Raw genomic sequence first — 66,135 nt, forward strand, 5'->3', positions numbered from 1 at the left:
TCATTTACAAGGATATAGTTGAGAGAGATAGCAAGGTGTGAATACTACCAATATTGCAGTCCCAAATCCGTCACAAGATATTTAAAAAACTTATGTAACTTGCAGACCTTACCTATGTTAGTCCTACAGCAGAAGAAGTTTTTATTTTGATAACCTTTTATCACCTGTCTTCATCAGTAGTCAAGAAGATGCACTGGAAAGCAGGTGCAAATATGAAATTTTAATTTCTTTTCAGGTGGACATTCAGCTCAGCCAATGGGTGGAAACTCTGCCATTGGACTACGATGTGTTTTTCGAAGAAGTTGCTGATAGAGAAGCACTTGAACAAATTCACTTGTACAGAATTCTCTAATACAAATGTGTACTGATATCGAAATTGCATTGAATTGCAGTTCTACAGTTCTTTTTTTCAAGAATTCTTATTTTTATTCATAATGCAAACACATAAACAATGAGCAATAAGAATAACCCAAACAGAGAGGCATACAAAAGCTCAAATAAAGTTCTTATTTTGATATACTGTATCCATTTTTGTCAATTGAATGAGTCCTTCCATAAAGAGCCATGAGTTGTTGGTGGGGCTGGAGTTGAGTGCGAGGAGGGCACAAATGATATAAAGCTGGACATCCGGTCTACTGCCATTGCTGACCGGCGGGAGAATCTCGAACTCCGAGATTCTCTAGCGCTGTGAAGGAGGGGGGAGCCGCGGGAGCGCCGCGGACCCCCGAAAGAGCTCCAGATCGAGCGTTCTGGAGATGTGGGGACTCAGCAGCACCTTTTTCTGTCTCCTCCGCTCCCCGGTAATCCCTATTAAGGGAGCCGAGAGCAAGCGTGGATACATGGTGCCTTGAGTTAATCTGCTACCCTCGCAACGTGAAGCTCCAAGCCAGCAGCCTGTGGAGCGGTGGATTTTTCCAGATTCAAAGGATTTGAAAACATTGAACACCGTGAGTAAAGGAAAAGGCTTTAAAAAAATTTAATTGAAAAGATTTGGACACGGGAGGAGATTTAAAAAGGAAGTTGATTTTCCCCCATTGAGCGAATTGAGATGCAGTTAACTTGCCCGAAGCTGGGAAGCTGACAATAAGTTTTTAATTACCAAAAATCAGACTTAAAACTTTCCCCCTAAGGCAGGGTAAAGGGGAGAAAGGTTGAACTTCACAAAATCCCTGTAAAGGTTCTTTAATTTGGTCTGGGGAAAGTACCCCTGGAAGCTAGAGTCAGGTCCCTGGAGGGATAAGCGAGCCGCCATTATGACATCACAATAGGATGGAATTTGTTTATCTCTTTGAGGCTGAAAACTGTCAACAGAGCTTCCTGACAGTAAGAGCTGTTTGACAGTGGAATTTGCTGCCAAGGAGTGAGGTGGAGTCTCCTTCTTTGGAGGTATTTAAGCAGAGGCTTGACAGCCATCTGTCAGGAATGCTTTGATGGTGTTTCCTGCTTGGCAGGGGGTTGGACTGGATGGCCCTTGTGGTCTCTTCCAACTCTATGATTCTATGATTTGGTCAGTTTGGGAGTCAAAATGGTTTTAGGACTGTGCTGCTCTAGACATGTGGTTTATATTTTTATGTACGTGTTTGCTTGGTACATTTATGAACATTTATTATTATTATTATTATTATTATTATTATTATTATTATATATTAGACCTAATTTTTTTATTTACACTAGCTTCTCATCTTTAAAACCAGAACTGAAGACAGTTGTTTTAATCGAAAGGTTGGAAGCCTTATACCACAAACAGATCATTCAGATGATGATCTCACTTTTCTGTGCCCATGTTTCATGCATACATGCCTGCTTTTTCAGTCAGTTTATTCTGCTGATTGCCATCCGCACCAGTGGGCAGATCAAATGTTAGCAGCCTTGAGTCACAATTGGCAAAATTTAGGCTTTGGGGGGAGGATGCAATATCAATTTACGTTTAGTTTTATAAATAAAATACTTCCTATTTTTACTTCCTAAAATTTATATACTGCTTGATTGTAAAAAAAAAAAAACACAACTGAAAGCAAGTGGGGAGAAGAATCCCCCTCAAATACAAAGGTCTTGAGCAAGTGCAATAATTACCTAACTAGAACTTGCATAAAAACGATAGAGACCTTCTCTGTGTTCTCCCACATGTACTGTGTGATGTTGACAAAACAGCTCCCTTAGCTAAATTGTTAAAATTCGATTGTGCCATCCACATGTAGAAACTGATGGCTCCCTTGTGTTTTTTGGACTGCCAAAAATAAAACTTCCATACCACAGATGTATAACAGGTTATTTTTAGTCATTACACAGTAAAAGGAAATTGGATAAAAATGTTTTTTAAAAAACATGGCTTTGGATTTTGATATCTACAGTGTTGTGAGCACACTGCAAAAACTTGTGTGTGTGAACAGCTCTAATTCCAAAATAAACTCCCATCTGGAAGCATCCTGATTTTTCCCTTTGAGTCTGATTTTCATGTGACAGTTGGGTGTAGGTTGATTATTGAACTACACTTAAAAGGTGTGGGGAATGTAGGAAGCATGCAAGAACAGGCAAGTGTACATAATCTACACGTGGAAAAAGTAATAAAACATTGGATATTGGCAGAGCTTTCTGAATAGATGGAGGAGACTTTCAGTTTATTCTTCCCATTTTTTATATTCTTAAATGGCTAAGTAAATGCTGTTTTTCTTTTGAATGAGAAGAAGCGACAAAATATATCTTGTAGCTCAGGTATAAGAAGGTGATTGAAACAGTGTTCACATGGATGAAAGATATCCGGACACTTCTTATTAAAGATGAGGCCAAAAGCACAGGCCCAAGTTTACATTATCACAGCCAAGGGCTCTCCCCTGTTGCCCGGGTATCTGTGTGAAGATCCTGCCACAATTTAAGGTGGAGTTCCCTGAAGCAGAGAACTTTCACAACATTGCTTGAGAAACTAGAAACATGAGCCACATCTGCCTTACTCCATAACTGCTTTTAACTAAAGAAGAAGACAGTAACAGATCAATCCCAGCACATATAGTTTAGCGCTTGTACATAACCCAAGCTGTGTTCTTGATTAATGGCTAATAATAATGATAATATTTTGTGCATTACTTGATATCTATTAATTTAATAACCAACAACAAAGACATTGCATTAATCTACTAAGAATCATACTGCAACTTGATTATTTTACTAATCCCTAAAACACAGACATATGTGATTAGGAATTTGTGGGGGCTAGCTCAACACGTATTTCTTGTATTTATTATAATCCTACCACTAGATGGGGACACGGGTGGCACTGTGGGTTAAACCACGGAGTCTAGGGCTTGCCGATCAGAAGGTCTGCGGTTTGAATCCCCTTGAAGGGGTGAGCTCCCGTTGCACAGTCCCTGCTCCTGCCAACCTAGCAATTTAAAAGCATGTCAAAGTGCAAGTAGATAAATAGGTGCCACTACGGCGGGAAGGTAAAGGGCGTTTCTGTGTGCTGCTCTGGTTCGCCAGAAGCGGCTTTGTCATGCTGGCCACATGACCCGGAAGCTGTACGCCAGCTCCCTCGGCCAATAAAGCGAGATGAGCGCTGCAACCCCAGAGTCATCTGCGACTGGACCTAATGGTCAGGTGTCCCTTTACCTTTACCACTAGATGGCATTCAAAACATTAAGGTCCACATTTTCGGAAGCAGCTGCTAGCCTTTGGCTTTAAATGTCATTTGTGGAAGTGGCCTCAAGCTTTCTTTGAGCCTCTAATAAGATGTGGTGCAGCCATCAAGAAATGAATATTGGACTTGACAAGTTTCTTTTTGTTGTGTATTAAAGTAATAGCTCAGCCAAGTATGTATTGTAACATAGAGTTTATTGTATTGTATTACAGAGTTTATTTGAATGTACAAGTTCCAGCGGGAACGTCTATCATTTGCTGGTTCAGGGTGCAGGATTTGGATCCTTTGCCGGATTGGTTTTCGCAGGAGGGAACCCGTGCCATTGGTTCCCGCCAAAATGTATCTTTTCCCTGCTAGTCCTCTGTTATTATATAAGCCCCAGTTTTCCCCATTCTTGTGTTCTGGCTCTTACCTGTTCTTTGAAGTAAAGAGATGCTGTGTGACCAGATCCTTGCCTCCCACTTCTTATCTGCACCGGGCTGAACTCACTGAATACTCACTACACAACACTTTTCTAGCCACTTATGGAGGAAAAGTGGCCTTCTCTACCCCACCTAGATTTTAAAAAAAATGCTTCAGCCCAATGCTTAAAAATATTTTTTTATATTATATGGAGGGTGTTGAGATAAGCGACTACCAAAAAAAAAAAGGAAAGGAAAGGAAAGGAAACAGCTAGGATATAAGGGAAGAACTACAGTGCTAAGAGACACTGCTCCACTGAAACTCATTTGTTGAAAATATGAAATTACATGAAGTGAATACAGTACAGATGAACCAGAGGCAACCTAAGAACATAGCGGTCAATCTAATTCTCGTTTCTTGTTCAGTGAGGGATGTCTTGATCCTTTTTATGTAGGGTGTGTGTGTGTGTTTGTGTGTGTAATGGCTTTTTGTGAGGTAAATACAACCTGGGAAGAAGGTATCTGTGTAGGACAACTTCTCCCATATGAAGCTGCCTAGCACTGCAGGAGAAGATCAGTCTACATCCCAATTCCAAAGAAGGGCAGTGCCAAAGAATGCTCCAACTACCGCACAATTGCGCTCATTTCACACGCTAGCAAGGTTATGCTTAAAATTCTACAAGGCAGGCTTAGGCAGTATGTGGACCGAGAACTCCCAGAAGTGCAAGCTGGATTTCGAAAGGGCAGAGGAACCAGAGACCAAATAGCAAACATGCGCTGGATTATGGAGAAAGCTAGAGAGTTCCAGAAAAACGTCTACTTCTGCTTCATTGACTATGCAAAAGCCTTTGACTGTGTCGACCACAGCAAACTATGGCAAGTTCTTAAAGAAATGGGAGTGCCTGATCACCTCATCTGTCTCCTGAGAAATCTCTATGTGGGACAAGAAGCTACAGTTAGAACTGGATATGGAACAACTGATTGGTTCAAAATTGGGAAAGGAGTACGACAAGGTTGTATATTGTCTCCCTGCTTATTTAACTTATATGCAGAATTCATCATGCGAAAGGCTGGACTAGATGAATCCCAAGCCGGAATTAAGATTGCCGGAAGAAATATCAACAACCTCAGATATGCAGATGACACAACCTTGATGGCAGAAAGCGAGGAGGAATTAAAGAACCTTTTAATGAGGGTGAAAGAGGAGAGCGCAAAATGTGGTCTGAAGCTCAACATCAAAAAAACCAAGATCATGGCCACTGGTCCCATCACCTCCTGGCAAATAGAAGGGGAAGAAATGGAGGCAGTGAGAGATTTTACTTTCTTGGGCTCCTTGATCACTGCAGATGGTGACAGCAGTCACGAAATTAAAAGACGCCTGCTTCTTGGGAGAAAAGCAATGACAAACCTAGACAGCATCTTAAAAAGCAGAGACATCACTTTGCCGACAAAGGTCCGTATAGTTAAAGCTATGGTTTTCCCAGTAGTGATGTATGGAAGTGAGAGCTGGACCATAAAGAAGGCTGATCGTCGAAGAATTGATGCTTTTGAATTATGGTGCTGGAGGAGACTCTTGAGAGTCCCATGGACTGCTAGAAGATCAAACCTATCCATTCTTAAGGAAATCAGCCCTGAGTGCTCCCTGGAAGGACAGATCGTGAAGCTGAGGCTCCAATACTTTGGCCACCTCATGAGAAGAGAAGAATCCTTGGAAAAGACCCTGATGTTGGGAAAGATTGAGGGCACTAGGAGAAGGGGACGACAGAGGACAAGATGGTTGGACAGTGTTCTCGAAGCTACGAACATGAGTTTGACCAAACTGCGGGAGGCAGTGCAAGACAGGAGTGCCTGGCGTGCTATGGTCCATGGGGTCACGAAGAGTCGGACATGACTAAACGACTAAACAACAACAAGCACTGCAGCCACCTTTTGAAATGAGGTGTAGTGACATGAAAGGGGCTTTTTAGTAGCAGCATCTCTTGAACTCGCTTTACCCATCTTTTTAATGGTTTTTAGTGGATTTGTTGACCCCTTTAAACTCCTGGGCCAGCTCTTTTAAGTACAGTGTAGTTTAAGCTTATTCTATTAGCAATATCTGCCCTGGCTATGGCGAAACCATTTTACTTCTCTAACAGGCTTTTTGTTCCCTTCCAAAACTGAGCATAGACAAGGGAGACTGACAATCTTCTTTGGCAATCACTCATAGCAGGGTAAGATTGTTTTCCATGAACACTATTTTAACAGTGTGTCCGTTACTGTGGAGGCCAATTCTGGATATATCTTTGAAAAATCCATATGCTACCACCACTGTTAGCCCTCAAGGAGGTTTAATAACACTATTTATTACAACAAGAATAGTGGCAAAAAGAGGAAAAGCAACATAAATCATTAAAACTATACAGAGCTAAAAGATTATAATGTAATCATGTAACAAATGTGCCAGAGGAACAGATTACCATAAATTAGGAGCAACCACAGGAAAGGGTTTCATCTTTAATCTCACCTCTAAAAGCAAAGGCATTTTAGCAAAAGAGCTTAACACAAGGACAGGTTCAAATTCAAACTGGTGTTGGAGACTATTGCTAACTGCTCTACTCATTCACACTTAAGAAGGTTTAACTATTGTTATGAGTTTGGTTGAACTGATTAGAATGAATAGGCTTATCTCTATGGTTTTGCCTGACATCCCTCATGGATTAGCAGAAACTTGACAAAAAGGTGAACTGTCCCCTGAGGCATTGAAACTTCTACCTTTTGGAAAGTGATATCCTCAAGGACAGCACAAAACTTTTTGCCCGAAGCAGAGCACCAGAAGGCACCACAAATCTGCACCCACACCCCTAGTCATGGTTAATGGTTCCCAAAGGCTGTTCAAGTTATTTTGGCACCTGAGGCAGAAAGTTCAAAAGTGCCTTTCACCCTCCCAGCAATAAGAATACAGTAATAAATGAGGTAACCAACAATTGACTGACTTTTAAATGACTCCCACAGCCAGCAACCTTAAATAGTCACTCTCTCTATCAGGGTAAGATCAACCCTGATTGTCCCCCGGTTTGTAAGAGAGACAGAAAAATATATTTTGCTGTTAGAATTTGAACACAGAGGCAGTCTGAAGCTGGAGTTGGGTAAAACTAGCATTCAACCCCCCCCCGGGGGGGGGGTCCACTTAGTTGCTGGGAATACTTCCCAGTTTCCTTTGGGTTTCTACTGTACCTTGCTATGAGTTTCTTAGCAGAAGCAGTTGACCACAGGAGCTCTAGCTTAGTCACCTGTGTACTGCTTTTGCCACTATGGTTGGAAGCTGTCAAAGTGAACGATACCTGCCAGAGATGTGGGCTAAGATTTTATTATGCCTTGTGTGATTTCTTAAATGCTGTGTACGCCTCCCATAGTTTTGTCTCTGTAGTAGATCTCAGATGTTTTGCAATTACAGTACAGCATTAGCTGAGGAACCTTTCTGAGCCTGAGGAGCCACACTCCCTTCAAGACAGCCTTCTGAGGGTCATCTGCTAGTGGTATGTTGGGTCAGAGGCAGAAGTTAGTGATGTAAATTTTAACTTTGGACAGCCAGCTAGTTTTTGCATACACTCACACACCCCACTTTACCCACCATTCAGAGAAGGGAGAGGCATTGCTGGACTTAAAGGAAGCAGTCTAGAAAGACAGAAATACTTGGGTTGCAAAGTAGGGCCTATGAAGAAAAAGCCCTGTAGAGACTTTTGTGAACCACACAGAGACCTCCAAGCCAAGGAGGTGGTAACTATACAACCTTTAGAAGACAGCTGAAGACAGCCCTGTATAGGGAATTTTTAAAACATTTACCCTGTAATGATGTTTTTATATATGTTGGAACCTGCCCAGAGTGGCTGGGGCAACCCAGTAAGATGTGTGGGGTATAAATAGTAAAATTATCCTTATGGAATGGGACGTCCTTATTTTCATCAGAGAAATGTTGGAGGGTATGCACATAGAGATGAAAGCTGCATTTTGGACCTGAGCCTGAAGCCCAACTCTCTACCATCCTAGCTTCCAGCAGACAGTCCACCCAGCATATCTACAAATTCACCTGATGGGCCTTTCGTCAGGTACTAGGCACGTAGAAGGTGGAAACCGGCTCTTCTATATCATTGCAGCTGACTGGAGTTTCGGGGGGGCTTCTTTATCATTCAGGAGATACTGCATGTGATGCTGGCATGTTATACATGTGTTGTATAATGGGGGGTTCAATGGCTGAGATGGTCTAAAGTAGTATACAGTACAGCATACACATCTCCTTTCCCCTTGCTAACAATCTTTAAGAGTGCCAGTGGGTGGATGGCAGTACAAGAGCCTTCATGTACTTTTACTGTTGGCCTTAATACAGAACCAGAAAGAGGAGTTGAAAAAGCAAAATAATATACTAGAGCAGGATAGCCAAAATGGTCTCGAGGTTAATGGACTACAATTCCCATCATCTCTAGCCATTGGCCACATTGGCTGGGGTTGAGTGATGGTGGAGGCCAATAGCATCTGCAAGTCAGCTGGTTGGCTATCCCTCACAAAAAGAAAAGTACAGGACTTGCTTGCCATTGTTTCCTGCCATGTCTAGATTTGTGTCCCTCTTCCCTAGTGTGCCCCCTACTCCCAGCAGCCATGAGCCACATGATCAGGATTATTATATGCATCAGTGACAGATTGCAATATCTCTTCAACTGAAGGATAGGTTATGGAGCTTTCTCAGGGGCAACTGCAACCTACCTATTTGCCTGGACGTATATTGCAACTCATCTTAAGCAAGCAGGCCAGTGACAATCACACTTCTGCTAATTAAAGGTAGGTAGCTGATGAAGTGTGCATGCACACGAAAGCTCCTACCAAAATAAAAACTTAGTTGGTCTTTAAGGTGCTACTGAAGGAATTTTTTTATTTTGCATATTTGAAGTTGACCTGTGTATATTTAGGAACCCAGCTGTGTTAGTGTGTTGCAGAAAACATAATAAAACTGTTCCGTATTTTAGCAAATTTATTGCTATGTAAGCCTTTATGGGCCAGAACTCACTTCATCAGCTACATGAAGTGGTCTCCATAGTGAAAAACCATAAGGCCTCTCAGCAGTAGGTAAAATGAATACAAGATCCAATCAACATGGGTGTGGCCCACTGTTAGATTGCATTAAGTGTTATAATTGTGCTCCTACCAAGAGCCCATTTACTTTGAATCCATTTTAATGGAACAGACAAAAGTTAAATACTTGGGTTTTAAACCGTTTAAATGTTAACACTGGAATTGGCTGCACTATTGTACCAAGTAAAAAAAAATATTTAATGGACCATCAGACTAGCCTTTAAGAAAAATTCCATTGAATAAGCCTGATAATTTGTTTAGTTGTTCCATTTATTTACCACCTTTTCTCCCAAGGAGCTCAGTGTGGTGTACATGGTTCCCCTCCTCCCCATTTCAGTACCTCTCTCACCAGTCTTAAAACATGGGTTGGTAGTTATTGGGAAGACACTCCTTTAGGTATTTGGGCTCAAGAGTCACACAAGGCTTTGTACATCTGTACACCATTAATTGGGCCTGGCAGCTAACAGGCCAGTGCTGAGTTTTAAGTATCATTGTAAGGTGGTCTCATCTTGTTGCTCCACACCAGCAGTTACAATTTGTTTTTAAATGGTTGCATTTACATGACAAATGGTTAAACAGCTTTAGGTACCTCAGTTGGTATGGATTACTTTTAATTGTTCAATTAGCTTTATGTATAAGAGGACATTCTTTTAAGATATGTGTGTTTTAAAACCAGAACTCTTATCTTATGAACAAGAACTTTGGAAATACAATGTGTATGTATTACTGCTTCCCTATTTTAACTCTTTTTCACATGTGAATAAGGGACTTGGGGTTGATCCTGCATGCAGTATAGTTCTCATCCAAGTACTGTCTTACATTATTTCTTCATTTAATTCAGTTGTAGTGTTTCTGTGGAAAATCCAGTAAGTCACACCCACCTACCCAAAATGGTAAAACTGGATTGAACAGGCAGGGGGGAGACACAGGGTGCTGTTTTGATAAGTACACTGTAAAAAAACTTTCATTCAGGAGCAGCATCAAGTTCACAATAAACTGTGTGCAAGCACTATAAGAAATATATGTGTTATGGGCTTGTTAAAGTAACCTTTGTGAACATGGCTTGGGATAGGAGAGCATTTACTGTGGATTTGAATATGAAACAATTGCCATGGACTAATCTGTGTATATGTAGCTAGTTGATGAATCCTCACAACACTGAAAAAAAAGTCCAACATCAGTGCTCAAAATAGGCTTGCCATATTTTACAAAGTGGAACACCCGGACACAAAAGTTGCTATGCTTTCTCTTTTTTTAGCAGTTAATGAACATTTTTTTGTGGGTGTGTCAAAGTTCTTGAACTTTTTGTTTGTTTTGCCCAGTTGTTTTTTTTTACAAGATCTACAAAAATGGGCTGTCATACGTCTGGATTTTCCTTGACATTTCTGCAGACGTTGTTTATGAGGGCTGAATACCGGGTATGTCCAGACGTATAGCATCCCTAAAAATAGTGACCTGTGACCCAGGTTAAGGACCTGACCTTGCTTGAGGTTGTTCCCTAAATTGTTAGAAATTTGTTTTAACCATGAACAGAAACAACTGTATGTACATTCTTTATCAGATACTGTACTTGATTTTCTTATTGGAATGCAATGATCACGTTTCATTTTAGCTTCCAAGTATCTTTTACTAGGAAACCAACAAACCTTATCCAACCTGCTCCCTGGGTACCAGGGTTAACGACGGGTCCTAATGACCAGGCTAGGCCTCTAAGAGCCTCGACACACGCCACTGAGCTTTGGGGCTGCTAATTCAAAAATGGAGGATGAGCGCCTCAACCATTAATTAATAATGTAGCTCTCTGTCTTCCTGCGTGTCACAAGCTGGAAAGGCGGTGATCGGCCAATAAAGATGTAGGGGAAAGAAGTCGAAAGCTCCTCCCAACAGCTCTTCCTCATTGAGAGCTGAAGTAGTAGATCAAAAACTTCCGAGGAGCGGGGTTGGTGGGGGGCAGAAATAAAAGAGGGGAGACTCATCAGATACCAGCCGGGTGGAAGGGGCAATCGAGTTACTAACCAGGTAGGAGGAGACGGTACAGCCTTTACCTCTGTCTCAGGAGGGTCAATTTGCCTTATAGACCTTTCCGGGAAGACAGGGGAGGGGGGGGGGAGGCACTCTCGTGTACATCCTGACAGCAGGAAGGGAAGGCTCATCTAACAGCCTCTCAGCTGGAGGGGATCCCTCATTAAACACTGTGTGAGAAAGAGAGAGGAGCGGGGAGGGGGGGGGCGGAGAGAGTCCCGACAGAAGCTGGCCGGAAAAGCAGATAAGCGATCAAAAAGACTTGCCCTCCTTCCCTTCTCTTCCCTGTTTGCTTAGCATTTTGGAGAGAGAGAGCGGAAGGAGGTGCGCGGAACAGCGCGCCGGGCCGGTTAGAGGGCGACCCCCGTGGGCGGAGCGGGGGGGGGAGGCGGTGAGTCCGAGGGAGGCCTTAGACACCGGGGGAGGGGAATCCCCGGGTCGGTCGAGCACGTTGTGTGGCGGAGGAAGGGGGGAGTTAGTAGTAGCAGGAGGAGGGAGTAGTCGTTGCCGCCGCCGCCGCCGCCTGCTGTTCGGCGTCATGGCCCCATTGTGAGGCGGCCTAGGGGAGGGGGGGGGAGAGAGAGAGAAGCGGGGGAGGAAAGGAAGGATCCGCTCTCGCTCTCTCCCTTGCGCACACAGAGCTCGTTCAGTCCCGGGCGAGGAAGCGGCGTGTCAGGCGCACGCACACAAAAGGAACCGTCTTCGGACTGCTGCTACTGCTGCCGCCGCTTCTCGTCGCCTCGATCTGACGCTCTCCTTTCTCCCCCCCCCCCCGCTACTCCTCATATACCCCACTTAGAAACGGGACCCGGGCGATGCCACTGTTACACCGAAAGCCCTTCGTGAGGGAGAAGCCCCCAGCTGACCTTCGGCCGGACGAGCACGTCTTCTACTGCAAGGTCACCAACGAGATTTTCAGGAACTACGAGTAAGTCTCTCTCCGCCCCCCCGCCCCCCCAATTTCCTCGTGGGCTCTGGCGGGCTGATTTGAACAGGAAAGCGCGGCGGAGGCGGCGGGAAATGGCTGACACCTGGCCTGGGGGGGAAAGAGGGTGGGGAGGGAATCCCCCTCCGAAAGGTCGGGGAAACCCCCTGACCGCCCCTCTTCCTCGGGCGAGGGGAGGAGGGGGCGTCGAGCCAAGTCCTGCCCGCTGTCCTTCAGCGCGCGCTCTTGTGTCTCCGCTCAGGACGGGGGGGGGGGGAAGAGAGGAGGAAACAAAGTTTGTGGCTAGCGGGGGGGGGCGGCGGGTCTGGTCCCCCCGCGCCGCTCCTGTCCCTCTGGTATCCCGAGACACACACACCCTCCCGCCGCATGTCAAAGCGGCTTCCACTAGGCCTTTCGCAAGGTGCTCGCATTTGCCTCCGGTTTGTGGAAGCGACTTGGCGCGTTTGACCAAATCCGAGCGCGGAAACCGCCACACAGAATCAACGGCCGGCCGGCCGCGTTGTATAGACGCCGCTTTGGGGTGGGCGCGAAGGGGAGCCCCGCGCGCGCACTATTGTTTTCCCAGCAGCTGGCAGGACGGGGAATAAACGCGCCGCCTACTGAGGCTGCCTCCTCCCGCTCCCAAATGCGCCTCGGTTGGGTTTGAGTTCAAAACATGGACAGCCCCTCCTGCCGTCTCCTTTCATAGTGCAACTGAGTCGGGTTTTTATCTGTTAAAGGCGCCCGACCCCCCTCAAACCTCTTTTGAAACCTCCCCCCTTCGCCCTCTTTTCGACACACTAGGCGTTTTAGTACCCTAAACTTCCACCCGTGCGAGTAGTTCTCGTCGGCACCTGTTTCTTAAGCTCCAATGGGGTGATAATTCTATTTCCGTGGTATCTGTCATGGTTCTTCTAACGCTGGCAAGTACAATAGTTGAGCGTATTCAAGGGAAAGTGATGACGCATTTGAATGTACTGGTTTAGCTAAAGCTGTGTATCAGTATTGTGCTTTATTGCCATGCATTAAGAGTTCCATTGATTTTGTGGCTTTGGCTTTTTCGGTTTTAAAAATGAAAGAGGAGGACAGTGGTCCACAAGGTATTCTCTCTAATGGCAGGCTATCAATTAATTAGCTAAAAGTACTAGTCTAGTTACTTAGTTAATGAAATAAAGCTCAGTTCAACAGCACTACTTTTGGGTGAGATTTTAATGAAATAGTTTCTTATTTCCCAGTTTAGAGGAGCCTTCAGTTTCTATAATAGGTTTTCACAGGACTGTTTTCCCACAAGACGATGTGAATAGTAATTGCATGTAGTATTCAATTAGCTTAAATTTAAAATATATTTATAAACTTCATCAGTTTATCCTTAAGTATTGGCATACGTATGAAGAGAATATGTGAACTTTACATATTAAATGTAATATTAGGGAGGAGAAAAAGTTCTTCAGGACAAAAGTGTTCATCCAGAACTCTGACAGCTAAGAAGTTGGAATATGTTTTTTCATCCTTCCCCTTTGTTCACAACACTAGCCAAGGTTGAGCACTTGGAAGTCCAAAAAGGTTTAGCTGGAGAGGTGAGCTATGCACAATTCTTCTACTGACATCAATAGGGTATAAAAGTTATCAGTGTTGTCCCAGGAACTGACAAGGGTATGTGCAGAGTACCTTTCACTCACCATTGAGAAACCATTGCTAGACCCCCATCTGCTGGAGATGTGAGAAGGGATTTGGGGGCAAGAAATTGCCTATCAAATTCTTCCATTTAGAAATATAGCAAGAGAAGAAATCTTACATTTTAAGAATTGGACTGATTTTAGGTATACTTAGATAAGGATATATAAGTTTGTAAAATACAGGATGTTCTTAATGTCTTCTTGTATTTAACAGTTTATCTCAGGCATCCCCAAACTTCGGCCCTCCAGATGTTTTGGACTACAATTCCCATCATCCCTGACCACTGGTCCTGTTAGCTAGGGATCATGGGAGTTGTAGGCCAAAACATCTGGAGGGCCACAGTTTGGGGATGCCTGGTTTATCTGGTAGTCAGAGGTAGCAAGTAATTCCATGTAGGCAAATGAGTGTTCTGACATGGGGGGGGGGAGGCAACTACTCATCTGTGTTAGCCACAGAGAATGGAAAGTCTCCTCCTCCATGAACAGTGTGGAACTGTTGTGGGCTGGCCGAGCAGTTTTTTTGTGCTTTTGTTTTTTACTAATAGGCTGCACTTAGAAAAGGGATCTTCCCTTTTCCACAGGCAATATATTGTTGTTGTCATTATTAATTGTACTTAATGCTTTTCTTAACAAAATGTATTCCAAAGCAATTTGCTAAATACGGTAGTATAAAGATTAAAACCAGTATAGAACCAAAAGAGAGTAAAAAACTAAAATTGCAGTTATGCATTTAAAAGACACATCCCCACACAATTGGGGATTGTGGTTTTGCTCCCATCAAACTACAACCTATCACCAAGGTTCATTCTTGGCTTATTGACTATGGTTTATTTGAGTAAAACATCCATAGGCCCTGGTTTGGATATACTACTTAACCCAGGGATCATGTTTTGTTATCTCTGGCTGCATGCTTGTGGAAAGAAGCAAAATCATCAGTTACCATTACATAAGAACTGGTCTTACGTTTCTCATTTATGAAATTTGTATGCATATATGTAGTGTTGCAATTATATGCTTGCAACAGCTCAATGAGGCGGAGATAAAGTGGCTACTCCAGATTAATCGGGGGTTTGGGCTAGGTATTTTGGGCTAAGTCCAACAGTGTCCATTACATGATGCTGGCTGTCAGGTTTGGAGAGACACCATGTTCTGTGGTACAAGGAAACCATGGGACATGCATGCTTGCCCAGGTTACTGTTTCTGTTACAGTGATTGTAAACCTGCATGAAACTCATTAGCTGGATGCTAGACTGATTCAATTTTTGCTTGTAGTGCTTTTTAAAGTTAAATATATGTATGTATATCTATCTATATATATATATCTATTATTGTAAGCTGTTTTGGACAGGTATATGCCTAAAAGCAGCCTAAAAAACTAGTTAATAGAAGTTGTAAGATTCAGTACTATTCACACAACAAATCCACAAATTCTGCTAAATTAAAGTTTCAGGAATTTTTATACTATAAAATACTTCTATAGCACCAGAATATTTGGCATTTTCTCCTCTCCTTATTCAGTTAAAAGAGAGTGGCAAAACTTTCATCTTAGAAGCATCAACTCTTTTTGCCACCTAAGAAGTTCATTGAACCCATAAAGTGCCATCTTTAGAAGTTGCCCAGCAGCAAATCATTAAAATCATAATCATATTATGACCAATTGAATCTTGGCTGCTTTGTTGACAGTCCCCTGGTTGAAAGTCTTGCAGCTGAATGCTAGTTCAGTTAATGGGAAGACAGCTGCCATCCAGAATTTAATCCTGGATGAGCATGCTGACCTGGCATATATTACAAAGACCTGGCTGTATGTAAATCTTTCCCAGCTTTTGTCTGCCAGTTTTTCCAAACAGTAGCAGGTGGCCTAGTGGGCTATAGTGATTCCATTCCCATACCCAGGTGCCTCATTCAACATTACAGTTTTCATTATTCATTTAATTACTGTATAGTTTTGAGCATGTGTTTTTATGGTGGGTGTTAAGGATAGGGATTCTGTTGGTGTATAGTCCTTACCATTGTTAAACAGTCTCCTTATTTAAGATAGCCAGGGAACTTAAGATTGCTGGGAACTTCAACATTCCCAGTTGCAAGTGGCTCATTATTTCATTGCTTCATGGCAATTGCGGGTCCATGCTAAGTGGGTTCTGATCATACTTACCTGTGTCTTTGATGGGGTTTACTCCCTTTGAAAAGAAAATGAAATGAGTGAAACTGATATAGAAGGAGACAAAATAAAATTGGTAACCTTAGGACGGTATCAATACAGTACAGTGGTACCTTGGTTTAAGTACACAGTTGGTCCCGGAAGTCTGTACTTAACCTGAAGCGTACTTAACCTGAAGCGAACTTTCCCATTGAACATAATGGAAAGTGGATTAATCTGTTCCAGACGATCTGCGGAGTACTTAAACTTTTCCAATTACATGTGATTTCACAGAATGTGTGATGACCTGGAATGCAACCCCTGTGCGAAGTGGGGGTTGCCTATACTTAAAAGTGTATTTGACATGTTCAGTTATTTTAACTTTCTTTGTTGCAGTGACTTTTTTGAACGAACCATTCTGTGTAATAGCCTTGTGTGGAGTTGTGCTGTTACCGGTAAACCTGGACTCACCTATCAAGAAGCACTAGAATCAGAAAAGAAAGCTCTACAAAATCTCCAGAACTTTCCAGAGCCACTTATTGTTCCAGTTCTATACTTAGTTACCCTCACTCAGCGCTCACGACTTCATGAAGTTTGTGATGACATCTTTGCTTATGTCAAGGACCGTTATTTTGTTGGTGAAATTGTTGCAGTACTTAGGAATAATGGTGAAAGGTAAGTACAGTATTTCTTATATTTGCCAGTTTTGAGATATATATTTATGACTCTTGTAAAAAGAAAACAAAATCTAGAGTTATCTTGTGAACAGCTTAATTTTAAGTAGCTTTGGCTGGTCACACAGCTAGAATCTGTGGTTAAATTTGTAGCTAGATCAGATTCTTCAACCCAGTTCCTCTTTTCCTTATTTGGAAGATTTTGACTGACAGATTAAGGGTTTCTGAGATACAAAGCATTATTTTGCATTGAACAATTTAATGGTTGTCTTCATTAGGTGACATGCTCACAAAAATGGAGGCTTACAATGTGTCAGGAAGCAAATGGGCCATTATTAAGACGAGATTAGACAACAATCATGTTATCCTTGTTTATTTGGGTCATCAACTGTAATAAAGGATAATCTTTTGCTAGTGTAGATACACAAACAACATAGAACCTTTTATTTTCCCACTTTCTTGTGTTTAATATCTAGTTTTCCAGTAAAATAACAGACATTCATTCTAAGATGTTTTCTTATCATTTGGATAAAACAAGAGGCTTTGTGATTAATGCTGAAAACCAAAACAGATAATTTAATATGACTGCTGTAATAGGACATTATCCATAGGGTAAATGTATTATTGTATACAACAGATGTACTCTCATACTCGCAATGTGCTGAAGACTCAAATGTGGAAATTCTCCCTACTCTTGCAGTGGGTTACATGTCGGAGTACTGTTCTTCATGCAGATAGTCTTGCCTTCATGCAAATAGTCTTTGCATAAGGAAAGTGAAAGCAAATTAAGACTTCCTTTTGCCTTTGTAGGGGTTTACAAAAGGCATGAGAAAATAAGACAACGTCTTATATTTATTTTTCCTATAAAGAAACACACACACTATGGCTTATTTTCAGGGGATGTCTTTTTTTCCCCCTCCTCTTGCCGCGGCCGGCATTGCTGCTGCGCCTATCACTATGTCTTATTTTTGGGGTATGGCTTATATTCCTTGAATGCTTAAAAATCCTGCTACGGCTTATTTTATGGCTACGTCTTACTTTCAGAGAAATGGTATATAGCACCACACAAACTTACACTAGCGCTTATGCAGTTGCAGAATAGCACTAGTGACTGCTTTTCTTCCCATGAAGACCTCTGGATGCATCCCATAATAAATTATGGAACTACAGTACATGGATATGTGATAAGAACATAGATAAAGTAAAGCTGATTTTAAGTTCATAGACTATCCAGGGGTTAGAAAGAATGAGCACATACTTTATATTTGACTGTGCTCTTGAAACATTATTCCCACTTTTTATCTGTTTGTTAGCATAAAATGATATTGGATTGCAAACTGCTTTTAGGTATATACTCCAGTAACTACATATTTTTGCACACAAAAAATTGTATGTTCTTATGTTTGCTTTGTTTCAGACTGCAGTGTAAGATTTTGGAAGTTAAAGCACCAGTGCATCAAAATGGAATGGCTAATGGCCACGTTAACAATTCAGACGGAGTCACTATCGTAATTAGTGATAGTGATGATTCAGACTTGGATACCAGTTCTGCACAAAATGGGTAAAAGATTAGTTTTATATTTGGAAAATATTGATAGTTTTAAAAGGTTACAAAAACTGGATTAGAATAGTTGCTTAATGTAAACCTCTATGCAGCCATTTTGGCTCTAGTGGAATGAAATTACAACATTCCAGAATCTGAGAGGTCACCTGAGTTATGTGCATTTGTTGGAGCAGCTCAGCATATAAGCCTGGAATACTGTGTCTCTGTGAAAATTAATATAATTAAATATTTTTCCTGTTGTTTAGGGCAACCATTTGGTGTGGTTTTTTTTAAAAAAACCAATTATTTTCAAACGCTTTATATGAAATTTATGTGAGATTATGCTTTGTACATTTTAATTACATTTGATTACATAATTAATTTCTTGTAGTTTGAAGGAGTTAATTCATTGAAATGGTGCACAGAAATGTTTCTGTTCAAAGGGAGGAAATTAATTGATATTTGTTTTTAGGAAGGAAAAAGCCATAACTGAACCCTCCATGTTCAAGTACAAAGTGAAGCCTATTAAGAAACAATTGTATGAATCTGTTACAGTGAAAGCATCTCAGATATGGTAAGCACTGATGGCTATGGTCCTACTGCCCTATATGCATATGAGGAGCAATGTTGAGTGGATAGCTCAAAAATTAATTGGTTGCCCCACAGATACTAAAATGTCTGACAGACAGAATGTGAATGGGTGAGTCTTTTCCCATAATAGTATTTCCATAGTGGAAAAGGCTTAACCCAGGCTTCCTCAACCTTGGCCCTCCAGATGTTTTGAGACTATAATTCCCATCATCCCTGACCACTGGTCCTGCTAGCTAGGGGTCATGGGAGTTGTAGGCCAAAAACATCTGGAGGGCCGAGGTTGAGAAAGCCTGGCTTTAACCTGTTCAGTGTCTTTCAACAACACAGCTGTTAAAGGCACAAAGACCCAAAGCCAACCCTAAACCAAAGCCTAGACTGCAATCCTTGAACTTACTCTCCCTGCACACGTACACGCTCACTGTACGCATACAGAGCACAGACACACATCTCTTCCTCTCCCTTTGCCCAAGTGCATCTCTCATAGGCCACACATATAAACACACACCTCTATCTTAAACACAGCACAGTATTTGATCCCCTGCTAAATTTGCCCCCTGACAAAGAAATGACCAGTCCATAATTTTAATGGTAGGTTTATTGTAGCTGTGAGAGACAGAATAACAACAAGAAAAATCCCAGAAACCCAGAAGACAAAAGTCAGAGATTGATCTGAATTATAATGAGTATTTGTGTGGGGTCAGCTGAGCAGCTTCAAGCGTCTGACTCACAAGGAGTTCCTCCCTAGAGCCTGAAGAGGACATCCCCTTTGAACTCCAGGGAAGGTTGCCTCACGAGCTGGAGGCATAGCAGGGTGCCCCCCATTTATACACATTTCACTTATGCTCGCAGGGGGCCAGAATGTAATGTCTGCCATTCAAAACAAAAACCTCCCTCCAAAACATTCCTATTCGACCCACCAAAAATAAAAAACACACACACAAGGACCACAAACCTGGTGTCTGCAGCTGCTGGGTTGGCAATCTCTGGCTTATAGTACTGTAAGAGCGCTTGGTTAATCTTGACTCTATTTCAGGAGTGACTTTGTATTTATATCACTTAATTAGAATTGTCAGGAACAGTAGTTCCTGAAAAAAAAATACTTGATAGAATAGTTTCCTCTTGAAAACTAAATTTAGGAACTATTTTAATGTGCTGGTTCAGTTGGGAATAATCTTTGATATTGATGTGTGTTCCTTTTTTTTGTCCTGTACCATAGCCGGAGGAAACATCTATTTTCTCGTGACAGACTAAAGCTCTTTTTGAAGCAGCACTGTGAATCGTATGATGGCATTGTTAAAATTAAGGTAATCAAACTAATTAAAGAAGCTGAAGCAAGACTGTACTTTGATCACATTATGGGCAGTGACATTAGTGTGCTACCCAGTTTAGTTCTTGTGTTATTGTGTGTGTGTGTGGTTTGATGCTACCATTAATTATTGCTTTGCTGTTCTTTAATATTGTGAACTACCTTGAAATTTTTCAAATCAAATAAGTATATAATTGCAGTTTGCACGAAATGGTAAAATATGGTTTGACTGTCGTCAGACCTACATATACTATACTGTCCTTTTCTGGCCCAGGTTTTAGATAAATGATAGCTTGCTGTCAGATAAGGCATGAGAGCACACTAGGAGTGCATGAGCCCAAGTATTGGATTCAGTCAGCTGTTTTTATATGAATCAGCCTCAAGGTGTTCAAGCACTACATTTCAGAGATGAGAAAAACTCATTTAGAAAAGTCTCTAGTGGTAGTAGCAAGTACTTATTTTATTTACTAGCCCAAACTTGTTTTCCAACTATTGTGCAATGCTACTACGGTTTTGCATAAAGTGGAAACTGATATGAGACAATGGTGGTGTATTTTTCATTGTAATATTGTGTTTGTGTTAAAAGGACACAGAAAAAGAAGATAATTCTCCACCCCAAATTCACTCATGATTAATTTATTTCAGTGATGTTTACTGAAGAGTGTTCTGTATACTACAGATACCTCATTCCTGTGGTGTGGATTAGGAAATAATGGCTAATGGTGTCTCTTTCTAAAACAGAAGCTTATTAGCCAGTGTGTACATGCAAGAACAGGCAGCCTTCTCAACAATCTTTCCCCATCTTTCTCTACAAGGCAATATCAGTTGCAAAATACAAGATAGCAGAACAGAATTTTTCCTACCTCTTTCCTGATGATCCACCCACTTTTGTCTTCAGTCCTTCAAACAGACGGCGAAGGAGACCTCCAAAGATGGCATCCGATGATCATGTAAGTAATGCAGTACTTGTTAATCTGCTTTTCAACAAGAAACAGCAGTGGATTGCATCCTACAGCAATTCAAAACTGCAAAGTACCTTGATATCTGTGTTTTTTCATATTTGCCATAGTTGTCTTAGTAAGTCAAAATTGTTCCACAGTTGGCCATATAATACTCTGAGAGATAATAATTTATATACCAAGGCCCTGAAAGCCCATGGGCACAGGTGGGACTTAAAACCTGCCCTCTCGTATGCAATGAAGCTGGATTAAACTGGTGTTTACATTTGGAATGATAGTAGTCAAAACTTGCTATTGCCACAAAATAAAATAAATACATTTTTTCATCATACACTTTTTAACTTGGCGATATGTTCCACCAAGCTGTTAAAAGATTTCAGTTTTTCAATTATTGCCCTTTCAAGAGTTTCTCCTTTTGTCTTCAGGAGGATTTCGTTGCAAAAGAGCAGCTTAGTCCTAGAAATGCAAACAGTGCAGCAAAAGAAAGGGTAAGACTCCAAAAAGAAAAAGACGAAATGAGGGCCATGGGTAAGTACAAGCTCATGAGATGAATAAGCTTTTTTCTAGATGAAAAACATGCATAATGGGCTGGCTTCTGTTGAATCTGTTCTGTAGTTTTTAGTGTATTATCCTTCAAAGAAAGAAGCTGTTGCAGTCCTGTCTCAAAAGAGGGCCTTCTCTGAGGCTGTGCCTCAGTTGTGGAACTCTTTTTGCCACAGGTTCATTTAGCCCAGGGGTCCCCAGACTTACCGGCGTTTGGGCCGGTTCCCACCGTGCCGATCGCGTGGTGGGCTGGAGGACGGGGGAGCGCGCGCCTGTGCGGTCCGGCGGGCGGGGGAGTGTGCACACGGGCGCTTACTGGCGCGGCGGCGCGCTTCCAGGGTGGAAAAAGCGCCCAAAATCCATTGTGCGCATGCGTATGGGCCTCCCCCGACCCGGAAGTGCACCATAAATGACCTCTTCCAGGTCGGGAGAGGCCCATACGCATGCGCACAAAGGATTTTCGGTGCTTTTTTCCCGACCCGGAAGAGCGCTGCCGCGCTGCGCGCCGTAAGAGCGGGCGGCGGGGGTCGTCGCGGGCCGGATTGGCAGGCCAATTGGGCCGCATCCGGTCCCCGGGCCGTAGTCTGTAGTCTGGGGACCCCTGATTTAGCCCCTTCACTCTTATGACCGCTTTGTTTAGCCAGGCTTTCTTTTTCTTTTTAGTCTATGTAATTTTATGCCATGATACATGTTTTAACTAGTTGCTGATTTTCCTCTTTACTGGTTTTTTTTTGCATTGTACCACTATTGTCTTTTATTTATGTGCAAGCTGAATTGAGCACTTCATTTTTACCTGAAAGATGGGATATAATCATAATAAATCATATTCGCTTGGAAATAAATCCCTCTGACATATGGTTACAGCCAGAGCTATAATTACTTCCCAGTAATTGGGATTAGGATCGTAGTCACAGCATGTCTGTTTGGGGTAGTTTCCTAGACCGAAACGGCATTACTCACAGGTGGCTAGATTTGATTAACTTGATCTTAAAGTGTGGTTTATATAAATAATTTCTTTAAAAAGAATAATACAACTCTAGTTCTCCTGTCCACTTTTTGAAAAAGAAAAATTGAAAAGAGAAAAGACAACTTCTATAGAATCCAAGAAGAAAGAAAGAGAAGATAAGGAAAAAAGGAGGGAAGAACTTAAGAAGATTGTGGAAGGAGAAAGGCTGAAGAAGAAAGAAGAGAGAGAGCGACTCAAAATAGAAAAAGAAAAGGTCAGGTACTCCCCACCTGGGTTCCTAATAGTTTGAAATGGCACTAATAGTTTGAAATATATAGCTACATTTAGAGGTCCCCAGTACAGTCGTACCTAGGTTTTCGAACAGCTTAGTTCTCGAATGTTTTGGCTCCCGGGTTTGCTGCATTCGCAACCCGAGGATTATGTATCTAGAGCGGTACATAACCCGAGGGTCCACTGTATAAACCTAACTTGTCTTACAAGATTTCTAATAAAAGTACAGTGGAACCTCGGTTTACGAACACCTCGGTTTACGAATTTTCGGTTTACAAACACAGCGGACTCATCTGGAAAGGATTAATTCACTTTCCATTACTTTCAATGGGAAAGTTCGCTTCAGTTTATGAACGCTTCAGTTTATGAACAGACTTTCGGAACCAATTGCACCCATGCTTCGGGTTAAGTACGCTTCAGGTTGAGTACTCCGCAGACCCGTCTGGAACGGATTAATCCACTTTCCATTACTTTCAATGGGAAAGTTCGCTTCAGTTTATGAACGCTTCAGTTTAAGTACTCCGTGGACCGTCTGGAACAGATTAATCCACTTTCCATTACTTTCAATGGGAAAGTTTGCTTCAGTTTATGAACGCTTCAGTTTATGAACAGACTTCCGGAACCAATTGTGTTCATAAACCGAGGTACCACTGTACATGGATTGACATTATCTTGAATTTTGTTACTCCAATGCATAATCTAAATACAGCTGTTTTTAACTACTTTGGTAATCATTTTCCGTGTAATTGCAGGAAAGAGAAAAGCTTCGCGAAGAGAAAAGGAAATACCTGGAACATCTAAAACAATGGAGTAAGCGTAGAGAAGACATGGAATGTGATGATCTTAAGGTAATGGAACTTCAGAGAGAGTGAGTCCACAATCCAGAAATATTTGTGTGTGTATTTATGCATTGTTTTTCAGACCTTTTCTGTGGCTAGAAAAGTTGCCTGACGGATCTGCCAAAATTGTAAATCCACCATATATCACATACATTCTCCCCTTGTGGGGAAAAAGGACTTAAAACATGGTTGTGCAGTTTCAGAACTTTTTATATTTAATAAATAATTAAGTCATACGTTTTGTAACTTGCAAAGCAATTCTCTACTTGAATGAAGTGTGGCATTGTTAGTGAATCCTGTAGTCATAGCCCTAGACATGCTACCAGACCATCCCTGGGAAATAGCAAGAACAGGAAGCCATTGCCTACTATGGGGCACAGAGGGACATATGAGCTTTAATCAGGGCAGCAGAACCCAGCCCACATCTGCCAGCCCTCATGTGGAGCACCAAAGCAGAGGCCACAGAGTGATGGAAGCACTTGGGACAGGCAATGTCTACCTGTTTTCTGTTTGTTAATTAACATTTACACATCACCATCGTTTAAAAAAACAACAACCCAGCAACCTCAAAGCAGTTTATGAAAAGATAAGAAAATCAAGAAAATTTACAATATTTTAAAACATACAGAAAGTGAAAATACTACGAGCTATTGCTTCAGATGTGGGGAGACCATCACAGCAGTTAATTTTGCAACATATGATCCCATCATTCCTTGCTTAATTGTGTGGGGTGTTTTCTGGCACCCACAGTTGCCTTTCCCACCCTGCTGTCTCCCTTCTGTAGGGTTTATATACTGGTGATGGTTCTGCTGTAGATGGTATTGAGTTACAACATATTCTGTGTTGAGGCTGACGTGGACCAAGTGGCAGCTATTATTTCTCCCTTCCATTGAAATTAATGGGAGGAGAATTATTTTTTCTCAGTTTGGCGAGACCAGCCAAGACATTGCACTACAGGTGGTCACCGCTCTTCTTCCACTGCCATCTTTATTTTTCTGCCTGTATGCTAACACCGACACTCATTCTGAGTAGTCATTGTAATCTTTTTGGCTATCAAAAATATATCTGTTCAACATAATAAACATGAGCCTAATCTGTTGTGATGTATGTTGTTGATTATTCACCTCATATGTATAACTGAAACATACAATAAATATTTACTTTGCATCACAGGAACTTCCAGTTCCAACTCCAGTGAAAACCAGACTACCTCCTGAAATCTTTGGTGATGCTGTCATGGTCTTGGAGTTTCTCCATGCCTTTGGTGAACTTTTTGATCTTCAAGATGAGTTTCCTGATGGAGTGACTTTAGGCAAGTGAATCTTTAGGCAAACTGAATCTACAGGAAACATGAGTAGCAGATTTTGCAAACATCCTGTCTGCAGATTTTGTTTTGTGGGGGAAGAAATAAACAGTTTCTCTTTCTTCCCAGAATGCATTAATGGTGCAATATTGGGAGTACAGCTGTGGATCTAGGTTGGCTTAGGTGCCTCCAGTTGACATTAGTTTTAATGTATTTTATTCACTCTGCTCTTTATTTCATATATGCTGCTTGTCAGCAATCATCCTGATCTGGGCAACTATGTACTCAGATGCATGCATGGATCTTTCATGTGGCCAAATACCCCCATTCATTTCAAGTGCACATGCTGCCCTGTGGGATTCTGCAAAATGAACGTTGCTCTTTCTTTGAAACAAATGGAGAGATGATCCACCTGCCTTTCTATTCACTTGAGCCTGGAATAAATTGCTGGATCACAGCAATTGTTTCTCTAGTTGACCTATTTGGCAAATATTCTATGTATTGACTTGATTAATATTTTGACAATCACAAAACATAGGAACAGTTTTCAGTTTTTTCACTGTGTATTCGTAGCAGTTTGAACAAGTCCACCTTCTCTTATTTACAGAGGTTTTAGAGGAAGCTCTTGTTGGAAATGACAGTGAAGGTCCTCTATGTGAATTGCTGTTTTTCTTCTTGACGGCCATTTTTCAAGCCATGGTTGAAGAAGAAGAAGAAGTGGCCAAAGACCAAATAGCTGATGCTGAGACCAAAGGTCAGATTTCAACTGTGCTTCTTAATGCAAAGCTTGCATACTAATAGGCACGTATACTAATTTGCATGCACGGGAATATTTCAGTTAACATTGCTCCACATCAGTGTGCATGATTGCTATAGAAAAACAAAAGTGTGTCAGGTGCTAGCTGCAGCGTTGATTCTGGTATGTACTGCAGGTGCTCTTTTAATTTTTTTTAAAAGGCAAGCTTTCCCATTATTATACATAGCAGGAATTTCACATTGGCAGGTTTTCAAGACGTCTCAAAACTTAACACATCCCTTTCATTAAAATAATTCTTCAGAATTCAGTAGCTTTGCTGAAGATTCAGAAGATACTTATTTCTCACCAGCAGTGTAAGCTACATAACTTTCAGAGGGGTAGCTATGTTGGTCTCTTGTGCAAAAACTAAAAAGTTTTTTTTAATTGTCCTAAGGCTTTAATGGATGAAAGTTTGCCATGATAAATTTGTTGCTTTTTTTCAAGTGCTTCTTGTTATATCAAGACTTCTTGTTATATCAGCTAAATAATAATTAGGCATCATAACAGTGCATAGCTTTACTATTCATTTCTTCGATGACAGTAGTATTGTCATTCCACACACTGGAACACGTGGTCCAGATTTGTAATAGCACACTTCTTAGCTAATGTAATTATTTTCCAAAGGGCATACTTTTAAATCTATTGCAGCATTTGCAGACTTTGAATAATCTTTCCAAGATGTGCTGTAGCTCAGGTGGTGGTTTATTTTTGTTTCATTTGTTGCATACTTGTATGAGAAGAGAAACCACATAACAAATAACCTGTTTGTTGATTTCTAGTGATATTTTTACCACACACAGCAGTCACATCTGAATAAAGTAATAAAAGAGCAAACAGAAAAGGGGCATAGCTCAGTTGCAGAAAATCCGCTTTGCTCATGGAAGGCTCCAGATTCAATCCCTGGCATCTTCAGGAAGGGCTGGGAAAAACTTCTGCCTGAAACTTGGAGAGTTTATGCAAGAGTGAGCTAGATAGGCTACTGGACTGACTCGGAAACATTTCCTCCAGCATTCATGTTTTGTTTTTAACCTCGAGGACAAGAATATTGATGGGACCTCCCACTGCTCTGCCAATTTTTATCAGAATTTGTCTGCCAAAGGCATTTTCTCTAGATTAAGTGTTTGCATTCCCTTAACACGGGTGTGGGGAGCCTTCTGCCCTCCAGATGTTGCTGAACTATATAATTCCTATCACCACTGGCCATTGGCTATACATGCTGGGGGTGATGGAAATTGTAGTTCAGCAACATCTGAAGGACCAAAATTTCCCCACACCTGCCCCAGGTTGAGTACTTTTACATCTCTTCTTTGGAACCAGTAAAATAACAGTTGTGGTATAGTGCACAAAAGAAATATATATAGTTGAGGTGTGCTTTTTAGAGTCAAGTGCATCAATTTGAAAATTCTGTTTGATCTCACACACCATTCAGAGAAATAGGGTTTATTGGGAGAAAGCAAAGCTGCATGTGATTCTTTCATTGTGCAAGGAAGATTGTCATTCTGTTGAGAGGAAATCCTTTCTAGGAAATCATTTGCAGGGGGAAATGTGCTTTTTCCACACTCAAACAGTAGTCATTGTTGAACATGAGATTCCTTGGACCCCACAAGTGAAACTTTTATTGCTGTTTGGAGTAATTTAGTTGTATGTAGCCTGTTCCTACCACCTATTGGTATTGCTAGTGTGTATCTGATTGCCTTTCTCTCATGCATATATTATGTTAAATTTTGACTCTCTTAAATTAAAAACTTCCCACTGCAAGATTCTAGATGGAAAGCTCCTTTGCTTAATTGTAAAGTCAAGTTTTTTGTTTTGAATCATTCATAGCTTTGACTGAGGCATTCTAAACAAACTCTCAGTTGTAGGGTAGGCATGCCCATAGTTCTGTGTTATGGCTCTCATATTTTGGTTGGGCAGCATTCACACTTATAACTTGGCAGAAGCTGTTAAAGAGAAAATATATTAACTTTGGAGGCTTATGTCCAGTATAGGATAGTGCAGTTCTGCTTTGTGGAGGTTGGTAGTTCTCTCTAGTGATCCTGAACTGGGATGTGAGAGGACCTCAGTCTTTAAAAAAAAGGGGGGGGATAACTTCAGGAATATAATACTTATTAGCCTATCTTCGGGGATACTAGAAACTTCTGTCTTGGATAATCTTGATACCGCTGTATATAAACTTCTGAACCAGGCTTATTGATGTGCTTTACTAATCAACTGTGTAGAATATGGAATCTCATGTGTAATGTGGTAAATCAGCACTGACTGGCTGCACAGACAGGCTGCTGGCATCCATAATTTGTTTCTGTAGGCATAATCATAATGAAGTAATTATAAGACTGTAGTAATAAGATGCTATTTAATTTCTTGCAGTAAACCTTTTTTACAAGAGCATTTCATGGGTTTATCTTTCTTTGCATGTGTGTGCTTGTGCTCTTGCAGTCAAGTTGTGTGCAATGCAAGAAGCTTTTAGTGAGTGCTGCATGCTTACTCTGCTTTTAGGTAGTATGCATATTTTTATTGCACGGCAACTTACAAAAATATCAAGTTTATATGCTATCTCCGCATTGCTTAAAAAAGACTTGCTTGCTTCGCCTCCGAAATGCAAGTGTTAATTTTCACTAGAATAAAGTCTTTATTTCCTTAAAGATTTAACAGAGGCTTTGGATGAAGATGCAGACCCCACAAAATCTGCACTATCTGCAGTTGCAACTTTGGCAGCTGCATGGCCCCAGTTACATCAGGGTATGTGTGGGTTTCACTTTTTTGTTATGTTTTGCACAATTTTTTTTTAAAAAAGTATAATTCACATTGTTTGCTAAAAACTCTTTGTAGCTAAATAGTCTAACACTAATTCCGTTGTTAACTGTAGGTTGCAATTTGAAAAACTTGGATCTTGATAGCTGCACTCTTTCTGAGATTCTCAGACTTCATATCCTAGCATCAGGTGCAGATGTAACATCAGCCAATGCTAAATATCGTTACCAGAAGCGAGGAGGATTTGATGCTACAGATGATGCTTGCATGGAGCTAAGATTGAATAATCCTGGGTTGTTGAAGAAACTCACCTGTACTTCTGTGTATGATCTATCATCGGGTAATAGAGCCAAATTAATATGTCAAGTTACATGACAGAGGTTTTCAAGAATGGTTTACTAGGACAATGTCAAGAAAAATCTTATTTTGTCTCTTAAAGCATAACCACTAATACCTTTTAGCCCTAGAAGTTATACAAATTTAATTAAATAATAATGATAATACAGGTCGGGACTAGGTAGGTAATTTAGGCTGCAATCCTATACAGGTTTACCTGAGAATAAGTTCCATTGAAGGCAGCGGACTTACTTTTGCAATGGATTGCACTACGTATCTTGTGGAAGTCTCTCTTTAATTTTCTGCATGAGCTTATGTCTGATTTTCTAAGAATCATTAGCCATTATCAATTGAGCTACTGATACCGTAGTATATGAATGTTTGGGTATTTTTACTTTCTCTTTTGTGTTTGAACAGCAGGTCCTCCATTATATATTACAAACCGCTTTGTTTAAAAACTGTTTTGCCGTATGGCACAAGCTGGGTGGGTTCATACTAAAAAAAACACAAGTCCAGAAGCTCCTTGGTGCATGGAACAGTTGTTTGGATCATGTTTATATTAGACTGGAAAATAGCTTGCAAGAAGTTCATATACACACAGTTAAATATGTTTGGTAAACTATGGTAAACTATGCCATTGGTAAACTATGCCATGAAACAAGGTGGCCAAACTCTGAAATGGCACAACCCTCCTTGTTCTTGGTTTACATCTTGTCAATCTCTATGGATTAATGAGCCCAAATGTCACTGACAGATTAAAAATAGGTACATTACTTTATTGATGAAGCTTGACTGATCAATTCTAAGGATTATTCTGTGACTTCTGTAATGAAGTATCAATCTATATTCATTTTATTAGGGGAGAAGATGAAGATTCTCCATGCCCTCTGTGGGAAGCTTTTGACTCTTGTTTCTACTCGAGACTTCATTGAGGACTCTGTTGATATATTACGACAGGCAAAACAAGAATTCAGAGAGTTAAAAGCAGAACAGCACCGGAAAGAAAGAGAAGCTGCAGCAGCAAGGTGACAAGAACATAGATGCCCAAATATCAGCATGATAAAGCTAAACAGGGGCTTTTCCAGAAGTTGAAAGAGCCTACTCGAAATATAGTAGTAAAACCTTTTTGTCTGTCATAATCCAGTTTAGAAAAGCAAACACATTTATGGTGTATTTGATTAACCTTATTTCAAACTTTTTTTTACATAGTTTCATAAAAAACAGTAGTTCTAGATAAGTTGCTCTTTGGAACAGAAAACTGCCTTTATACCAAGCCAGACCAGCTAGCTCAATACAGCCTCCACTGGGTGGAGAACCTATAGCCCTCCAGATGTTGCTGAAGTAAAACTCTCAGCACCCCTGACCATTAGTTGTGTTGGCCGAGGCTCAGGGGAGCTGGAATCAAACAATATCTGAAGGGCCACAGGTTGCTAGAGTGGATGAACCACCAGCCTGGGGGATAAAAAAGGCAACTTCAACCCTTAACTGGCCCGTTTTTGCAAACTCCTTAAGTGTTTTTGCCTGGCTGGAATGACTCCTTGAACTCTGATAATACATTTCGCTTTTCCAGAAGGAGGATAGAAAAGGGTGTTTGTAGAAACTAGATTACTTGAACAAAGATAACATTTACATTAATTGTTGTGCCCCCTTGTGCCTCTGGCCCTGTCAATCAGTGGCCATTGGGAATTTGTCCCCATGTCTGGAAAAAAAACTCCCCACCCCTGGTCTTAAATCATCATGACTTCCCAACTGTTTTGAGCCTATGAGCACATTTGGAATTGTATTAAGAGTATTGTGAAAAATGACCATTGCTGTAGGGAACATGAGCAGTTACAAAACACTGGGAGTATCTGTCTGCTCTTGTTTTATTTCCATGTGTGTGTGTGTACTGCACACTCTGATCTCTCTCTCTCTCTCTCACACACACACACACACACACACATGCAATGGAGTGGGAGAGAGAGAAACCCCCAAACAAAGAGGGGTGGGACGGGGTGGGGAGAAAAAAAACATACAAAGCAGGAAGGAAGAGAACCTACAGAGAAAGAGAGTGCATAAAATGGTGAAAGGTGGGGGAAGCTCAGCTATGGATGGAAGAGCAGGAAAAGGCAGTCTAAGTCTAGCATTGGTGTAGGATAAGCCCCCACTCGTCATAGCTTTGCTGGTAGCTGCAGTAATTACTTCCTGCTTCTCTGCTCAGCAAAAAAGTAGTGAAATAATTGTCCTGTGTGCTCTCTCCTCCTCTTGGGCTTCCTGATTTCCCCATGATCCTGATAGTGTGCTGGGAAAATATCAGAAGACAGCCTTGTGTAGACGCAGTGAAAGATATCTGGGCATGCCATGGCATCCACAGGTGTTTCTTTGGGGAAAGGTGCTTTGTACTGACCGGCAGCAACTCTTCAATGTTTCAGATGGAGTTCTTTCCTATCGCCAGGGAACGAACCTCAGACCTTTCAAGTGCAAAACATATGCTCATCTGTTGAACAATAATATTTTAGTACTATTTATTTTAGCGATATTTATTATGTACCATGGCCTTCATCCAGAGATTTCTGTGCATTGAGATGTACATAAGGATCTCCTGCACGTTAGGTCTCTGTTCTTTTCAGTAAAGGTAAAGGGACCCCTGATCATTAGGTCCAGTTGCGGACGACTCTGGGGTTGCAGCGCTCATCTCGCTTTACTGGCCGAGGGAGCCGGCATACAGCTTCCGGGTCATGTGGCCAGCATGACAAAGCCGCTTTTGGCGAACCAGAGCAGCGCACAGAAACGCTGTTTACCTTCCCGCCGGAGCGGTACCTATTTATCTACTTGTACTTCATGCTTTTGAACTGTTAGGTGGCACTAGCAGGTACCAAACAACGGGAGCTCACCCCGTCATGGGGATTCGAACTCCCGACCTGATCAGCAAGCCCTAGGCTGTGTGGTTTAACCCACAGCGACACCCGCACCCCTTTTCTGAAAAGCATTATTTTCAGCAGAGCAATGTAATTAGAAGAAATGGTTGAATACACTACATGCTCCAACTAACCATCTGTGTGTATTTTATAACATCAGAATCCGCAAGAAAAAAGAAGAAAGACTAAAAGGACAAGAACTAAAGATGAAAGAGAAGCAAGAGAAACTGAAAGAAGAGCAGAAAAATTCTGCAATTGACATAGCTATTGGGTATGATCAGTTGTTAATATTTACATATATAATTAGGATGGTGCTTAATTTCACATGCTCGGGTTAATGTACACAGTTTCAATTTAAGTGTTTCCATTAACAATAATAACTTCTTAGATTATCTTGCTTTCTGGTTATTATATTTACTTAATATGCTCACAGGAAGATATATATCAAATTTTATACTATAGGTGGGATAACATAGTAAAAGAGTTCAATACACATGCATGCACATTGATCTTTATTATAAAACACTTTGGAAAATCAAATGTGACCTATCAAAAGCCAGCCCAGCCAGATCTGTTTTCATCTCCAGTAAATGTGACTGTGTGGACATTGCAAGATTTGGAGTTCTCTGCTTGTGGGAGTAACTTTATTCTGTGTGTCTTTTTTTTTAAAATGTGGCACACAATGCAATTTTGCAGACTGTGCTCTATAGTGTTTTACAATATGCTATGCATGTGCAATTCCCTATAACTCTTTGAACCTGGAGGGCTTTATATTTTTTGGTATGTCTATTAGTGAGGAGGAGCGGGAAGAGCTTGATACAAGCACAGAGAGCAAAGAAACTGAATCAAAAGAGCAAGACTTAGATGCTATGACAGATGAGGAAGATGACATTGTGCCAAACAAAAAGAGAAGAGGAGGTAAATTCATTTCTATTGCATTTCTATTGCTATGTATTGATTTTCTATTGCTGTAAGTTCTTGCTTCTAGGGTTTTTAATGGAAGGCAAGAGTAGAGTTAACTTCACTACCTGCATCATCCCGTTAGAGCTTCATTATTTTTTTGATGGATTTATAATTCCATTGATCTAGTTTGATACTTAAGGCTGCCTCATTCATTACTCTTTTCCATCATGGGTTTCTAATGCTTGTATCTAAGGTTCAAAACCTTTCCCCTCATTTTATGAGCCAGCACAGGAGAGTAGTGGTTAGAGTGATGGACTAGAACTGAGGAGACCCACTTAACCATTATGTTCACTAGGTGCTCTTGGGATAACTTATCTCCCAGGGTTGTGAAAATAAAAGAGGAAGAAAGAAGAGCCATATACACTGCCTTGAGCTCCTTGAAGGAGAGCTGGCGTGCAAATGTAAGAAATCAGGTCAGAAACATGCAGAATACAGAATTTCCATATAAAAATTGTGAATGAAGCCACATTGGGCTTATAAAGACATTAGTTGATGGTACAAAAAGAGCAGAAGAGAAATTTAAAAGTTACGATATCTTGTTACCTGCTTGAAATTTTCTTGTATTATTTGTTTGGGTAAATGCCTGCTTGTGCTACTCTAAGCTACCTGTACTATGTATAGTTGTCACTTTGGTCAGTGAGTGGCCAGGTAATGTATTAAATAAATTAAACATTTTTGCTTGCTCTTTCAGGAAGAAGACAGAATGGCTTTAAAGATCTGGCAAGGCAAATAGAGACAACTGGTGAAAAATGTGAGCCACTCACTCCAGAGGAGGAAGAAGCTTTAAAACAGGAACAGCAAGCAAAAGAAAGGGAACTTACAGAAAAGATTCAGAAAGCCACAGCCTGTACAAATATATCTCCTTTGGGCCGGGACCGCCTATACCGACGCTACTGGGTTTTCCCATCTATTCCAGGATTATTTGTGGAAGAAGACTATTCTGGTCTTACAGAAGATATGTTGTTGCCTCGGCCGTCTTCATTTCAAAATAATGTACAGAGTCACATTGCAGATAAATCTCAGACTGCTATTAAAACTTCAGAGTCTTTGAAGACAGAATCTACCTCTAACAGTCACCAAGATTTCCATACTGGTGCTACTGTACAGGTGTCGTTGCCAATACATAAACCAAACCGGTGGTGCTTTTACAGTTCTCAGGAACAACTGAACCAACTTCTAGCTGCTCTCAATTCCAGAGGATACAGGGAAAGTGCCTTAAAGGAAATTCTTTTGCAGGAAAAAAACAGAATATCTAAACAACTGGACAGTTTTGCTGTAGAAAAATTCCACATTTCAGGTAAATATTCTGAATTTTATTGAGTATATCGTGGGTGGGGCTTGCCTGCGCCTTACCTTCTCCACTGCCTCCTTTCTTCCTGTGCCAGGTACCAGTTTCACCCCAGTGCCTAGCAGGGCCAATGCAGCTTTCTCCTCCCTCAATTTTCCCGATGTCGCAATGTGTCACTATCACAATGTTGGGCTGGTGATATCAATGTTGAAAAGCTGATATCACCCAGCCCTATTCAGTACAAAATGTGAACACAAAATATGTAATTAAAAACATGAACAAGAATGAAAACAAACCAATAACCCCTGTTCCCACGAACACATTTAAATGTTAAGACATAGAATGTTAAGCAGCCAGAACCAAAGACCTGATTAAAGAGAAACATTTTTGCCTGATGCCTAAAGATATGCAATGAAGGTGCCAGGCGAGCCTTTCTGGGGAGAACATTTCACAAACGGAGCCACCACAGAAAAAGCAGTGTGCACCTGCTCATTCACATTAAAACAAACTAGTGTAAACTATGGCTTAATGTAATGTTCAAAGCCATAGCCTAGCTTGCCATTTTCTGCTGGAAAACAAAGTGTTGTCTTACACAAAACAAACCAGAAAAAATATAGTTTATGGATGTTGTTTGATACAATAGCACAGGAGTGAGGAACCATGTCCCCAGATCCTTAGAAGAATTGGCCTTGCTGGCCAAATGAGACAGGTGGCTTCTCTCATCAACCTGTGGGTGCCTGTTTTCTGCTAGGAACGTGTGCCGTCAGTGCAAGATTGAATTCCACCCTCTCACCCTTTAACTGGCATCACAAGTGCAGTCAGTTGATTGACAGGTGTGGTTTGAGGGAAATGGCTTCATGGGACATATTGGACCACCCTGCAAGCCAGAGGTTCCCTACCCCTCTGCAATAGCAATTTACCACTGCATTCCAAATAACAACCTTCTTATCTGAAGCTGTCTTGGGTTTTACACTTTCCTTATTTGTGGTCATTTGAGCTGATGTGATTTTTCTGTTTTGGGAGAAAAAATGTAATTGGCTTTGGCGATAGTCACCTGTCTATACTGCTCTTAGTGTGTTTAGAAAGCCAGTGTGGTGTGAGAGCCAGTGTGGTATAGTGGTTAAGAGCGGTAGACTCGTAATCTGGGGAACCGGGTTCGCGTCTCTGCTCCTCCACATGCAGCTGCTGGGTGACCTTGGGCTAGTCACACTTCTCTGAAGTCTCTCAGCCCCACCCACCTCACAGAGGAGGGGAAAGGAGATTGTTAGCCGCTTTGAGACTCCTTCGGGTAGTGATAAAGCGGGATATCAAATCCAAACTCTTCTTTAGGTGGCATGCTTTTGGTCTTGGTTTGAAGTAGCTGTAACTTCTTGAGATTTTAATGTTCATTTGGAAACTGCTACTTAAGGTATTGGTTACTTTTACAGAGAAACCTCAAAATGAAAGCAAGTTGTATCCAGTACGTGGGAAAACACAGAATACATATGATGCAGCTCCAATGTCTGCAGAAAAGCAGCTTGAATTGAGACTCAGAGACTTTCTTTTGGATATTGAAGACAGAATCTATCAAGGAACTTTGGGCTCTATTAAGGTATTTTATTTTTTGTGTTTTTATGATGAATATGATGCTTTAAAACCTGCTTGACCTCTGTGGACATAATACCATTCCCTCACACCAGAAGATCTTAATAATTTTAAACCAATAGCAAATGTCCCCTTTTGGGGAAGGTTCTTGAGAGTGTGGTTGCCAACCGGGTCCAGGTATTGTTGGAGGAGGCAAATTTTCTAGATCCATATAAATCTGGGTTTCGGCCTGATTTTGGTATGGAAACTGTCTTCGTCACCCTGTACGATGGAGAGAGACAGGGAGTGCTGGTTATTTCTTGTTCTCCTGTGATGTTATACTTAAAAGTGGGGTTAGCTCTCCCAGTGCTTGAAGCCAGGAAGTCGCCTCACAAGAAACTTTTCCAGCTCCATTTCCTTGAAGCAACCCCCGTTACTTTCCTGCCTTTCACTTGAGGCAGTAGCATTTCTGCATTTTTAAATTTATTTTGCATTTCTGCTATATCAGTGTGATTCAGGCCTGTGTTCCTATGTCTGGAGTGCAGCCTGCTCTATATGGGGTCACACTCCCTCCGAAGGAAGTGAGTTCGTAGTTTGGTGATTCTCCTAGATCCATTGCTGTCACTTGAGGCACAGATGGCCCCTGTGGTGTGGAGTGATTTCCATCGGCTTAGACTGGTAGCTAAACTATATCTGGACAGGGTAACTTGGCTACAGTAATATATGCTCTTGTAATCTCAGGGTTGGACTAATGCAATGTGCTTTATGTGGGGCTGCCTTTGGAAACAATTCTGAAGCTTCAGTTAGTGCAGAGTGCAGCTGCCCAGCTGTTGATAGGTTCCAGGCAAACAGTTCATATTACACTAAATCTTTGTGTTAAGCCTTTCAATAAATGTATTATGCTTTATAGGTAACAGACAGGCAAACTTGGAGGACAGCCTTAGAAAGTGGGCAATATGAGTTACTAAATGATGAAAACAAAGAAAATGGTATAATGAAAACTGTGACTGATGATGTTGAAGAGATGGAAGTAGATAATCAAGCAAGAGGTATTGCAAGAGACAGGTAATACAAGCAACCTTTTACTTGTGCTATTTAAAATTAATATTGGGATGGGTAGTTTGCTTTTCATCCTTTTGCTCTACTTTATCCAGTGAAGAATGAAATTTTTGAGGGGGGTGGTTCTTAAATAAAAGCATTTCCCTGCATTGTGGTATTTTTAGCAAATACATTTATGTATAAACATATGGGCCGTGGGGCGGGGTGGGTACTCTCCCTCAAAAGCATGGCTTTGTTTTGAAAACACTTGAGGACAAAAATTTGGCACAGCCCTAGTAGTGATGCTGTAATCATGTTAAGTATATTTGATGTTTGGATTTCTCTGGAAATTGCTGAACGAATGACACCTTATTTATTATTACCAATTATGATGTCAAGAGACAGCAATCCTTTTTTCAGTTCCGTGAGGCAATAAAATAGTATAGGTGTTTCACTGTGAAATAATGGCTGCATTATTTCATTACTAAAATTGTGTGTTTGATCTACGCAACTCAAATATATCAATGTATTTGGATTATAAGATTTCTAAACTAATTTTATTTTCTATTGCTGAATTTTTCTTCTTGTTTTGGGGTTTAACAAATCGCAAAGCACCTATATTGTAGCCCTTATTTCTTTCCAATACAGTGGTACCTCGGTTTACGAACTTCATCCGTTCCAGAAGTCCGTTCTTAAACCAAGGCGCGCTTTCCCTAATGAGGCCTTCCACTGTTCAGCTTCTGTTCATAAACTGAGGTAAAGTTCGCAAACTGGGGCACTACTTCCGGTTTTGCGGAGTTCGTAAACCGAAACAGGACTGTTCGTAAACCGAGGTACCACTGTATTCTGTTTCTTGAGATGACACCTGTGAGATTTTCCATAAATGATTTAATTGACCTGAGAATTGTGCTCTTTCTGTGTTACAGTTTAAAGTTATGTTTAACACCATTGATGGCATATTAGACTTGTACTGCTGAGGACAGTTTCACATAAGATAAATTTTGTACACAGATACTCTGTGTCAGGTGAATCAATTGTGTAGGTCTTTTGCTTTCTGTACTTAAGGGCTGTGATTAGTGCTTATTTTTGTGGTTAATACTTGTGCGAAAATGAGTGTGCTAATCACACATTACTGGGTATATGCTGGCTATACACAATTGCTATACAGAAATGATTGTGTAAGAAATTGTGTGAACTGGCCCTGTTTGGGATTTTGTAACACACAAGAGTGTGTTTAAGGTGATATCAGGTAATGTTCTTTTGAGATCTAACTTGGAGCAGAAAGCATAGCACCTGGAAAACACTACCTCAAAAGTTTCATTTCTTTTGATGAGGCCTATATAGAAGTGGGATGACAGTGAGAAGGGGACGACAGAGGACAAGATGGTTGGACAGTGTTCTCAAAGCTACGAACATGAGTTTGACCAAACTACGGGAGGCAGTGCAAGACAGGAGTGCCTGGCGTGCTATGGTCCATGGGGTCACGAAGAGTCGGACGCGACTAAACGACTAAACAACAACAACAACATATAGAAGTTACTAGTTCAGTATCTACTAGCACAGAAGTTACTAGCACAGTATCCATGGAAATCGATATTAATTACTATATTAATATATTTATATATGTATTAATGCAAGTGCCAAGACAGACTTCATGGTTATTCTCCATATACATTACTTAAACTAAACTTGATTTGTGTACTTAGTTACTTGTGGAACAAATGCTTATTTATTTATTTTAATGAAGTCCATAGAATGCATGTTTGTACACTCTTGTTCTGCTCACACCACCAATATAAAAAGTATATGTAGTTTAAAACTGATTAATTTTAAACTTTAATTTAGATTGATTGTATTAAAACCTGAACCTCGAAGCACCGCTTCAACGAATACAAGCACTCCGCAGCCCGTGAATAATGTTGTCCATTACTTGGCATCAGCACTGCTTCAAATACAGCAAGGCATTGAACGGAAATTCCTCAAAGCTCCACTTGGTACGTACCAATTCTAGAGCCCTGTGCTGGTTATGAACAAAAGAATAGTCCATGTCCAAAGAATGTGTCGACAAACTGCCGGTTACTATGCTCAACAAGTTTTAACAAATGCAAAATTGCTTTAGACTGTGTTTAAATGTTGTGTTTTAAATTGCTGCAACCCACCCTGGGTCCTTGTGGTGAAAGTATAAGAATGGTGATGAAAATGCTCTAGAATTGCCAATCTGGAGTCAGGTGGCCTGGAACATTTTTGAAATCAATCTGCCACAAAAGTGGGATGAATGGATTGTGTGGGTGTTTGGCCACACCTGAACACAAGATTCACTTCCTTGATTCAGTGTGTTCATAAATGTTGGAGGAAATGTGATCCACTTGGCAAATGATGAATGATGGTAAGCAGAGTTGCCAGATTGCGAGGGCTAATGTCATGCGTGTGACTCCACATGTGACATTTACGTCCTGTGTACAATGTCCGGACGTCAGGAGGAACCGGAGGCAGAGCCCAAACATGGCACCTGCAGGGCTTCAGTGAAGGGGGCTCCTCCTTCACTTCTTCCTTCCCTCCTTCACCGATGGGAGGCTGCTTCGACCCTCCTTCCCCTTCGTGGTGGCAGGAGGAGGAGCAGGCCACTGGAGCTGTACTACGCGTGTCTCCGTGCTTTGCCTCTGCGCTTTTGGACATTGAGGGGGTGGGCCCTACCCCCCAAATACTCAGGGGGCCCAAAAGGGCTTGGCCCCCAGGAGCTGATACCCCTGATGGTAAGAAAGCATCTTGTGTATTGCGAGCATAGGCATATTACTTTTGGAATAGGAAGCACCTCTTCCTATCCCTTTGTACTGATCTGGGAATGTACTCATACATCATTTCAAGAGGCTTGGGATGTAACACAGCTCTGGATAGTGATGCAAATCCAAATATCAACATTAACTGCTTAGTTTTAGGAAAATAGGGTAAGCATGCTAGTGAAAGGTTCCTGTTTATTTCCAAACCAGGCTTGAAATAACTGTATGCATTTAACACTAGGTGATGCAGAAGAAAATAAGAGAGACCAAAAAGGGGATAAAAGGAGGAAAAGAGAAGATCAGTCTAGTCAGAAAGATGGTAAATGATTGACATTATTCTATATTTAATCATTTCATCTGCTGCAGGTGTCTTTAGTATATTAGTTCCATGATCACCTTTTGAGCATAGCAATGCAGCTTTGAAATCGTGGGCAGTATCCAACTAAACCTTTCCACGAGCATGAGCACTTTTGGCTGCACAACAGAACTTTCCCTACCTTGCCTCTTCCCACAAGCCCCACCAAAGCTGTTGTTTGCTTTCCTCCAAACATCCAGAGCAGATTTAGGGGGGGGGGGCGACAGGGAAAGGAGAGGGAGGGAAAGTTCCTTGCACAGCCAAATCTGCTTGTAATACAGTATTGGAAATGTTTGATTAAATACCACCACATAGAATCACAGTTGTGAAAGTCTTTTTAGAAAGGAATAGTGAAGAGCTTAAGGATAAACTTATTTCACTGAACATTTACCTTTATTTTGGTGTCTTGACCTGTAAAAGATCCCTAATCCTACAGCGATCTCTGTAGCCAAACTGAAACCCAACCATATATCTTGAACTGGTTCAGTGCCTTCTGAAATCAAAGTTTTCCTCTGTGAAGGCAGTGTATAACTAGAAAAAAGTCAGGACAGGGTTACACTGTCCCTTACTCAAAACCTGCTTCACTATTGATATTGAGCAAGTTCTCGAGTGCACCTAAAACATTAAGGGAGAGGAATCTACTTCTACTTAGGCAGCTGTATTTGCATGTTGCAATAAACTGTAGTCAATGGTTTACTGTGAAAGCAGACTGCTCCCATTTCACTTCTCCATTAGCACAAGTAGAGTGACAAACCATGTTGCCTGACATAGTGCTACATCTGAATTAAAGGATTGTGGTTGCTTCGCTTCAAATAGGCATTCAAGTGTTTGACAAACCAAAAGCTTGTTAGAACTTTAGCTTGACACAAATGTAACAGGTGATGGTGCCAGCTGGTATTCCAGAATCAGGACTTGGCCACAGAGAAGGCCTTGCTTGTATTCCAAATGAACGAAGCTTGCAGCAGGCCTTCTCCTCTTGATCTTGAGGGAATGGGCCAGTTGATACAGTTAGAGGCAGCCCTTCATATAATCTGGTATCAAGTCATTTAGAACTTGCCTTCAGTGTACCTAGGCTATCTCAGTGCTGCAGCCTGCCCAGTAGTAGGTCTGTGCAATGCATAAGCACATGTGGGAGCAGAAGCTGATTAGCGAGGGAGGCTGAAGCATTCAAAGTTGGAGGGGAAGCAAGAAAGAAATATGGAGTAATGAATAGAAAGTGTGGTTGGTGCCAGAGATGGAGGGGAAGGAAGGGGGGGGGGCAAAAGGGATGGTTGTACTGAAAGAAGGAGGACCTAGTGACTGCTGTACTTTCTGGCTTTTCCCTTCTTTCTTCCTGTCTTCCTCAACCCCCACCCCTAAGTCTTCCTACTTTGTGCCTGGTCTGCCACCAAGCCAGGAAGTCTGTCCTGACTGACTCCTAGGTGATAGCCATCTCTTCTACTCAGAGGAATGAGGCATTGAGCAGTCATGCAGGAACTGGAGAGCCATTGTGCCTGGGTGGGTGGAGAAGGGGGAACTGAGTAAAGGAGGCTGGGAGATGGAAAAGTTTCCGGGGGTGGGGTCCCCTCCCTGAGGGCAAAGAACTGGAGAGTTCACTGAAATAAATTAGAAAGACAAAATATTAATATTTTAAAATAAGAATAAACTGGGAATAGAGAGGAAGGGGATAAAAGAGGGAAGCTGTACTAGAGGAAGAAGTGGACATAAAAGGAACAGGAATTAAGGAAACTGACAGTTTGGGTTTGGGGGAAAAAGTGCAAGTTAACTGAAAGGAGAAGGAGAGAAGGTCCCCAAATTTGAGTAAGTTTGTTTTCTCCTGCTCTGGAGGCTAGTACCTGAACCAAAAGATTTAAATTACAGGAATGGAGATTCTGACTAAACATCAGGAAGAACTAAGAGATGTTCCACAGTGAAACAGATTCCTACGAGAGGTGGTGGACTGTTCTTCATTTGAGGTTGATAAGCAGAGGTTGGGTGGCCTTCTGTCATGGATGAGATTCCTGCATTGCAGGGGTTTGGACTAAATGACCCTCTGGGTCCAACTCTACAATTCTCTGACTCTATGATTCTATGCAAATTCTTGGAGCTTTTATTGCCTTATGAGCACCTAAATCCTTATTTGTTGAGGGTAATGAAGCTTCAAAAAGGATTATCACCCAAGTGCCTATACTTCATTTCCTTAATGGATGAATTGCTTATTGGGAAATGCTGTGTGTGTGTGTGTGTGTGTGTCTGTCTGTCTGTCTTTGAAAGAGTGAGGATATTCTCTTAATATTGGAAGGCATCAGGCAAATTGTAACTTTAATAATCAGTTTTCATATTTTTGGTACTTACAATGAACACCCAGTTGTCTGTAAGTGATATGCCCTATATATTTATAATTTGATTCCATTTTTATGATTGATTTATTTATTTAATCATGATGTCTTCTAATAGCAAACTCATGTGGTGAGTGCCAGGAGGATTATAATCAAAATGGGGTGATTTAGAACAAGAGAAATGTATCAGCATGTTTAGGGAACCCTGAAGTTTGCAAAAGTAAAAAATTAAAAATTAAAAATAAGCAGCAGAAAGAAAAATGGAAATGTGGACTTGGAACGGAATGCCCTGCTAGAGGAAGGCAAGGCTGACTGGATGAGTATCTGAACAGGAACCATTCCATTGGGTGACATACCATATTTTCTCAAAACTAATGTTCACCTTTTTGGTCAAATTACGTTGCAAAAATTAAGGTGCACATTAGATTCGATGGCACATTAGACTCGAGTAAATATAGTAATAAGATACCGCTCCCTATCAAGAGAGAATGAAGACAGGATAAAAAGGTTATCATAGCTGCCACAAACTGAGTTAACTTTTTAATCCATCATGGCCCCAAGATGGCTTTATTAGAAAGTCTACAACCAGTTCAGATCCCAAATCCATGTATATGTGAATTTAGGATTTTTGGGCCCAGTATGCCTCACTTTTTTCTTGCTGAATCTCATTTTCCATTTTGTTGCCCATGTTTGGAATGAGATCCCTTTGGAGTTGTTCCCTGTTCCCCAGGTGAGCTACAATTTGGTAGTGTTTGCAAATTTGTCTGCCTTTTAACTCACCCCCTAACTCCTTATCATTTATGAACAAGTTAAATAGCACCACCCAACTCATGTCATTGTAAGATCCTATTCCTTACTTCCCTCTATTGGGAGAATTGTCAAAGCTATTCTTACTTCATTAAAGAGGCAGCAGAAACCTGCTTTGCATCTCTCCCCCTGCCTACAGGTTATTTAGCCAGTTTCTGAACCCTAAGAGTACCTGGCCTCTAATCCTATGAATAAGTTGTTTTTGTATAATGAATGCAATTATTGGGAGGTTTGCAGCATAATTGTTCTTTATCACTCTTTGTTGTAAAGATGCCAGTGATGGTGGCCGTTCCCATAAAACAGTCTTGGACCGCTGGAGAGAATCACTTCTGTCTTCTGCTAGCCTCTCTCAAATCTTCCTCCACCTCTCAACACTAGAGCGAAGTGTAATCTGGTCCAAATCTATCTTAAATGCTCGTTGCAAAATGTGCAGAAAGAAAGGAGATGCTGAATGCATGGTGCTGTGTGATGGCTGTGATCGAGGCTATCATATTTACTGTATAAGGCCAAAGCTCAAGGTAATTCAACTTTTGTTTTGTTTTGTTTTTAAATTGTAACCATAAGTAGTAGTTGCATTTTACAAAGGCATGCTGCCTCTTTGTTAGGTTGTTCCCGATGGAGACTGGTTTTGCCCAGAATGTCGACCAAAGCAGCGTTCCAGACGCCTCTCATCCCGACAAAGACCTTCTGTGGAAAGTGATGAAGAGGCTGAAGAACTGATTGAAGAGGAGGAAGATGAAACCAGTTATGAAGATACTGGACATAGTGAGGAAGAAGGTTATGAAGATGAAGAGGATGAGGACAACTCTGATTATCAAGAAGAGGATGATGAAAGGTAAATCAGCCACCAAGTTGGCTCTATCCATGCAGAATTCTCACAGCCTTTAATATGATATGTTACATGATCAACTTACTTAAAAATGTAAATTTAAGTTACAAAATTTTAATTTGTTAAAAGTGATTTTAAAAATAGGATTAAAAATTTCCAAAAAGTGTATTGGTTATTTAATATTTCTAAGAGCTACCTGCAAAATTTCATCTTGGGATCTCAATGGGACCACATTTTTTTAAAAAAATATTTTGTACATATATTTTAAGTAAGTCCATCATGTGACATATATTAAAGCCCGTGAAGTTTTGAAGAGATTGGTGTTTTTAGCTTTGACATATCTCAACCCTGGGCTGAGCTTTAAAGGTTTTGATGATTCAAAAAGTGTATTAAGGAAATTTGATGACATGAGGTAAAAAAAGCTGGATCACTTGATATGGAATCACCCAAGAGTATAGTGTTTTGTTTAGGGTGTGTACTTGCAATTAATATAGGATAACCATTTGGTTGCAACCTTACCTTTATGGGTAGCTTCTTATTTTTAAATTTGCAAAGAAGAATTTGTCGTGCTATAATTGGCAACCTGACAGTTATTGAGACAGTGCAAATTTATCCATCTAAAACGGTTTATTGAGTGCTAAATTCACAACTCTGAAGAATAGATGGGAGCAAAGATACTAGTTGTATCACAGAAATTGATACTTGTAACTTCTTACAGCTTCTCCAAATCAAGAAAACCTCAAGTAAAACTAGCTTTAAGAACAAGAGCTGCAAAACTTGCAACCAGCATCTCAGGTCAATACAGCCAGCGTAAGAGTACTGGAAGATACAGTTCCCGGAGTCAGCAGAATACACCTAAGCAAACCGGATTTGCAAGTAAAGCTACTGGGAAGGGCATAAGAAAGACAAAGTCTGCTCCTCCATCAGTAGCAAAATCATCAAGACTTAGTAGCCGTACAACTCGTCAGAATCGAGATTTGCTACGAGCAGACACATTTATAGAGTTGACCAATCCCCAAAGGCGACGCCGAGGAAGGAAGACAGCAGACAATACTCCAGAGAGTAGTCCTTCCAGTTCTCTTGGCTTCAGAATTGTTGATGCTACAGATTCAAAGGAAAAGAAGAGTTCTCCCATTCCTATTGTAAAAAATTCTCCTCAAGATACAGAGCCCAAAAAGAGGGGTAGGAAACGACAATCTACAGGTATGTTCAATCAAAATACTATTGGCTGTAGAATGAATTCAGCTCGTTTGGGACTTCCATGTGGAACAGTTAGATGGCTGCTTTTGACACTGCCTTCAGATGTAAGGCAAAAAGAAGTTTCCATCATATTATATATCAGAGCTCTCCAAATTTTTCATGTTGTTGACATACTTTTCAGTGAGATTTTGCCATATTTCAAGAGGTAAAAATCTAGACACAAAAGGTTGTTGAGCTTTTTTAGGGAAATGGCCTGATAGCCCTTCGGCCGCCACCGAGCCTGAGCCACCCACACCCGCCACAGCCAGCGCATTAACCAGTGTCCCAAAATCCAGGGCATTTGGTTTAAAATGCAAAATTCCTCCTGGATGGACATGTAAGACCCCCAGAAGAAGAGATGTCCAGGAATTCCAGGATGAATGGCCACCCTGCTTTTTAGACATGCATCATTTCGCGACATAGTACAGTGGTACCTCTACTTACGAATTTAATGCGTTCCGAACGCACATTCGTAAGTAGAAAAAAATTGTAAGTCGAATCCCATAGGAATGCATTGGAAGAAAATATTCGTAAGTCGAAGCAACCCTATCTAAAAATTCGTAAGTAGAAAAAAATCCTATCTAAACCGCATCCAAGATGGCGGACGGAGCTCCGTTCGTAAATAGAAACATTCGTAAGTAGAGGTACCACTGTAATTCAGTTTTACTAGCAAACTGGAGGTTAAACTAACCCCTTTCCAGCCCCGGGAGGAGCACGGGGAGCATTCACGCGACACACACTGCAGCCGATACACTAACGTGTCGCAACGCACAGTTTGGAAATCTCTGGTATATGTAAAGTAATGTGAATTGACCTTAAAGCTGGTATCCTGTGGCTTTTCATACTTTTACTGCTGGAAATACATGGTATAGCACTGGATCAGAGTGTTGCATTTTTTCTTTGTCAAGAGAATCAATTATTTTCCATTTTCTCATTGGTTGCCTCCCTCACATCTCATTCTTAAGGCCTTTCTAGGTAGGGAGGTCACCTAGCTGGAGAATAGAGAAGATTCAGAACATGCATGGCAATATACCAGAAAGCTTTTCTAGTCTGGTCTAGTAAAGGTTATAGGGACTGGAGTAATTGTTACATCTTGGGACGGGCTTAGAGTTTGCAACTTGGGATAGGCCAGCAAGAGAGATTGGGGGTGCTCCTCTCTGACTGAGCTTGATGTCGTCTTTGCCCTGAGTTATATAAGGAACTAGCTGGCCCGGTCACATGTTGCTGTGGGTTTTTGTGTTAAATGGACCTTCAGCGTCTCCCTTTAGAGTCCCCTCACCTGCCCTGTCCCAACCCTGACTCCCCTACCGTAAGTTTCAAAATAAGACTCCCCCACCCACGCGTGTTCCTGAAAATGTCCCCACCCCCCCCCACTGCTTTGGCTGACTCAGGGTCCCCCCCCCCCATGGCTATGTGTTTTCCCCCTCCCTTTGTTGTGTCTCATCCCTGTGCCCCCCCCCCCGGGTTGTGAAAGGCCCTATTCTGTGTTTTCCCCTGCTTGGCAATGCTGCGGCCTATTGAAAAAGCTGGGCCTTGTTGCTGCAAAAGGACTTTTTCAGTTGGTTGCTGTGGAATTTTGTGATGTCATCTGGCGGCGCAGCTTTGGAGCTGCTGGAGTCTTCAGAGCTTCTAGTGGTGACGTCTAATTTGGGCGCCACTTTTTTTTCTGTTTAATCATTATTTTAGGTGTGAAAGGTGTGGGTGTTTTTTTTGGGGGGGGGAATTACGCCAGATCCCTCCCTGATGGGCATGGAACGTTGTGGCCAAATTTGTTACATTACGGTTCAGCAGTTACGGAGAAAGGCTGTGACTTCCATGTGCGCAATGCCTATATATATATGCAAAAGTTTGGGGGAGTGAAATGCACCCTTGCTTGAATGTGAAATTGCTGGTCTTTTAACAGAAAGAAGAAACATATTTCACATCAACCTCCATACCGGAGGAAAACTCAGTGCAAAAAGAGCTTTTAAGCTCTCTGCCTTGCTTGCATTTACCTTGCAGAATTTCAACCAGCTGGTCTTCAATTGTGTATGATTGAAATTGTGCAAGTTGGATGTGCATAAGATGCCATCATACTACTGTATACACCACTTTGTTTACTACCGGTAATCATTTTTCTTCATTCTGAAAAGGAAGCCAGCTCCTTTCAGATCAAGTCATTACTCAGTACTTAGTACCAGCTTACACAAATTTTGTAGTTCTGTAAACAGTTGTATCTGAATGAATGTCTTTTGAGGGGGCTGTTTCCTTCCGAGGACACTGGGGGTTGGTGGGCAGGGAAACCCATTCTAGCTTTCCTTATCCTCGACTGTAGCACTTTGAGTAAGGATAAACTTAATCATATTGTTTATGTACCACTTTTCTTAACATGTTCCTATTCCCTCAGCATAGTGTATTTCTTAAATAATTTGTTTTTCCCCAGAGCCGTCTCCAATGCCTCTGAATAGGAGAAGTTCAGGACGTCAGGGTGGAGTTCATGAACTGTCTGCTTTTGAGCAGCTTGTTGTGGAATTGGTGCGCCATGATGACAGCTGGCCTTTTATGAAACTAGTGTCCAAAATCCAGGTAAATAGATTGGGTCCAGTGTAGTAAAAAGTGCCATTTACTGACAAACCAGGAATAGTCAAAAAGAGGAATAGAAAAATACAGCTGAAATTCAATCTCTACATTTGAGTCATATCTAGAACTAAAAGTTTCATATGTTACTGTAATAACTTGGGTATGCCTCACCTTATCTATTTTGAAGATGTAAAATTGGTGGAATATATGGGCTAATGTACTATTAAGGACCCAGGTGGCGCTGTGGTTAAACCACTGAGCCTAGGGCTTGCTGATCAGAAGGTCGGCGGTTCGAATCCCTGTGACGGGGTGAGCTCCCGTTGCTTGGTCCCAGCTCCTGCCAACCTAGCAGTTCGAAAGCACATCAAAATGCAAGTAGAGAAATAGGAACCGCTATAGCGGGAAGGTAAACGGCGTTTCCATGTGCTGCTCTGGTTTGCCAGAAGCGGCTTTGTCATGCTGGCCACATGACCTGGAAGCTATACGCCGGCTCCCTCGGCCAATAATGCGAGATGAGCGCGCAACCCCAGAGTCGGTCACGACTGGACCTAATGGTCAGGGGTCCCTTTACCTAATGTACTATTAGTGCTAATGCCAGAGAGATTGACTTTTCTCCAATCATTATTTGAATGCTAAGACAGCAGAAGTGTAAGAGACAATTCAGCAGTCAGTGCCAGGTCCTGAAATTCAGAAAGGCTTCCGTTGTTGGCTGTGTGAAGAGGAAACTTGTTAAATCCAGGTTCAGCATTTTCTGTTTTGTTCGTAGCTCAGCGATTCTCAGGAGGTAGCTGAACACACACCATGGATGGGTAATGTCACTACCTTGCAACTGAAGACAGGAAATGCAAACTGATGTTTTGCATTTTAATTTGGTCCAACGAATGACAAACTGCAGGAACAGACTTAATAGATCCAGAAAGGGAAACATTATTGGGGGGAAACTCATAACAGTATAATTGACTTGTATTGTAAAACAATGTAATGGCCACAAGATGGCGATGTTACCCAGCCATGTTGCCTGTTAATCACCTAGAAACACCCTTCAGATGAGGACCAGCTGTTCCACTTTTTGAACATTGAAGTAGAACAATGAAAAGTGGCATACAAATTCAGGACATGATTCTGTACTGCACAGTTTGAAATCAGGCTGTTCTTAAGAGACAATGGATTGGAAATATGTAAAATACATACCTTGTAACTGCTGCATACATTCCTGATATTCAGAAAAAGGCAGGACTGCCTGTTTGGGTGGGCAGATTAAAAAGATTTAACTTCTGAATGAGGTCTCTTGATTTATTGCCTAAAATTCATGAAAAATATCTTGATTGTATGTACTTTTTTGCTTTCTCTGCATTTTTTAAAAATGTACTTCCTTACTTAAATGCAGGTACCAGACTACTATGATATTATCAAAAAACCTATTGCCTTAAACATAATCCGTGAAAAAGTCAACAAATGTGAATACAAGCTAGCTTGTAAGTAAAGTTTTCTGAAATAATTCTATTTCTGTTGCTTTAAACCCAGCTTAATTTACAAGGCATCTGAATGACTTTAGTTTTATGTTATTCTAAAACAGTGGAGTTATGCATTAGGAGTTATGCTCCCAGCAGTGGGCATTCGGCATATTGAACAATACATGCTTGAGCATTATTTACCTCTAGGTGAAATGTGAGAATACTCTCTTGTAAGCCAAAGTAATCCACCGCAAGGGTGGTGGTGTCTTTGTCTAGGAAACATTGATTTGGGGATTATCTATAATTTTTTATAACATGATGGACTAATTGTGTATTTGTTTTTTCTTCCTTACAGCGGAATTCATTGAAGACATTGAACTGATGTTTTCAAACTGCTTTGAGTATAACCCACGCAATACAAGTGAAGCAAAAGCTGGAACAAGACTTCAGGATTTTTTCCGTGTTCAGGCTCACAAGCTTGGACTTCCTGTTACTTCTGGTTACATGGACCGTGTTGCTCCAGCAGCCAAAAAATCCCGAATCTAACGTCTTCCTTTTAAAGGACTTCTATTAGAGGAATCCTCTTATATTTTCATGGAAATGAAATATTTAAATCATGCAGCCATAGAAAGCAATAACATCTGTCACACCTTGGAAGTGTGACCTGCACTATGTTCTCAATTATTAAGCACTCAGGAGAATGTAGGAAAGATTACCTTTGCTACAGTTTTGTTCAGTGACTAATAACTTTGATCGATGTGTTTTGAATACAGTACTGGTTTACAGTAGCTTTTGTACTTTTAAATGACCATTTTGTGTCAAAATACCTTCCAGAAATATTTTTCTTCAGCACCAGATAATATTGTCATATTGTTTAGATCTTGTAGGAGCTGTGGCATTGTCTTGTGAGGATTCTACCTAGGCTAAAACAGTCATCTGCAACACAGTGGACCTCTGAAGTCACTTGAGCACAAAGTTTTGACACTACAAGTGAATGAGTACAACTTTTTATCATTTAAATTAGTGTGCTGGTGCTGGTTGGAGAAATTCAATCTGACTTTATTAAGTAGATATTTATTTAGCATTCAAATAATTTGTGGACTTGTTTTTGTATTTATAAAAAAAATTTACTTGGAGGATAAATAATTCATTAATTTCCTGTTTACTCTGTGTTTAGTTGTTTATACCTCTCATGATCAGTTAATTGTCCTCTACCTGGCAGTTCTTCCAGCAAAACTGAAAGTTTATTTGTACAACTTTTGAGTGTAAAAAATAAAGTGAAACATTTTTCAAAGTACTACTTGCTTATCTGTATACTAGTGGCTGCCCAATTCTTGGGTGAAGCAAGAATAGATAACAGGACTTGCCACTTATTGGGTCTATCAGCAGCATTTCTTAATTGATGTGTGATCCTTTAATGTTTGCAGATCTGTCATAATGGACTATTCCAATACCTGTGTCCATACTACTCCTGCAGATGTCTTGAAAACAACTTATTTAATTTTTTCTAAACCTTTTTTTCAATAAAGTAAAACAAAAAAACTTTTGCCTCAATATTAATATTGGGTGACTTAGAAATTTCCCTCTGTTCAAAAGACCAGAAACATGAGGTTCCTATTAACAGAGAGTATGAGAATTGACTGTTATCAGAATAGCCCAAATGTGAGTTACTCAATTCAGTCAATCAATCATTTTATTTGTATGCTGCCTTTCCAAAGTTAAAACAATGTTCAAAGCAGCTTACAACATGTTAAAATTACATAATTACGAACATAACGTCTGTGGTTCTCTAGATGTTGCTAGACTACAATTTCCATCATCCCTGACCATTGGCCATGCTGCCTTGAGACTAATCGGAGTTGGAGTTTGACATCGATACCAGGGAAGGTCCTAGAAGAGATAATTCAACAGTCTGTGACTGTTTGGAAAAGGTTGCTGTGATTACTAAGACTCAGCATGGGTTTCTCAAAAATGTCATGCCAGACCAATCTGATTTCTTTTTTTAAATGGAACTACAAACTTGGTGGATCAGAGAAATGCGATAGACATAGGGTTTCAGTAAGGCTTTTGACAAAGTCTTCCATGATATTCTCATGAGAAAGCCTGTAAAATGTGGGTTGAATGAGGTAACTGTTAGGTGGATTTGTAGCTGGTTAACGTACCAAACTCGAGTACTGAATGATTCCATGTCATCCTGGAAAAAAGGAAGAGCCAGGTGCACAAATATAAGATGGGGGACACCTAGCTTCAGTGCTTTTTTTCTAGGGGTATGCAGGGGTATGCATACCCCTAAACATTTTGTGAATCTTTGTACTTTTGTCCATTTACTGTATTTTTCCCAATTTGAACTATAAAATTGTGATTTTCTTGAGTCAAAATGAGAGTACCCCTAAACCTTTTTAAAGGAAAAAAGCACTGCCTGGCTTACTAGCAGTACATGTGAAAAGGATTTAGGGATCTTGGTGGACCACAAGCTTAAGATGAGTCAACAGTGTGATGCAGCAGCAAAAAAAGCTAATGCTATTCTAGGCTCCATCAATAGAAATACAGTGTCCAGATCAAGGGAAGTAATAGTACCACTCTATTCTGCCTTAGTCATACTGTGTCCAATTCTGGGCAGCACAATTTAAGGATATTAACAAACTGGAATGTGTGCAGAGGGCAACCAAGATGATCAAGGGTCTGGAAAGTAAGCCTAATGAGGAATGCTTGAAGGAGCTGGGTATATTTAGCCTGGAAAAGAGGAGACTGAGAGGAGATATGATAGCCATCTTCAAATATCTTAATGGCTGTCACATGGCGGGGGGGGGGGCGGCATGCTTGTTTTCTCCTGTTCTTGAGGGTAAGACTTGAGGCAATGGCTTCAAGTTGGAGGAAAGGAGATTTCAACTAAACATTCGGGAAGACAGTAGGAGCTGTTTGGCAGTGGAACAGACTTCCACAAGAGTGGGGGTCAGCAACCTAAGGCCCATGGGCTGGAAGCGCCAGTGGCCCACGGAGGGGACTCTCTTCCGCAGCTCCAGAAATCACTTCTGTGCATGCCCAGACATCGGAAATCATGTCTGCAGCACTGGAAATCACTTCTGCACATGCCCAGACGCAGGAAATAGCTTCTGTGCAGGCATGATTTTCAGCATCTGGGCATGCGCAGAAGTGATTTACGGCACTGCGGACATGCGCAGACACGATTTGCGACGTCTGGGCATGCACAGAAGCCATTTCTGGAGCTGTGGAAGAGAGTCCCCTCTGTGGGTGACAATTTCCAGCATCACACTGCACCAGCCCGGCCCACAGAGGATCTCCACGGGAGTGATCCAGCCCATGGCCAGTAAGCCTTGCCGACCCCTTCCAAGAGGGAGTTTTTAAGCAGAAGTTGGATGGCCATCTGTCATGGGTGCTTTAGTTGAGATTCCTGCATTGCAGGGGATTGGAGTAGATGACCCTTGGGGTCCCTTACAACTCTTAAGATTCTATGAGTCCAACAACATCTGGAGGGCCACAGGTTCTCTATCACTGGAAGGCATCTAACCTGCAGACAGATGGAGCACGATAAGTACTCCTGAAAACTGGTTGAAGTCTTGGGCATGAGCGACAATGTGCTTGTGAGAATGTTCGTTTCATTCACCTTACCTATTACTGTGAGGTGTGCTATGTAAATTTAAATGGACCACAAGAGAATCTCACCCCTGTCTTTAAAGCACCCATGGGCACTGCGTTTTTATACAGGTCAAGCATAGGCATAACTTTATAATGAAACATTGATAAAAGGTCTGAAAGACTTGTTTGCATGAATCTGAACATAAGAGATGGCCATTATAAAAGAGAGCCACCCAATTACTTTTTATAATTATTTTTCTTGATATTTTTTTACCGATGAACAAATGCCACAGAACAAAAAAACAGTAAACCTATGGTACATATTGCTGTGTGCAGTACATGTGTATCCTTTGACTCTTGATTCTTGAGTAAAATATAAAAAAATATTCTTTTCCCCAAATGTAGGGCCCTTGTAACATCTCCTCCCTGTCCTCCAATTCCAGATTGACCCACAAATTAGCTTTATTTTCATGTATTAATGCCAACAATTGCTTAACTTGGAAGGCACTAAATACCAGAAGTTAGGTATTCTGGGGACTCCTGCTGCTATGTGCACCCATCCCCACTGTTTTTCTCTCTCTGCTTTTTATCATTATCTACTACTTTGTAAATTTATCTTGTTGTATATAAACTGGTAGTACTTCAAAAAGGTATGCCAATTTTGGTTACCACTTTCATTTTAATTAGTGCTATTATGCCAATACAGATTTTCGGGCAGATTTTTCTATAGACCTGATAAATAGGTACCGCTACAGCGGATAGGTAAATGGTGTTTCCGTGTGCTGCTCTGGTTTGCCAGAAGCAGCATTGTCATGCTGGCCACATGACCTGGAAGCTGTATGCCAGCTCCCTCGGCCAATAACACGATATGAGTGCCGCAACCCCAGAGTCGGTCACGACTGGACCTAATGGTCAGGGGTCCCTTTACCTTTTAAACCACACTAAAACTCTGCAGTTGGTGGCCAGCATGCACATGCTTAAATTAATTACTGAATAAACTATTACAGATTTATTAGATAGTATTTCAGACTGCTTTGACATGAATTTAAATCTGCTTTATTTTCTGTTTTGATATATGCTACATCTTGTTGTGTGCCTACCTACATTCTGATACGTACTTTGCCTTAGCCGAGTTGACCTTTTTTCTGTTAGTCTCTTTGGGCAAGAGAGCGATCTAAGCTAAAAATGAAATGCATGCCTCTGTTATTTGCTGCTCCGTCTGACACAGGTACCTCTACTCCTTCAGCAACTCTGTTGCCCCTTCTCCCAAGTCACAAGGTGGCCCAAACCCAAGTGCTGCCTGTCCACAGAAGTACTCAGAAGAGCCGGTGCAGTACAGTGTGGTACAGTGGTTAAGTATCGAACTAAGATGGGAAGCATGCACAGGTGTAGCCAGGGCGGGGGGGGGCAACTCCCCCCCTAAATCAAGCAAATCAATAAAAATACTTAAGCGAGGTTCTGCCCCCACAACATGCCTGCCTCCCCAAAATAAATCCGGGCTACGCCCATGGGAGTAGGGTTCAAATCCTCACTGGCCATGAAGCTTACTGGGTGACCTTGAGCCGGCCACTGCCTCTCAGCCCAACCTACCTCACAGGGTTGCAGTGGGGATTAATTCAGGAGGGGGGGGGAGAGAACCAGGTACGTCACCTTGAGCTCGCTGCAGAAAACGGCGGGATATCAATGCAATGAAGTCGAAGGAATACTCAGTTGCCTGTTTGCGAAGAGCCGCCGCCGCCTGCGCTTGCTCCCCGGCTCCGTCGAGAGCGCGGAGAGGGAGGCAGCTGGTCCTCCTTCCTCACGGCTCCTTCAGCGGCCCGTTGAGCGAGGAGGCCAGGCTGGAGGCAGCTGCAAGAGCGCCCGCTGCTTCCAGGCGGTGCCTGGTGGGCCGCTCCATCCCAGGGAGCAGCGGAGGTGGCAGCTTCGTGGCCATCTCCGCGGCTCCCCCTCACCCTGCGGCTTGGCTTGGCCGCGCAGCGGAGGGAGAACCGGCCGAAACGAAGCAGCTCCGAGAGGGAGGCGAGCGAGCAGCTGAGGCGCCTGGAAAGGGCCGTCGCAGCGGCCGCCCTTTGCTCGCCTCCCCTCCGTGGGCTGCGGGGTGTGTGGGGGGGGCGATTCGCCCGCCGCGCCGCTACCGCGGAGACGGCAGCAGGTGCCGCTCGGGGCGTCTGCGCTCGCCTTCAGGTCAGCCTGGAAGCGGGCGAGGGAGTTGTAGGGCGGCCCAGTGGGGCGGGGCGCAACCCTAGGAGTCGCCCTGTGGCCAGGACAAAGCTGGAGGGTGGCGCGGGGAGGGGGTGCCTAATTCTCCTCAGGAAATCCCCCTTCGTCCTTCCTTCTCGTTAGGGAAGTTTCCTCCTCGAAAGAGGAGTGGGGGCGTCGTTCACGATAAGGAGAAGGAGGAGGGAGGTGGGCGGCCCTCCATCCCCTCCCCATTTTGTGCTCTGCAGGGCTGGGCAGGGCCTGCAGCACGTGGTGACAGAAGGCGGCGCCCATGTGACCGGTCTCTCCCAGCCCCCGTTTCCCCTCCAGCCCCCCGCCTATCTCCTCGCCTCAGCCCAGCCTGCGCTTTCCGAGCTGTGCTGCGAGCAGCGTCAACTAGACCCCTCCGCTCCATAGGCAGCAAGTAGTAGGAGCGGCCTCCGCCATCGCCGCCGCCGTCGCAACAGGGACCCGGCACCATGGTAAGGGCGGGGCAGCTTGACTCGCCTCAGCGTGGCCCGGCCGGCTTGTGCCAGGCAGGGTGTGGGACTAGGCCCCCCCGCCTGGGTGAGAGGGGCTCAGCGGGGCCCGCGGCCTCTGGCGGCCATTTTAGTCTAATTTTAGCCCGGGGAAGGGGTGGCGGGACCGACTCTGCCCCCCCCCCGCCGCCCCAACTCGTGGTCGGCAGTCGGCCCGCTTCCCGGGGAGAAGCGCCCGCAAGTTCATCGCGCGCGGTAAAAGAGGGGGGTCCCACGCACAGAGTCTCTCGCGCTTGGACGGCTGCTTTTTCTCGCTATGCTTTATTCTTTTCACAAGTCTGTAAGCCCACACACATCTCCACGGGCGAGGAAGCAAAATAAGGGGCGTCTGAGCGTCTGGTTCCTTCCTAGGTGTAGCGGAGGGTAGGGTGTCAACGGCTCTTTGTAAGATGGCAGGGTATATATATGACCCTCTTCTTGGGTTGTTGCTTTGAAGAATGAGGACCAAGTAACGGGACAACTTACCTTCACACACCCTTTCGTTCCCTTCCGTGGAGCCATAGGGACGAATGTGTCGTTTGCGCGTGTAACGGGGCTTTGGTCCTCCTTACTCTGGAAAGGGCTTTCCCCCCGTGTTATGGTAAGCCCCGTCGTTTTTAATCGTGGCGAAATACGTGTTATGCCGCTGTCATTTGGGAGAAGCTAGGGGTAGCAAATCACTTGTATCTCTATCTATGGAAGGGTAAATTTATGCGGGAGCCCAGACCACGGAGGTTTGGTTCCTTTTGCTTGGCTTTGAAACGGAGTGAAAGAACAGGTTTCGCCGCCTCCTTAATTCTCTTCCTCTTTGTGGGGGGCTAATCGTTTCAATAGTGTACATATGACACAGTGAGGATGGTCTCCTTTTCATTTTGCCTTATGGTGGAATTCCCCCTTTCTCGTAGTGCGTTGTAAGAATATAGCGGCTTTCTGCTTCTCTTAGTTGGGATTGTGATGCCAGCGCGGGTGGGTGGAATGACGCATAGTTGGGTTTGCCCCTCTCCATTGTGTCTGAATCTGTCGGGGGGGGGGGGAGAGGAAGCACCAAGCCGAGAGATGGCTGCTTCCTTTGTTGGAGTGCTTTAATCATAATTTGTGGGCAGGGTGCTCTTAAATGGGAAAGCTGGAAGGTGAGTGGCATTTACCATTCATTGTGTTTGGATGGTGTCTGGTTTATGGCAGGAATTCAGTGTTTGTTTGTGTAACATGGGGGCATCTATCTTGTTCTTGTTGCAGTGTACCATTAGGAGCTCTGCCCTAGGACTACATTGCTGAGAATCCAGCAGAAGGGCAGGAATGTTCTGGCTGTATTTGGGCAATAGTCATTACACTGGCACTAGATGGCTCAAAAACTGACTGGGGTGGGGGGTGAGAAAAGAAAAAAACGGTAAAGGAGCTGTATTGTCTCATCTTTACATAGAAGTGAACAATATGGTATAAAACATGCTTGTCCATTATCAGTTTTAATTTTTCTTTATTTTTTTCTCTAAATTTTTGAGATATACAACTAAACTAAATGGAGTTTTGGAGAAGAAATAGTGTTTGAGAACTAGTTGTAAGAAACATTTTTTAAATGAAGATTCCTACTTTGTGTTTTAAATAACAAGTTAGAAATTATTAAATGTGCTGTAAAAAGCTTTACAATCTTTGCTCTTTTAAGGGGGTTGTTTATCTGAAAACAAGTATAGTTAGTTATTTTTAAGTGTTTAAAAGAAAAACCTTTTGGTTCCTTTCCCATGTTACAGCAGTGTCATGGGAGCTGCTCTTCTCTGGGTTTACCCCATGATAACATTTAAATGCCCTCAAATATAGGCAGGAACAGTTGCCTGGGCCTTTAAAACAGAATTGGCACTCCTTAATTGCAGGCCTATTAACCTACAGCAACACTATAGGAAGAAAAGCAGAAACTAAAAAAAAAAAAGCTTCTGGGTTTCCAGTGTAACGTTACAGAACATCTCTGTCCAGTCAGAATGTGAGAGTCAGATTTTTGTAGGCTCGGCTTCTATAAGCCTCAATACTGTACTCTTAGGAGGAATTGTACATTCTGTCCTTGATTCTTTCATCATGTAGTAACTTCACTGGAATATTTATAGAGTATTAAATAAAATCTAGGAATTTTTAATACATAATATTAAACCTGACACAATACAAAAGGCATTTCTTCTCTTAGAGGCTTACATCACTGAACAAAACTAGAATAATGACAGAGCTTGATATGAACTACTGCAAATGCATTTGATTATTTCTGTGCAAAATACCATGTAGTGTTTGCTTAAGTATGTTTACTCATTAGTAAGTCCCACTGAATTCAGTGAGAGTTACTCTTGTCTAAATGTGCTCTTAAATGAGTCAAAATTGCTATCTTAACGTAAAACTAGATAATTGTGTTTTGTTGTGTTGTATTAAGGTCATGATGGCTGGCTTTGGACCAAATGGTATGTTTCTAATAGATGATGTTTATTATAGTGGATGTTGTTTTGCTTTGTTTTGTAGGCTTCTGGAGTAACAGTGAATGATGAAGTTATCAAGGTTTTCAATGACATGAAAGTACGAAAATCTTCAACGCCAGAAGAGATTAAAAAACGAAAGAAAGCAGTTCTCTTCTGTTTAAGTGATGACAAAAGACAAATAATTGTAGAAGAAGCAAAGCAGATACTAGTTGGTGACATAGGTGATACAGTGGAGGACCCTTATACATCTTTTGTGAAGCTGTTACCTCTGAATGATTGCCGATATGCTTTGTATGATGCAACATATGAAACAAAGGAATCTAAAAAAGAAGACCTGGTTTTTCTATTCTGGTGTGTAAATCAAAGGATTATTATTTAAATAGAATTTTGTTTCAAAATTTCAATGGGTTAAATAACAAGTCTTTACTCCCCATCTGTAGGGCTCCAGAGAGTGCGCCTTTAAAAAGCAAGATGATCTACGCAAGCTCAAAAGATGCCATTAAAAAGAAATTCACAGGTATGAGCAGAAAATATTCCACATGGCAACTTTGTATTTAGCTACTTCCTCAGAGTGAGTAACAATTCCTTTTGGATAACTACCATGTTTAAGCTGCTATTGAAGTAGGCAGGTATTTGATACTTGAGCAGTAAGGCACTTCTTGCTATGAAAATGCTGAACAAATATATCTCTGTTCATTTGTCTTTTTCAGGTATTAAACACGAGTGGCAAGTAAATGGGTTGGATGATATTAAAGATCGATCAACACTGGGAGAGAAACTAGGAGGCAATGTGGTAGTTTCACTTGAAGGAAAACCCTTATAAAAGGACAGACAAGTGCCATCTGGAGCTTCCATTTTTGCAGCTCATTCAATTGGAATAGCATTAGTTCCTTTTGCCCCACCTTCCCAGATCCCAAATACCTGAAGGAGACGTCATTAAACAGTCTATAAGTGGTCACCATTAGACTGTTTTTAAACCTGATAGTTTATGTAGAATCCAAGGAATGCCTCACATCATATTCTTAGCCAAAACTGATGTGGGCATTCCTTGCAAATATGTACAGTGAATGTGATAGTTGATGTGGATAGTCTAGCCAAGCAACAAAAGGTTTAAGCTAATTGATTGCCTTTAAAGTATTGTCCAACGGTCAAATGGTAGACTCTATTCAGTATTACTTTACAGTTGCACTTGATCGCAGTTCCATGAGGCTCTTGTGCATTCATACACCTCACCTGCCTTGACAAGCCTTTTTTGTTACATGGCAGCACTCAACACTATGCATTTAAATTAAAGCACTTTTTGTAATATGTTTTAATTCCCCTTTCCCAAGGAATGCCAATTAAGTTTCTGTAATTGTCATCAAACTGTTGTAGTACCCCAGTCTTCATTCCTGTTACATGCATATCTTTATAAGTGAAGTAGCTGTTAATGATGCCTTTTTGTTTTTCTGTTGAATGTACACTACTGAACAGGAGTAGGAACTATCTGTTTACCATGCAAGTCTTGCAACACTAATGATGTTTTGTAAAACATCAATCATAATGGCAATTTCTGTATAAAAAGAGCCTTAAATGGAACATTGTTTTTGAGATCAAATATATTAGCCACGTTGCAATAAAACTTGTGGCTTATTACAGAATGTTGCCTTGTTTTCATTGGGAAATACAGAATGAAGTGTATTTTAACATTTTGCAGAGTTTTGTTTCAGCGGTACCTCTCCTAGATACTGAACAGTTGCTCTCAACTTCAGTAATGAATCTTTTTATATTTATTCATGATCTCACTGTAGGAATAATTTGAATAGGGGGCTTTCCTCAGCAATCTTTACTTTTTGGGAACAACTGGGGCATCAGTCTACAACTAGCTTATATCTAAAACTTAAAAGGGAAACAATGAGACATGTAATGCACTATTACAGAATATCCTTCACAGTTTTACATGTTATGTATTGCAAATACCATCTTTTGTTCAGTCACAAGGCAACTCTTGCCAGTTAATTTTTGTGCTAATAGGACTGGAAAGCTTTTGCAGCTACTAAGTCTTGCATCAGGAACATGATTTGGCTAAGAGCCAAACACCGCTCTCCTTATAGAGAATTTGATCTGCTCTGTGCGAGCAGTCCTCCTTTGGCCAGAGCTATTTATGGCAAACACATGCTTTTGTATCTTGTCATCAGTTCTCCACAAATGGCAAAACTGGACATGATTCTACTGGTATGCATAAAGGAACTCTGTTAGGGAGCCAATTGCTGTTGCAGTGTACATACCACTAGGAGGAATGCTTTCATCAAAGGATAGAAATTGAAAATGGTTAGCAGTTTCTTAAACGAAGGTAGCAAAGAATAGAAATAAGTTTAAACTGATGTAAACTTTTTTTTTACTGAAGTCTGGAGGAGAAATAGACGACAGTAAATAGGTTTATAAAACAATGTAATTTGTCAGTGACTCTGTAGAATGTTACTATTTCAAGCTTTCAGCTGTGTCTGACTTAATTGGAAGTGAAATGCATCTCTTTTAGTGTACTGAATTCTATTGTAGAATTCTGACTGGCATGCTGAGTTGCTAGATGTTAACTATTTCTATGCAAAAAAGGAAAGCTAAAATTCTTTTTTACAGATTAAAACATTTGATTGGAAAGTGTCTTCATTATCCCACATCTCTTAAACATTATGCCTCATAAAAACCTGTAAAAACCTGACTGGTATAAAAACTTTGCTCCATTTTGTTACCTAGAATGTACTGTTTCCCTTCTAGAATTGAGAAAACCCAAATGCTTTGAAATGAATGTTAAACTTAAAAAATAATAATCTGTACCTGAGCAATGCTCATCTGGGTAAAGCACTATTTTTCAGTTCATGTAATCTTCTGCTAGTAATGTCATTTGGTGCTTGCAGATTGTGTTGAACAGATGTCTGAGGCTTTAGAACTGAATATTGAAGAGGAGAGTATGTTTACTTTAAAATTGAGCCCAGTTTTGTATTCATTCAAAAGTCTACATGGATTTATGTAAAATGAAAGCTTATTTATATTGACGAAGGACAGAACTCTGCATAATACCTTTGGTCCAAAAAGCATGTTTACAGCTGAGAGTACTGACTGAGATCTGATCAAATCCAGTAAACTATAACTTGCTTTTGGAAATGCTTCTACAAACCTCTTACTACTCGGACAATAAAACAAATGAGAGACAGCTGGCATGTGTTACAAATGGGCTGTCAGCTGTTGTTTTCTATCATGCAAAATGACGAAGGCCTCATTGTGACTTAAAAGGTTGAAGGAAAGCTTCAAAACAGCATCTTGCATGTTTCTCCCATCATAGATGGGACGTTGGGTGTTGGCTTCAGTTACTTTATTGACAAAGAAATGTTAAAATAAAAGTTTTTATGACAGTGCTAAAAATCTCTGTAGATACTGCATTTTTGTTTTGAAAGTCTTTTTTGATCTTTGAAAATTGAGCAAATTTAGCTTAAATTTTTAAAACATGAACATGCTTTGTATGGGCTGATTCTGAAAGGACAAAACAAAACTAGGTACAATATAGTATAGAAACTAAGAGCGACTTTATTAATAACTGAATAGCTACTAAGTTGACGTCAGATGCTATTTGTTTATCTGACAAACCTGTCCTAATTTAATCTCTGACAGTCTTCCTTAGGTGAAGGATTTCCATGTTTAGTTACTAACGCAAAGTTTGGAATAATCTGATAACCTGATCAAAATAATAAACTGCTCAATTTCCGGTTTATAGAAGATTTAAGTTTCTATAGAGACATGTTAAAAGATGAATCCCTATTTTGGCCAGCTAATCAAATCTCAGATACCTGAAATGTTTAGGCTCAATAGTATTTTGTGATTACTGTATATACAATGTAGCTATTCGGCATATGTGTTAAGAATGGGATAAGTCTACCTTGATTGTAGGGTAAATAGTTAATACACTTTGTAATCTTGAATTTTTTATAAGTAAGATGTGTTAGATAGTGAAAGGAGTATAAATTACTGTGATATATTGAATTGTGGACCTGACAGATTTAATAGCCCCAAGCTTAGTGAAATGTCAATATTCATTCTTATTACATGGTGCCTTGCAATGGAACATAAACAAAAATACAGATCACTAACCCAAGGTGGTTAGAATTTCATTTTGATGGTGGAGGATTTATAGAGAAGGGAGGAAAGCAAGAAAATGAAAAAGGCAAGTATAAGGAATGCCTGTGAGGAGAGCTGGCCCACACATATGGCAAGATGAGACAACCATCTCAGGTGGCAGGATCCACAGGGGCAGCAGATACCAATGCAGAACTATCTGCCCTTGTTCCTGATGTAGTTCTCCACTCATCCCTTTTTCCCTTGCAGGAAAGGAGAGCACTACTTAGATCTGCCTCAGGTACCAAAACGTCTTGGGCCAGCCCTCCCTGTGAGCTGACTTGGTTGAGGGTATGGACAAAATGTTTGTGGAAAATTCAGGAGCTTGAAAGAAGGACGGTAAAAGGTTTTGGGTGCAACAGATTTTGTGCTAGGATATATCTTGCAACACGGGCATAGTACCATGTACTGGAGTAAGTTTAAATGGGTGCTGATGTCATTACAGAAGGTTATATCCAACTAGGTTTTATGCTGAATAGGCCCATTGAAATTTATGGAATTGACAGTCCTGTCCGTTAATTTCAGTGGGTCTGGAGTCTAAACCAGGTGAAGGTAGCCAATGAGTTTCAAACCCTTGGTGAGTTAGGGACTTTTTCTGCATGCAAAGACAGGCATCAGCAGATACAGCTGCTTGGTGGGACATCTTCGAGAGAAGAAAAGGCTAAGGAGTAGATCATAGAATTGGAAGAGACCACAAGGGCCATCCAGTCCAACCCCCTGCCAAGCAGGAAACACCATCAAAGCATTCTTGGCATATGCCTGCCAAGCCTCTGCTTAAAGACCTCCAAAGAAGGAGACTCCACCACACTCCTTGGTAGCAAATTCCACTGCCAAACAGCTCTTACTGTCAGGAAGTTCTTCCTAATGTTTAGGTGGAATCTTCTTTCTTGTAGTTTGAATCCATTGCTCCGTGTCTGCTTCTCTGGAGCAGCAGAAAGCAACCTTTTCCCCTCCTCTATATGACATCCTTTTATATATTTGAACATGGCTATCATATCACCCCTTAACCTTCTCTTCTCCAGGCTAAACATACCCAGCTCCCTAAGCCGTTCCTCATAAGGCATCGTTTCCAGGCCTTTGACCATTTTGGTTGCCCTCTTCTGGACACGTTCCAGCTTGTCAGTATCCTTCTTGAACTGCGGTGCCCAGAACTGGACACAGTACTCCAGGTGTGGTCTGACCAGAGCAGAATACAGTGGTACTATTACTTCCCTTGATCTAGATGCTATACTCCTATTGATGCAGCCCAGAATTGCATTGGCTTTTTTAGCTGCTGCATCACACTGTTGACTCATGTCAAGGTACTACACAACTCCAGAGCAAAGTCCCTAAGACAGTTGGATGGCATCTTGTACACCTTCTAGAAACTCCTGCAGCCCACTTGGTGCCAAATGTATTGCTCTGCTTTCCTTTGGACCACATCAGCAAGGCTGGGAGAGGTGGTTGATATGGGAAGCAGTGATGTTGGCCAATAATTTGAGGTTGAATCCTGAAAAGGAGGGGTGTCATATGTCCCAAGTTCTCAATTCCAGGAGGTGGAGAGGCATCCTGTCCTGAATAGGGCTGCTCAGGTGGCGCTGTGGGTTAAACCACAGAATCTAAGGCTTGCTGATCAGAAGGTCGGTGGTTCGAACCCTGCAACAGGGTGAGCTCCCGTTGCTCAGTCCCAGCTCCTGCCCACCTAGCAGTTCGAAAGCACATCAAAGTGCAAGTAGATAAATAGGGACCGCTCCGGCGGGAAGGTAAACAGCATTTCCGTGCGCTGCTCTGGTTCGCCAGAAGCAGCTTTGTCATGCTGGCCACATGACCCAGAAGCTGTCTGCGGACAAACGCCGGTTCCCTCGGCCTATAGAGCGAGATGAGTGCCCGAACCCCAGAGTCGGACACGACTGGACCTGATGGCCAGAGGCCCCTTTACCCTTTACCTTTACCCCTTGATGAAGCAGATCCACAGCTTGGGGGTTCTCCAGGATTTAACATAGTCACTGAAGGCTTAGGTGGCCCCAGTGGCTAAAAGTGCCTTTTTTGAACACCTTGTATGTCAGCCACAACCCCTTTTGGACAGAAATGACTTGCCACTGTACTCCACGTTCTGGTAACTTCCAGACTGGATTATTGCAATGTGCTCTATGTGGGACTGTCCTTGAAGATAACTCAAACTTCAGCTAGTCCAAAATGCAACAGCCCAATTACTGGCTGGGGTTCCACTTAGTTCACATATAAACCTGTTTCAAATCAGCACCCCTGATTATCATTTCACTTCCACTCCAAATTCAACGTGCTCACATTAGCGTTTAAAGCCCTAAACCACTCTGGCCCAAAATATCTGAAAGACTGTCTCCCTTCCCTGCAGACCATCTTGGGTGTTAAGACGGGCAGAGGAGGCTCTCTTGGTAGTTCCATAATGAAGAAGCTTGGGATGATGGTGACTTGGGAGAGAGGATTCTTTCTGGCAGTCCCTAAATTGTGGAGCTCCCTCCCCACATGGGTGAAACTGTTAACTTCACTATACAGTTCTTGGCAAATGCTGAAGATGCACCTCTTTACCATGCCCAGGAAGCAAGCATTTCACTGGGATAGAGCTATGTAAAGCTTTTGTGTGCCTGTAAAATAGATCTGTACGAAGCTACACTTTCATAATGGGAACAGCTGCTGTATTTATACTACTAGAATACACCCACAGCGTGTTTTTAATTATGCTATACAACAGAAACTCAAAGAAAGGACACTTGGATTCCTGTACTCATTTGATTTACATTAGTTATTTTCTCTTAAAAAGCCGAACATGCTTAAAATTGTAAGGTCTCCTTGGTTTCTAGCAGCTGGACTGCTGGAAGGCTTTAAGGTTTGTAATGTCACCCATACAAGGGAAATTCTTTTTGTAATCGGAGCCTATTCATAAATCTTGCCTGAACTGGTAGCAATGTTAAAATTATACCCGTAGCACCATCTATTGACAATGAAGAGGCTTGCAGCTTAATATTTGTACCTAATTCACATTACACTTATGGAACCTGGATAAAGTACACATTGGCTATTTTTTATGAATTTGCAGAGTGAACTTTCTATATTAGTTAAAAGTTTATGTTCTTTCAGATGCAACACGTTTTCACTATACCTAATAAAAATGTATTGCATAAAAACCTGCCTATGCATTTGGTTAGACACAGCTCTCTTGAGAATCCAGGTCATGATGACCCTGGCTACAATCTATTATGCTTACTGTTTGGGAAAAATTCAGCAATGCTGGAGGGGTTGCCAATACAACTGCCAAGTGCTCAGTGTGGTAGGTTGTGGGTTGGGTTGGCATGATTCAATTGCCACTGTGCTCTTCTTAAAAGCATGAGACACAGATTATTCTTTCTGCTAAGGGTAAGGAGCCACAACTTTATTTGGAAGGAAACCTACAGAACTAGCTTCCCTTCTCATTTTTATTTGCTTGTTTCTAGCATCTGTCACATTTAAAACTCTCACTTCACAGTTTTTCTAGAGACAGGTAAGCTCAAATATTTCTTCCATCAACTACTATTCCTGTTTTCATTTACTGAGGGGTTATTTTGTTGGGTGGGGGTAAGCTTATGTTCCCTTTCTACAGATAATAGCAACCTGAGGGGAAACCAGACAATATATTATTCAAGAGAATCAACACTTTTTCAAAACCAACCTTTGATATCCTCAAATATCTGAACGGCTGTCATATGGAAGTTCATACAGCAAACCTTTTTCCTGCTGCTGACCTAAACTGATGGATTCAAATTACAAGATTATGACTAAACAGAAGATGCTAAGAGCTATTTGACAGTGGAACAGGCTGCCTTGGAAGGCGGTAGACTCTCCTTTATTGAAGGTTTTTAAACAGAGATTCAAAGGCCATCTGTCAGGGATTCTTTAGTTGTGATTCCTGCATTGCAGCAGGTTGCACTGGATTACCCTTGGGGCCCCTTCCAGCTCTAAAGTTCTATGATTCTATTATATGCAAACTTGCTAAGTGCTTTATTCTCTGGATAACCCTTTTGTAATCATCTGTTTATGACAGCAAGGGAGGAAATAATTTTTTTTTAGTCAAGCTCTGAATTACAAGTTCTGAAAGTCTAGGCCAGGCACCCCCAAACTTCGGCCCTCCAGATGTTTTGGACTACGATTCCCATCATCCCTGACCACTGGTCCTGTTAGCTGTTAGGGATCATGTTAGGGATCATGGGAGTTGTAGGCCAAAACATCTGGAGGGCCACAGTTTGGGGATGCCTGGTCTAGGCTATAGCTGTCAGATGCAACCATAAGCCTTACTACAATACACATACTCGAAACAAAATAAAAATATCTCCTTCCAGTAGCACCTTAGAGACCAACTAAGTTTGTTATTGG

At 41.6% G+C, this 66,135-nt stretch overlaps 3 protein-coding genes across 9 annotated transcripts in view; all 3 read left to right on the plus strand.

The window, feature by feature from the left end:
- LOC118082268 (uncharacterized) overlaps positions 1 to 524 on the plus strand; it is a 19,152-nt gene extending 18,628 nt beyond the window's left edge. The window contains exon 8 of the mRNA XM_035109426.2: positions 236 to 524. Coding sequence (XP_034965317.1) covers positions 236 to 352 — 117 coding nt within the window. The 3' untranslated portion in view covers positions 353 to 524. The remainder of the gene's footprint in view (positions 1 to 235) is intronic.
- Positions 525 to 11,003: 10,479 nt separating this feature from the next.
- Positions 11,004 to 51,049, plus strand: BAZ1A (bromodomain adjacent to zinc finger domain 1A). Of its 4 annotated transcripts, XM_035109475.2 has the most exons (28): positions 11,004 to 11,154; positions 11,957 to 12,085; positions 16,292 to 16,570; positions 17,987 to 18,130; positions 18,585 to 18,686; positions 19,920 to 20,007; positions 20,825 to 20,959; positions 21,394 to 21,496; positions 22,577 to 22,731; positions 23,501 to 23,596; positions 24,761 to 24,899; positions 25,498 to 25,644; positions 28,330 to 28,425; positions 28,553 to 28,777; positions 29,633 to 29,798; positions 31,831 to 31,941; positions 32,464 to 32,588; positions 33,325 to 33,930; positions 35,349 to 35,512; positions 36,395 to 36,549; positions 38,368 to 38,516; positions 39,541 to 39,618; positions 43,050 to 43,297; positions 43,385 to 43,614; positions 44,327 to 44,811; positions 47,270 to 47,412; positions 48,794 to 48,881; positions 49,216 to 51,049. In XM_035109475.2, the coding sequence occupies exons 2-28, from the start codon at positions 11,973 to 11,975 to the stop codon at positions 49,404 to 49,406; spliced, it is 4,761 nt and encodes a 1,586-aa protein (XP_034965366.1). In that variant the 5' UTR covers positions 11,004 to 11,154; positions 11,957 to 11,972; the 3' UTR covers positions 49,407 to 51,049. The 4 variants fall into 4 exon arrangements, with proteins under 4 accessions (XP_034965366.1, XP_060128907.1, XP_060128904.1 ...); XM_060272924.1 differs by lacking the exon at positions 39,541 to 39,618; XM_060272921.1 differs by lacking the exon at positions 11,004 to 11,154 and having other exon boundaries at positions 11,667 to 12,085.
- Positions 51,050 to 54,954: 3,905 nt separating this feature from the next.
- CFL2 (cofilin 2) lies at positions 54,955 to 59,264 on the plus strand. Of its 4 annotated transcripts, none has more exons than XM_035109513.2 (4): positions 54,955 to 55,138; positions 57,668 to 57,975; positions 58,065 to 58,141; positions 58,335 to 59,264. In XM_035109513.2, the coding sequence occupies exons 1-4, from the start codon at positions 55,136 to 55,138 to the stop codon at positions 58,445 to 58,447; spliced, it is 501 nt and encodes a 166-aa protein (XP_034965404.1). In that variant the 5' UTR covers positions 54,955 to 55,135; the 3' UTR covers positions 58,448 to 59,264. The 4 variants fall into 4 exon arrangements, with proteins under 4 accessions (XP_034965404.1, XP_034965421.1, XP_034965413.1 ...); XM_035109530.2 differs by lacking the exon at positions 54,955 to 55,138 and adding an exon at positions 55,325 to 55,390; XM_035109522.2 differs by lacking the exon at positions 54,955 to 55,138 and adding an exon at positions 55,443 to 55,775.
- Positions 59,265 to 66,135: the final 6,871 nt, after the last annotated feature.

The sequence above is a fragment of the Zootoca vivipara genome, chromosome 1, assembly GCF_963506605.1.
Source record: "Zootoca vivipara chromosome 1, rZooViv1.1, whole genome shotgun sequence".
Taxonomy (NCBI): domain Eukaryota; kingdom Metazoa; phylum Chordata; class Lepidosauria; order Squamata; family Lacertidae; genus Zootoca; species Zootoca vivipara.

Coding starts and splice junctions, on each gene's coding strand:
- BAZ1A (XM_035109475.2), top strand. CDS start 11,973: ATGCCACTGTTACACCGAAAGCCCTTCGTGAGGGAGAAGCCCCCAGCT. Junction 28,778..29,632: donor TGTGTATGATCTATCATCGG/GTAATAGAGCCA, acceptor TCATTTTATTAG/GGGAGAAGATGAAGATTCTC. Junction 43,298..43,384: donor GTATAAGGCCAAAGCTCAAG/GTAATTCAACTT, acceptor CCTCTTTGTTAG/GTTGTTCCCGATGGAGACTG.
- CFL2 (XM_035109513.2), top strand. Junction 57,976..58,064: donor GACCTGGTTTTTCTATTCTG/GTGTGTAAATCA, acceptor CCCCATCTGTAG/GGCTCCAGAGAGTGCGCCTT. Junction 58,142..58,334: donor CATTAAAAAGAAATTCACAG/GTATGAGCAGAA, acceptor TGTCTTTTTCAG/GTATTAAACACGAGTGGCAA.